The sequence below is a fragment of the Lagenorhynchus albirostris genome, chromosome 13 (assembly GCF_949774975.1).
Source record: "Lagenorhynchus albirostris chromosome 13, mLagAlb1.1, whole genome shotgun sequence".
NCBI classification, from domain to species: Eukaryota; Metazoa; Chordata; class Mammalia; order Artiodactyla; family Delphinidae; genus Lagenorhynchus; species Lagenorhynchus albirostris.
The window spans coordinates 26,931,920-27,000,060 of NC_083107.1; the positions used below are offsets into that span (position 1 = coordinate 26,931,920).

Sequence of the window (68,141 nt, forward strand, 5' to 3'; positions counted from 1 at the left end):
GAATAGATTTGCCAGAGGGCTATTTATTTTGTTGGTCTTTTCAGAGAACCATCTTTTGGATTTACCCCTCAAGGCTACTGTTTGAGGGGGTTTTTTTCCTCTCTTTTTTTTTAAATTTTTATTGGAGTATAGTTGCTTTACAATATTGTGTTTCTACCGTACAGCAAAGTAAATCGACTATATGTATACATGTATCCCCTCTTTTTTTGGATTTCCTTCCCATTTAGGTCACCACAGAGCATTGAGTAGAGTTCCCTGAGCTATACAGTAGGTTCTCATTAGTTATCTATTTTATACATAGTATCAATAGTGTATATATGTCAATTCCAATCTCCCAATTCATCCCACTCTCCCTTTCCTCCTTGGTATCCATACGTTTGTTGTGTATGTCTTGTCTCTATTTCTGCTTTGTAAATAAGATCGTCTATACCAATTTTTTCAGATTCTTGAGTGTTAATATACCTAAAAGATGGTGATGTTAGAACAGTGACTAATATTTAGTTTTTTAAAAGAAATTTAAGTCCCTATCTCATACATACTAATGTACTTTTAGATGAAATGATACAATAACTTGGATTTGCTCAAAATTATCCAGTGATGGAGGAGGTGTGAGCCGGAGAACAGTGTACAGATGAAAAAAACTGGCCACGAGTTGATAATTTCTGAAGCTAGATGATGGGTACATAGGAGTTCATCATCATTTTCTCTCTATTTTGGAATATGTGTGAAAATCTCCATAACAAAAAGTTGGGTTTTTTAAAATCCTTGTTTCACCATGCATACCAAAAATTTCTAGATGGATGAAAACTCCAGTGTATAAAGGAAACCACACAGCCTGAAATATTTGCATGCTACCAGTCATTGTCAGTTATAATATTATGGTTATTTGTTTAAAGCCCTTAATTTAAAAAATGTTCTGGACTTTTTAAAAAAGGAGATCACAAAGTACTAAAAGTTTATATAATCCTTGGATAGGGATGGACTTCCTAAGCATGACAACAAAATGAGAAATCCTAAAGATTTTACTGAAGGAAACTTTAAAGCTTTAGTATATCAATAAAGACTGTAAACAAAAGTAAAAGCTAATCAACACACTCGAGAAAAATATTTGTAGTATATAAATGACAAAATATCAATATTATAAAAAGTCTTCAAAAATCAACAAGAGGGCTTCCCTGGTGGCGCAGTGGTTGAGAGTCCGCCTGCCGATGCAGGGGACACGGGTTCTTGCCCCTGTCCGGGAAGATCCCACATGCCGCGGAGCGGCTGGGCCCGTGAGCCATGGCCGCTGAGCCTCCGCGTCCAGAGCCTGTGCTCCGCAACAGGAGAGGCCACAACAGTGAGAGGCCCGCGTACCACCAAAAAAAAAAAAAAAAAAAAATCAACAAGAAAAGATGAATGTTCAGTATAAAAATGAGCAAAGTAGTACATAGTCAAGGCACCAAAAAGATATAAATGACCGATAAATTGTGAAAAAATGTCCAGCCATTAGTAATCCAAAAAATGCAAGTGACACAGCCAGGCCATTTTTCAAATGGGCAAGAGTACATCAAGGCCAAAGCATGAAGCTGTGGAGTTTGGCTGCAGCCGACAGATGATCGGCATCATGGAAGGATCGTAAGCAGGAGCTATGTCTAGTCAGAGGCATCTGGTGCCTGATATAGGGCGGTAGAGAGCTGTGAGACCAAAGGCTGGACTAGCAGTCCAGGGGTCGGGGGAGCACAAAGCATGAGAAGAGAACAGCTGTGTTGAGAGAATTCAAAGGAGAAATCAGCTGGTCTTGATGGCTAGCAGACAGCCAAATCAAGGTGGCCAGGGCTGTGGGGTGCCTGGGAGGACGGTGGCACTGTTGAGGGAAACAGGGATGCTGGGGAGTGGGTCAGGGAAGTCCAAGGTTTGTTTTTTGGTGCTGTGGGTCTTTGTGGTAGTTTAGAGCCTCATTACTGGCTACCAATTCAAATGATTTAATCTACAAAAAAATTTGCTGCCTCACACAATTGACAAGTCCTGGGTTAAAGTGTTGGGCACATCTGGATCTGGGTGCTCAAGGGATGTCATGAGGAGTCTTTTTCTTCTTCTCACCCAGAGAGAGGACAGAAAGGGCCACCAGCAGCTCCAGCCTCACACTCTGCCGGCTGAGCACAGGTCTAGAGTGGCTGTATTGGCCTGGCCTAGGAAACTCACCCAGTACGGAGGGATAACTGTGACTGATGAACAGGCCAAGGTCACATGAGCTCCCCTGGAGCCTGGGGGTGGGGTCAGCCCTACCCAAACAACATCGACTCAGAGTGGGGGGGAAACGGTTCTCCAAGGGAAAACTGGGGTGTCTACCTACAAAGGGGGACTGGAGTTGAACAGCAAAACCAATAAATGTCCACTACCGTCCAAGATCTAGACAGATCCCCCTTCTCGTATAATTTTAAAACTTTCTCTGTTTCTCATAATGCAATTGTCCCTCACAAAACTTAAAACACACTTGTCCCACCTCCGGAAGGAGACGTTCCAAGTTCTCACCATGCCCAGCCCCAATTCAAGATCTTATCTGTCGTGGTACTGAGCTAGCCCCTCATGGTCTTTCAATTTATGGCCAAACTACAATGATGGAAGAAAAATTGGATAACTGAAAGAACAAAACCCTCCCAGTTGAAGAGGGGAGGTGAGGGAGAACACTCAGGGGTCATAAGTCCATAGCCCAGTCCACATGCTTGACCAGTCGGCGTGAATGAGGTTCCCTGGCCCACCTATCGGCTGCTCTGGTTCTGCTGTCTCGGAGAGCATCCCTTATCCTTCATGCTCTGTGGCCATGTGCAAAAGGGGCTTTGAGGGGTCACCTCCCATGCAGGTTTGGGGGTGGGAAACTTTAGGGGCTGAGTAATCCCTGGCCTTTGTTTTCCAGGTTTGTGGGTTTTTCCTGGCAATACGATCCCTTTAATGATTAGAAAGCTCTCAGTCAGTTCGTATTCAGCCATCCCCAGAGCTATTAACCAAACTAGAGACCTATTGAAAGTTATAATTCTTTATTTTTATTTATTTTTATTTTTTATTTTTTTGCGGTACGCAGGCCTCTCACTGTTGTGGCCTCTTCTGTTGCGGAGCACAGGCTCTGGACGCGCAGGCTCAGCGGCCATGGCTCACGGGCCTAGTCGCTCCGCGGCATGTGGAATCTTCCTGGACCGGGGCATGAACCCGTGTCCCCTGCATCGGCAGGCGGACTCTCAACCACTGCGCCACCAGGGAAGCCCGAAAGTTATAATTCTTGAATCAAGTCCCTGGTGATGCTGTTGGGGGAGGAGGAGGAGTTGTCTCTTAGCAACAGGGCTTGATGCTCTGCCTGTCCCAGGAGCCCATGATTCTGTGGCTCTAGCTAGGCCTCTGCCGCAGGGCAATGCAAACTCCTAGTCTGTGATGAGAGGCAGAGTTTCGTTTGCCTCTTCTCCCTCAAGCTGCATCCCACTGGAAGGCTACTTGTATTGGAAGCAACGGTTGCCTCTGTTGAGCTGGGAGGGCACAGCAGGAGGGGTTCAAGAAGGCCTGAGGAGTGAAGAACCTTTCAGGCCCCAGGTTTGTCTCCCTCTGCGTTTCCAGCCTGCCTGTCTTTGCTTGAGCTGACTTTAGCTAGAAGCAGAGAACTGGCTCTTAATTATCTGACTCTCAGCCATATTGAATTACTGGCCTCAGGCAGAAAGGGCCTCTCTGGGCAAAGGAGCATTTTCTTCCTCTTTGCTTTCAGATGGGCCCCTTTTAGCCAGAGTGTGTCTCTTTCTTGTTGGACATTTTTCTACAAGTCCCCTAAAGTTCCAGCCTTGGTAGGAACATCTGAGCTCTAGAGGCCGTGGGAGAGTTTCATCAGCTGCTTTGCTGCTGTGTAGCAGGCTTCACCGACTTCTGAGCAGGGGAAGCATTACGGTCCCTCTTCAGCTAATTCCTTCTAAAATTTTTTCCCAAAAAATTTGACTTCTGATTCTAATTTCTGAGTTTGCAATTTTTTCTGGTGCAGATAACACAGACCCAACTCCAACTGGCTAAAGCAAAAGGAATTGATTGGCTCACACAATTGAAAAGACCAGGATCTCAAACAGTGTGAGGAATCTCTCTCCATCTCACTTCTACCTGTCTGTGTTGGCTTCATTCCCAGGCTTCATTCCCAAAGGAGGCAAAGATGGCCCTCACAGCTCTGGCCCTCCCCATCAGCTTTGAAACCTGAGCCCAAAGAGGATGCTTTCCCCAGTAATGCCAGAGAAGTCCCGGAGAAATGACTCATTGACTCAAGTTGGGTGATCTGTGCCCATCTCAGGACTCTGATTGGCCAGGCCTGTATCACATTCTTACCCCTGGAGCAAGGGTGAACCATCAACCCCCACCCAGACCACATGGACTGAGAAAGTGGGGAAGGAAGGATGGTTCTCCAAGGTCAAAGCAGGGTGCTGTTGCCAGGGGGATGACTGGGTGCTGGGCTGGCAAAGGGAACAGGCATCCACCCATACATCCATGTGGAAAGCCAGAAGGCAAACGGAACTCAAGAGTAGGTCAGGATGGAGAGGTAGGGCTGAGAGTCAAGGCTTAAAGATGTGAGTAAACCAGACTGTGGGAGTGAACCAGAGAGAGGCAAAGGGGGCTTGAAGGCAGACCTCCCATCAGGAGATAGGAAGATTAGGAAGACAGCAAGAAGAAAAGGTCAGAGAACCCAAACGGGGCAGCTTCATGGCAGCCTATGAACATGGAGTGGTCAGTAGTATTATCCAAGGGACGAAGTAGGTGAAGACCCTTGACAACTACATTGTCTGATTAGCAGGTGGTCTGTGACTTGAAGAGCACAGTGATAGCGGAGGTGGTTGAAGCCTGGTAGCAGGCAGTTAGGAAGAGGAGGGCAGTGAAGAATAGGGTAGGGATCCCACAAGGCAGGGGAAGGGTGACCGGAAGCCAGAGATGAGGGGGGATGGGCAGCAGGCATTCAGGGTGACCAGGAGTGGGATGCCAGGAAGGGTGGTGACTTGTGCCAGAAGGAACCTGGAGAAGACAAGTATCATGGCCCTTGAGGCAAAGGGCAGAGCAGGGATGGGAGGGAGTGGGACAGAAGCAGGAACGGGAACAGTGACATACATAGGTATCATCAGGTGAGGTGACATCTTGGTCACTGCAACATGGTACCAGTAGTCCAGCTGGCCTAATGAGTGTGGTTTGCAAGACACGAAATAAGCATGTTTTTTGAGATGTAATAAGCTAGTACACTAATCGTAAGTGTACATATGTGTAAACTGTATAACCTTACATATACACCTGTATAACCACCACTTATATCAAGATAGAGAGCATTTTCAGCATTACATAAAGTTCCCTCCTGCCCCTGCCCAGTCTGTATAGGCCACAGGGGTAAACTCTCTTCTGACTTCTGTCATCATCAATTTAGTCTGTTCTTGAACTCCATATGTGTGGAATCCAGCAGTATGCAACCTAGTCTGGCTTCTTTCATGCAGCATAATATTAAATGGATTCACCCATGTTGTTGCATGTACCAGTAGTTCCTTTTCTTATTGCTGGGTAACATCCCATTATGAATATAACACAATTTATCCATTCTACTGGTGATGGGCACTTCGGTTATGTCCAGGTTGTAACTATTATAAATAAAACTAATGCTTTTTTTTTCTTTCTTTCTTAGAGAATTCTCATTCTTTCTCACTCTCATACATGCACAGCCCTCACACAGGTACTGGAGCAGGCCAGTCCCTTCTGGGAGGTCTGGCCATTGGTCTCCCCTCGCCTCTCTCTTCTGGGCACGTGTTTTCTGGGGAAGTCAATTTTGTCATGGGTGGAGGATACGGGTTGGAGGTGGGGAGGGATACCAACCTCCTAAGGCTTGCTCCCTCTCTTCTAGCCTCCTTGCCCCTGGCCGCCAGCGCCCTGAGTCTGCCTGACCCCTCAGGGGGGCTCGCCCGCAGCCCCCCATGAGCGCGCCCGGCTGACCCTCAGGGCGGCCGCGGTGGAGCCCGGGAGTCGCGGGTACGGCGGGACCATGGCCTCGCTGGACCTGCCCTACCGCTGCCCCCGCTGCGGGGAGCACAAGCGCTTCCGGAGCCTGTCGTCGCTGCGCGCGCACCTGGAGTACAGCCACACGTACGAGACGCTCTACATCCTCTCCAAGACCAACAGCATTTGCGACGGCGCCGCGGCGGCCGCGGCGGCCGCCGCCGCTGCCGCCGCCTCCGGCTTCCCTCTGGCGCCTGAGCCTGCCGCCCTGCTGGCCGTGCCAGGCGCCCGGCGCGAGGTCTTCGAGAGCACGTCCTTCCAGGGCAAGGAGCAGGCGGCCGGGCCGTCCCCCGCGACGCCACACCTGCTGCACCACCATCACCACCACGCACCCCTCGCCCACTTCCCTGGCGACCTGGTGCCCGCCAGCCTGCCCTGCGAGGAGCTGGCTGAGCCGGGCCTCGTGCCCGCCGCCGCCGCCGCGCGCTACGCGCTCCGCGAGATCGAGATCCCTCTAGGGGAGCTATTCGCCCGCAAGTCCGTGGCCTCCTCGGCGTGCTCGACGCCGCCGCCCGGGCCTGGCCCCGGGCCCGCCTCTGCCTCGCCCGCGTCTCCCTCGCCTGCCGATGTGGCTTACGAAGAGGGCCTGGCTCGCCTTAAGATCCGCGCGCTGGAGAAGCTGGAGGTGGACCGACGGCTGGAGCGGCTGAGCGAGGAGGTGGAGCAGAAAATCGCGGGCCAGGTGGGCCGGCTTCAGGCCGAGCTGGAGCGCAAGGCGGCGGAGCTGGAGACTGCGCGGCAGGAGAGCGCGCGGCTGGGGCGCGAGAAGGAGGAGCTGGAGGAGCGCGCTTCCGAGCTCTCGCGCCAGGTGGACGTGAGTGTGGAGCTGCTGGCCTCGCTCAAGCAGGACCTGGTGCACAAGGAACAGGAGCTGAGCCGCAAGCAGCAGTGAGTGGCCCGAAGGGCCTTGTGGGTGGGTGTGTCCGCGAATGTTCCTGAGTAGGTGACCACGCGTGTCACTGTGCCGCCGCCACCACCGTGAGTGTGGCTATGTATGTGCCCAAATTATATGGGATCTGTGGCCACTAGCATGTAATGGTGGTGCGCGTGTGGCCAAGAGTGTCATGAAGGTGTGTGTTTAGGACTCTGAGTCCATGGCAGTGTGACCGCGTGTGTAAAGACGGTTTCTCTTCCTTATCTGACCTCCTACCAAGGCCAGTTCCTGATTGTGACACCAGATCGTTTTCCCTTTTGCCTACTCAAAGACATGGCTCAATTCTCCCTTCTCCCTTTGCCCCCGTCAGGTTTTCCCTATCTACTGTATCATTACTGAAAACATACAGACATACGGTCCTTTCTCCACTCTGCCTAACCCTATCTCCCCCTTAAGCTACCACCCCTTCTCTCCTCCTTACAGAAAAACTCCTTGAAAATATTGTTTCTACTCCTCATCTTCAATTTCTTTCCCCATTTTCTCTCTTGAACCCACTCTGATCAGTTGTCCACCTCCATCACTATCCTCCATGTCGTAAATGACCTTCATGTTACGGAAGCCAAGTCATCATCTTACTTGCCCCATTGGCAGCATTTGACACAGCTGATCCTCGAAACGCCTCTTTAACTTGGCTTCTAAGACACTCTCTTTGGAATTACCGTCTGTCTTTCTATTGGCTTCTTTTCAGTCTTCTTTGCTGGCTTCTCCTCATTCCTCTGGTCTTTCAGTGTAGAATTATGAAGAACACAGATGTTATTTATTTGTCCCCATTGTGATATAAGCTCCATGGGGGGCAGGAATTTTTCTCTGCTTTGTTTACTGATGGGACACCCCAACACCTAGAATGGTGCCTGGCACCTAGAAGGTGCCTGTAAATGGTGAATGGATGCATGAACAACTGTTAATGCACTCGAGAGTAAATACTCACATGACTGTTAAGTGTACTGTGTGTCCGTGCAACTCCTGGAGGTTGGTGCAACTATAAGTGTGCTTTTCTGAATCTGAGAACGTTTCTGAAAGTGTGTGTGTTTGAATGTGTTGGTAGGACTGTGCCTCAGACTGTGTGCCTGTGAATGAATGGGATACGAGTACATGTACATGAGCGTGGGGGGCTGTCTGCTGGGCTATGTGGACTGTAAGCATGTGCCCGTGAGCGTTTCTGGAGAGGGGAGGTGACTGTGTGTGACTGAGCACGCCTGTGAGTCTTTCTGTGGGGAGCAGCGGTGTCTGGTTGTGTGTTTGGGCCTGGGTTGGTGGGGTGTGCGTGTATGACTCGGAACATGCGCTTGCATTTTTGTGTGTGCCGTGGTGTTGTGTGGGGCAGTGTTCCTGGGTGTGTTCTGTGTGTACCCACGTGACCGCGAGCGGACCCTGCGGCCAGCTGTGCCCCTGTCTCTCCCTACCGCTCAGGGTCTCCTCCGGAGGGTGGGTGGGCAGCCAGGCCAAGGCACTGGGGTAAAGAGACTGCTCCGGGCCCAGGGAGGTGGTGCAGATTGACCAGTTCCTGAAGGAGACAGCGGCGCGGGAGGCCAGCGCCAAGCTGCGGCTGCAGCAGTTCATCGAGGAGCTCCTCGAGCGGGCCGACCGCGCTGAGCGGCAGCTGCAGGTCATCAGCAGCAGCTGTGGCAGTACTCCCAGTGCCAGCCTGGGCCGCGGAGGTGGGGGAAGTGGTGCTGGGCCCAGTACCCGGGGTCCAGGCAGGACGGTGAGTGCCCACCTGCCTTCCCTCCTCCACCTGCACACCTGACCCCCTACAGCCATGCCTCACACATGGCCTGACAACCCCCCGCCCCATGATGCTCCGTGCTTCCTTCTTTGGCTCTTCCCCATAAGCAGATTCCAGGCCTGAAGTTGGGGTCCAGGAATAGGGGAGACCCTCTGACAGCAGACGTGCCAGCCCTGAGGCTGTAGTGAGATACCATCCAGCAACCCCAGTCCTCAGGCAGGGGTTTGCCTCTGCCCATCCCTGCAAATGAGAGCCCAGGAGCCACAAGCCGGGGTCTGGGGTGCTTGGTGGGTGTGGGGAGGGGGCTGGGGAGCCTGCCTCTCTGGGCTGTCTATCTGTCTACTTGTCCATCTTTCCCAACTGTTCTCCTTCTCTCTTCTCCACCCCCCCTTCTCTCCATCTTGTACCCTGTTTCTCCTGTTCCTTCTCATCCTCTGGCCTCCTCTGCCCCCTGCCCTTCCCTCCCACTCTGGGGGCCCACAGCGAGAACACCACGCGGGCCTGGCCATGCCTAGCACGTATGCAGTGTCACGGCATGGCTCCTCTCCCAGCACAGGGTAAGCCGCGGGCCTGGCCCGCCCCACACAGCCCACCCTCCCCCTGGAAAGATCCACTGGCTCGCTGGCTGGCTGGCCCATCTGGGCCGTGGCTTCCCCTTCTCCCCCCGTCCTCCTCGGGTCACCTCTGTCTGGCTTTCCACACTCAGAGGGGACTCTTGGAAAGTAAGGTGGGTGGGTTGCCCTTGGCCAGTGGTGGGGTGGCATGGGGAGTTCAGGCAGGCCTAGGACCCCTTGCTCCTCACCACCTGGTCCACCCTACCCCAGGGCCTGCAGTCGCATCCCAGCTGCATCCCAGAGCTCAGGCTGCTATGACAGTGACAGTCTGGAGCTGCCCCGGCCAGAAGAGGGGGCCCCTGAGGACAGTGGCCCCGGGGGCTTGGGCACACGGGTCCAGGCTGCCAACGGCGGCTTGGAACGGGCCCAGCCCCCTCGCAGCTCAGGCCTGCGGCGCCAGGCCATCCAGAACTGGCAGCGCAGACCTCGCCAACACAGCACGGAGGGGGAGGAAGGTGACGTCTCGGATGTGGGCTCCCGAACCACCGAGTCAGAGGCTGAGGGCCCCTCGGATGCCCCCCGCCCTGGGCCTGCTATGGCTGGGCCGTTGAGCAGCTGCCGGCTCTCTGGTGAGTCTCAGGAGGGGGACTGAGAGGCTGGTGCTGGGCGCTCTCGGGACACGGGGCTGAGGCAGTAAATCTCCTGGGCTTCTGCACCGCCTTTCGCCTTGCCCCAGACTTCCCACAATGAGAATGAGAAACTCCCTCCCGCACAGGGCCCAGCAAGTTTGGAGCAGGAGCTGCTGGGACAGGGCGGTGCTGTAGCACAGGGGCACTCAGGTTGGGTATTGCACAAGGATGCCACAGCTAAGGGGGTCCCTTCACATGACATTCACAGGAGAGGAGTTGAGTGTTCAAACTGAAGCCTGGGGACAGCAGGGCGAACCCTCTCCTGTATCCACACAAAGCCATGTGCATATGTGAGTGGGTCAGGGTCAAGAGGCTGGAGAGTTCAGGTCAGGGTGCATGGCTGTGCCTTGGTGACTGCTCTGGGCAACCTCTCGCCGGCATTCTGTTCACAGATGCAGGGTTTCTGTCCAAGCCCCTTCCTTCTCCAACCTTGACTCAGTCACCTCATCTGGGGGATGACTTTGGACTATGTGATGATATACGACCTTAAAAAGAAAGTTCCCTTGAGGAAGGGCCACCTTTTTCTAATTTGCAAAATTAGGAATGAGGGTGATGCAGAGGAGGGGGAAGCAGAGGCCCTTTGTCCCTCCTCCCAAGTTGCTGGTCCCCTGGGATGGTTCTGTCATGCCCATTCCTCCTGCAGCTCCTACCCTACCCCAGCTCCCCACCCATACCCCACACTGACCTTTGACCCCGTGATATTGTGCAGCCCGCCCTGAGGGAGGCAGTGGGCGGGGTCGGCGAGCTGAGAGGGGCAGCCCCTCACGCTCCAATGAGGTCATCAGCCCGGAGATCCTCAAGATGCGAGCCGCCCTGTTCTGCATCTTCACCTACCTGGACACACGCACACTGCTACATGCCGCCGAGGTCTGCCGGGACTGGCGCTTCGTGGCCCGCCACCCTGCCGTCTGGACACGGGTGCTGCTTGAGAATGCCCGCGTCTGTTCCAAGGTGCCTGTCCCTGCCTGCCGCCCTGCCCTCCCAATCACCCTTGCTGTGAACCCACCTTTTTCCTGGCAGAGTCTGGCCCCGCAAGGTCTGGTCCTTGCAACCTTTTCAGCACCCTGGCTCCAACCTGACTCCCCGAAATGCTCTTGTGAGGCCTCCTATCCTGGGGCTGGTCCACCTCCAGCCAACCAAACTCAGATCCCCTCATCCCCAGGTAACCCCTCTCTCCCTGCAGTTCTTGGCAATGCTGGCTCAGTGGTGCACCCAGGCGCACTCGCTGACACTGCAGAACCTGAAGCCCCGGCAGCGGGGCAAGAAGGAGAGCAAAGAGGAGTATGCCCGGAGTACCCGGTGAGGCCACGGTGGGTGGGTGGGGGCTGCTTCTGGGCTGCAGACCCAGAGTGATGTTGGGATGCTTCCCAGAGGAGGAGCTGGCCACACACAGTGCCCTGACCTCTTGGCTATCCCCAGGGGCTGTCTGGAAGCAGGGCTAGAATCTCTGCTGAAGGCAGCTGGGGGGAATCTGCTGATCCTGCGCATCTCCCACTGTCCCAACGTCCTCACCGACCGTTCGCTCTGGCTGGCCAGCTGCTACTGCCGCGCCCTGCAGGCTGTCACCTACAGGTGGGTCCGCACTGCAAGAAGCAAGGCCTCGGGCCCCAGGGATCCCTGGACTCTGCATACCCTTCCCCCAGGGCTCTTGGGCAAAGGGACCCAAGAGCTCTGTGGCCCAAGGGAAAGGAGCAGAGGCCCTCAGAGTTGGTGGCCCCAGCTTTATCTTTTCAACAGAAGCGCCACGGACCCGGTGGGCCATGAGGTCATTTGGGCCCTGGGCGCAGGCTGCAGAGAGATTGTCTCCCTCCAGGTGGCGCCACTTCACCCCTGGTGAGCCCAGGCATGGGCGGGGAAGGGCAGGGTTGGGGCTGGGTATGGGGCTGAGGGCTGAGCAGATCTGGGCCCATTCCATATGCAGTTTGGGGTGACAGATTCACATTCATCAGTCTGTGTCTTTAGGCGACAGGAGCAGGGCTTCAGAATCAGACATGGGATCATGTCCTGGCCGGCTAGCAGTGTGACTTTGGGCTACCCAGTCGTGCCTTAGTTTCTCAACTGTAAAATGAAGGTGGTATTAGATCTGTCGATCTTATTAGGACTATAGCTGGCTCAAATGAGATGTGTGCATAAAGGCTACAGAGCCCACAGTGGGCTATTTCCCACACTAGCCGGCAATAGCCAGGTTTGTTTGGCACATGAAAGGCAGTTCAGGGAGGTCATCGTATAATGTACAAAAGAGCTGGTTTTCTGAGAATCCAGGGTGTGAGATCATTCATCGCTTTACTTGGAATTCCTCAAACATGCCAGGCTTTTTCACTCCCTGTGCCTGCCCTTCAAGCCTCTCTCCACGTGACACCTCCTTCCGGGTTCCCCCAGTGTCCTGTCACTAACACCCTGGTAGAATTTGTCACTGCTCCCCTGTCTCCATTCCTCTGAGAGGAATGGCCCCTGCTGTAGTCCATTTTACAATAATTTCTCTATATTTCAGTCTACACCAGACTCATGTTTCTAAGGGCAGAGGCTGTGAATGTCCATTTCTGTATCCCTGGTACTGAGCACGTGGCAGATGGTGGGCGATTGTTAAGTGATGAAGTGTTCAGGGAAGGAGCAAGTGTGGTGTGAGTGGTGGGCAGGGCCCAGCGAGCAATGAGTGTGGAAAGGAAGGTTTGGGCCAAGGTCAGAAGGCCTTGCCTAAGGGGTTTTAGATGTTTGCATTTTGTCTAGAAAGCACTGGGAAGCCACTGGGGGATTTTAGATCTTAAAAAACGGGATGACGTCAGACTAGGAATGTTCTGTGTCATCCCCCCCACTGCCCACCTCTTGGAGGCAGGGACCATGTCTCTGTGTCACCACTGTGTCCCCAGGGCCCAGCTCAATTGTTCTTGGTCATGACAGGCACTTGCGAAGCTTCTGTTGAATGACTGAGTGAAAGGATATGGGAGTGAGTGGCTGGCTGTCAGCAGCCGCTGGGTGAACTGACAGGGAGACTAGTTGTAAACTCAGATGAATATGGATGGTGGTCTGAACTGTGGGTTGAAGAGTTATTCAGGAATCGGAATCTGCAGGTCTTACCAGGAGGTGAGGGGGAGGAGTCAGGGAAGATCCCAGGTTTCTGACTTGAACAGCTGGGTGGTTGGTGGGGCCTCGCCTTTGAGGGGCGGGTCCTGACAGAGGAGCAGGCTCAGGGTATCATGCAGCCAGGGGCTTCCCTGACAGCCCTCCCTCCACCCTGTTCTCCAGCCAGCAGCCCACGCGCTTCAGTAACCGCTGCCTACAGATGATCGGTCGCTGTTGGCCCCACCTCCGGGCCCTGGGGGTCGGGGGTGCTGGCTGTGGGGTGCAGGGCCTGGCATCACTCGGTGAGTCTTTCCTTGGGACTGGGGTAGGGGGTGATGGGAAGCAGGCGTGGATGCAACACTGAAATCCCAGAGGGACTCGGGGCTGCAGCCTGGGTGGTGGCAGGAGGTGACCTGGGGTTGTTTGTCAGCAGGACCTTGCCTCTTCTTCCCTCTTCCTAGCGAGAAACTGCATGCGACTGCAGGTCCTGGAGCTGGACCACGTGTCGGAGATCACCCAAGAGGTGGCGGCTGAGGTCTGCCGGGAAGGCCTGAAGGGACTGGAGATGTTGGTGCTCACGGCCACCCCTGTCACCCCCAAGGCCCTGCTGCATTTCAACAGTGAGTGATGGGTAGCGTGGGGTGGAGTCCCAGTGTTGCCTCTTACCATGTCTTGTCAGCAAGTAGCATAACCGACTCCCTCTCGCTCCTAGTCAGCAAACACCAGCACTGGGGTCAGATTGACCAGGGTTCTAGTCCTGGCTTTGCCACCAGTGCCTTCTGAGGCCAGTGTGGCATTTAAGGCCTGCCAGCATCTGACCCAAATGGTTCAGTGATATGTATTGCCCTGTGCTCTGTCCACGTTGGAGGCATGAGCTGTTCAGCACCATCTACCATCTACCCCCACACGAGCCTCCAGCCAAGGGCAAAGGCAGAACAGATGGGTTCTGGAACTGGCTGACCTAGGTCTCAGTTCTGGCTCTACTGATTATTAGCTGTGTGACTTTGGGCAAATTACTGTACTTCTCTTGGGTTCTGTATCCGCATCTTTTTTTTTTTTTTTTTGCGGTACGCGGGCCTCTCACTGTTGTGGCCTCTCTCGTTGCGGAGCACAGGCTCCGGACGCGCAGGCTCTGCGGCCATGGCTCACGGGCCCAGCCACTCCGCAGCATGTGGGATCCTCCTGGACCAGGGCACGAACCCGTGTCCCCTGCTTCGGCAGGCGGCCTCTCAACCACTGCCCCACCAGGGAAGCCCTGTATCCCCATCTTTTAAGCTGACTTCTAAACCGAATGAGTGGGAGGATTAATGAGATAATGTGTGAGCCCCCTAGAACAGTTCTCAGGGGACTCACACACACACCTCCGCTGGCCCCTGCTTCCCTCCAGCCCCTACTCCCCTCCCAGTCATTCCTCCACCTTCATTAAGGACATAGGTACCCAGCTGGGGCTGCACACGCCCAAGGGTAGACCATCATCCGGGACCATTTGGCCCCTGGCAGGACCTCACGTCCTGAGCACTGAAGGTTCCTCGAACTTCTTATCATCTCCAGGATCCTCTTCTTCCCCCAATTCAGCCTCAGGGCCCCGCCCTGGACTAACCACCAGAACTAACTGCTTGGCCTCCAAAATCATAACCTTTAGAATCCTCTCAGCCTCCTGGCCTTCTTGCTTCTCCTCCCCTGACTTCATGGCAACATCCAGTCCCTTAAGCCCTCTGCTCCCCGCTTATTTGTTCCCTGCCTCCCCCCTTCCAGTGCTCGCTGAGATCTGTCAGCCTAACCTCAGCCACTCCGTCCTTGTAATTCATTTCCACATGCCCAGACCAGAGCACAGCGGTCTCCTCTGCCAGGGAAGTTGCTAGAGCCCCTGCACAACTGGCTGTTGTCCACTCATCCTCCCAGAGTCCACCACATCCTCTGCTCTTTGACCTCACCCTCCACCTTCTCCCCTTGCCCAGTTGAGTCCGGGGCAGCATGGATCTGCTCCCAGTGCTTGGCACACGATTGTCTCTCAGAGGGTTCTGATTCTATTAATTAGTAAACAGATCAGGCATGGGCCCCCATCTTACCTTTTCCCAGGCATCTGCCGGAACCTCAAGTCCATTGTGGTCCAGATTGGGATTGCCGATTATTTCAAAGAGCCCAGCAGCCCTGAGGCCCAGAAGCTGTTTGAGGACATGGTGACAAAACTCCAGGTGAGCAGCTGTCTCTGAGGCTGCCCAAGACCCCCAGTGGCATCCCTAGGTTGGGGTTGGTGACCTGGGTGTTTGAAGGGAGGGCTCCACCTGTCTGCCCTGAGGGGAACTAACGCAGGTTTGGTCCGCAGGCCCTACGGCGGAGGCCCGGCTTCTCTAAGATCCTGCACATCAAGGTGGAAGGCGGCTGCTAACCCGGGTTGGGGGCGGCAGGGCCCCTGCCAGCCCCACACCAGGGCACCCTCTTTGGACCTCCAGAGGGACCCTGATTTGTACTAGACCTTTGGAGGCCTAGTGTTATCCCTGGCTTCCGGGGAGGGGTTGTCAGTCTCCTGTCCTGCTGGGACAGTGGAGCAAGAGGCCTGACCCTGAGCACTGCCTCTCCAGGGCAGGGGCTTGGACAGCTGTCCCCCGACTCCCACCCCAACCCCAGCTGAAGCAGCTTTCTGGGCCCAGTCAGCGAAGAGCTGAGTCCCACCAGCACTTGGTGTCGTCGCCCTGAAGATCTGCAATAACCACCAGTGGCGCCTCGGCCGCTCGGGCTGCTGGGGCAGGCCTCCCCTTTGTGAGGCCCAGCCTCCTGGTCGGGAGCCTCTGTTAAGCTCCAGGCCAGAGGGTTGCTCCACAAGGCAGCTCGGACTTGGCAAGGAGGGCTCTTCTCTTCCCCCTGCCGTGTCCCAGCCTTCTGTGGGGCACCCCCTCCAGGCAGCCCGCTGGGGCTCTGGGTCCGTATTTTCCAGGGATAACCCTAGGGGTCTGGGGATGCGGCCAGCCAAAAGTGAGAGGTAGGGGTGCAGCGAGGTAGTGGGGTGGGCGTGGAAGGGCAAGACGTTCGTCCAGAACTTCTCCCCGGGACATCGAGACCACCCCTACCAAGGTAGAGAAAACTTCGAGTTTTTATTGCTGTAGAAAAGACAAGATCCCTCCCAGCCACCACATACCCACGACACACCAGAACTAAATTCAGAGCTAAAAGGTGCATGTTTCTATAACTTCCACCAATCCCGAGTCTCTGGGAAACGGTGTCAGCAGTTCCTGTCCTCCAGGAATGTACTTCTAATCCGGGTGCTTGGGCAGGAATCTGATGGTCTTTGGGTCCCCAAGGCTGTGTGAGAGGGAATCACTAGGCTGCCCTCTGTGCTAGGGCCTGGAGGAGTCCAGAAGGAGGGTGGTTTAGTTTGCTTCCTCGTCTGGCTAGCTTGCTTAAAGATGTGGCTTTGGTAGGGAGCCAGACCCATGGGGCCAAGAATGAGGGAGAGCCCCCGCCTCACTGGACTTGCCTCCCTCCTCAATCTCCACTGGCCTCACAGGCTGAGGGCTGTGTTGGGGGTCTTCTGCCAGGGGCAGTGCTGGGACCTGAGCCAGAACCACTGACTTAAAATGCAAATGGGGGCTTTCACCGACCCTTGCACGGTTCCCAGAGGGCTAGGTCCTGGCACTATGGCTCTAAAGACTCAGGTCTCCCCAGTTCCGCCTCTCAGGACTCCCACAGTGGCGCAAAGGCCGTGGGTCCTGCCAACCTTCATTTGGAAAGTTCTTCAAACATTGATCTAGGTCCATCTTAGAGTTTCCTTCTCTCCTGTTACAGGGTGGGCTCTCAGCCCTAATCATTAGGCCACTGGTCCTGGCTGGGGCTGGGCTCCTCTAGTTTCTCAGTCCTTTCCAGAAACCCAACTTTATGCCGCAACCTGGCATGGACATCAGCCCTGCTCTGGGTTACCCTGCAACGAGGCGTCCAGAGCTGGGACCCCACAGGATCAGAAGTGTACCCGGCTCTCCTGGCTCCCCACTCAGCTGTGTCCTGGCTGTTTTCATTGTTGATGATTTTCCTCCCGTGGCTTGTTCGGGCCCTGCCCTTTGAAGATGCCAAATACGAAGGGTGGCATGGTGGCAGCTCCTTGTCCAGTCCTGCACGAAGCCTTGTCTGTGTGGCATCCCCACCCCAGAGCAGCTAGTTCCATTGGCTCTTACCTCCCCAGCCCTGTCCCCAGGAGTCACGAAGGAGAAGCACAACTTTCCTCTGTTCTGGGGCCTGGAACGGAGGTGGAGGTCCACTCGGCCTGGTTGCCCTGGGTGTGTCTGTTCTGCTTTGCCAACTGCATCCTCCCTCCATAGCCCCTGCCCCCTGTGACCCCAGGATGTCTCCCGGACAAAGCACAAAGGGATGCCCCGCTTGGCCTGAGCCTGTCCTACTGAGGGGCTTTTTCTGCCCTAGGTAGCCTCCATCCCTGAATACAAGGCTTTGGGCAATTTCTCCCTGGGAAGATGCCTGCTGGAATGCCTGGCATCAGTTCTGGGAGAGGTCAGGGTGCACAGGCAGCAGGCTTGAGTGGGAGAAAGGTGGTGCTGAAAAGCCTGACGGTTGTCGTAGGTTCCTTCTGTGCAGTAGCGCCGAGCACCACCGGCACTGGGGCGGCAGCGTGAACGAGACTCCCCTCTCCTGCTGGTGGGGAGTTTGCCTCTCAACAAGTGTGGCTGTTTCCAGGAAACCCACCAAGCCCCCTGCCCTGTATTTTCTAGCTGAGTGTGTGAGGGCTGTGTGGGGAGCATATTGCACAGGTCCGTGGGAACGATGGGTCACAGCCTGTACCGCTGCACACCTGGGGCTGACAGACTTGGCGTGCCCTGGCCTTCATATGTGCCCTGAGAACTGGCGGGTTTGCGGGCTCCCCACCAGCTTGATGCTATTTTTGCCTCTCCTCAGGGGGATGAGCCCTGCTGCTGAGTGGAGAGCTTTTGTTCACTTGGTCACTTCTCTGGCAAGCACACAGCTAGGGCTGAGGGTGGCGAACAGGGATGGGGAGGGCCTGGCCACCCCCTAGGAGCACCTTATCCCTCACTCACCCACAGGAGAGCCCTCTTCCACATCTCACACCTTGATGAGATGCAAAAGAGGAGTATCTGTGAGAGCAAACCAACACAGGCCCTGCTCCAGGGGTCCCAGCATGTGTAGAGGCCCCATGGGTGATGGCCACTTGGTGTCCTTACCACCTCTCCTTGCCAGCCCAGCGCCTGGGAGGCTTGGGGTATTTGGCTTGAGTATATCGTGCTTTATTCAGGCTGCCTCCCCACAGCACTGGCAGAGAACAAAGGAGATGCTGTATCTGCATCCCTGAGGGAGAGAAAGTGGGCTACCCAGAACCATGGCTTTTCACTGGCCAGGAGACCACCTAAGGACCAAGGCAGCTCATGTTTTCCTAGTCCCATGAGAGTGGAGTTTGAGCCAGTCCCTCAGCAATTGCTGGAAGAAAAAAAAAAAAAAAGCACCACCTCCTTCCCAAGGCCTGCTGCTCCAAGGTTTGACTGTCCTTTGCCTTTGGGTCCCGCCTGTCCCCCTGGTCCTGGTCTCTAGTCCTCTGGGCTGCCGGTGGGGAGCTGCCCATGCCCCAATCCCTCTTGGGCGCTAAGTTGAAGATCTTTCCAGAGGGACTATTGGTGCCAAAGACCCAGTTCCTGGTGGACTTGGGGTGAAAACAGGAGAGATGGTGACTGGGTGCAGGGCCCAAGTGCCCAGAGGAGTTAACTCATACCAATGGGATCTGTCCCAGCCCATCAGCCCCTGATGAGTGCAACTTCCCTCCCCCAGGGGCCTGGCACTTCTCTTTTTACCCCTGGTGGCTGTGCTTTCTCACCCAGCCTTGTCCCAGGCCCCATTTCTGTATATATTGCTGTGTATTGTGTGTGTATTTATTCCCGGACAAGTGTGTGCATCTACAGCCTTGCCTGAGGATAAGGTTTAGGATTGGGTGAAGATCAGAATACCAGGGCCAACTGAGGCAACCAGCTCCTAGTCTGACCCCAACCCCTTGGGACCCTGGCCAGTCCCAAGACTGCCCCGACAATCAGGCAGGCTTCCCCGCCACAAGTCCGAGCCTTGTCTGCCACTGCTGGCAGGGCCCCAGGCCTCAGCTTTGCCCTGGCAGGGGTCTTGCATGCAGGGGCAGACTCGCCTCATGGCTAGTGCCAGTAGGCCTGGCTCTAGTGAGCCCTGCTGGCGGGGACCTCCACAACTGGCCCCAGACCCTGCCTTCCCTGCACAGCCACGCTGCAGTGGGCCTGAGCTGGGAGAAGGGAGCTTCCCTCACCCCGAGCACATCAGGCAGAGGGGTGGAGAGCGTTTTTTGGTTTTGTTTCCGAAGTGGCGCCAGTACCTCCAGCCCCCAGGGGGCCTTCCCTGGCCCCACTTTTCTGCCTCACCCACCCAGGCATCACCATCCCAGCACTTTGCCCCACATCATCCGTAGATGCCCTTTGCTGAGTGTACCCGAGCGTATGTATTTAAAAGGACTCAGATGGGCATCAGAATTTGTGGCTCTGTATCCAATAAAAGATGGTGAAACTGGAATCGTATCTGCTTCAGGGAAGTAAATGGTAGGTGGCCACATTTCCCAGTCTGTCACCAAACATTCCTTCAGCTGAAATGCACTGAGGTAGGAAGGAGGTGGATGATCTGAATGGCATCAGTGAGGTGAACTGAAGCATTAGGAAGACCTGTATCAGGACAGTAGACATCATTGCTGGAGGAAGGCCATGCAGGTTACTGACCGTGCCATAGCTTTCAGTGTGTGCAGGCAGATAAAGAGCCTCAGGGTGTCCCTTCTGGCTCTCAGCCAGGAGAAGCCATTTTTAAGGGCAACCCCAGCACAAATATAGCAGGAACAGCACACACTTGCCCATCCCCTCACTGGCTTGGTAACCTTAGGATGCTCTGGCCAGCCAATCCGACTTTGGCCTGATGGAGACCAGTTCCCCATCATGGTCTGGCTCAACTTTCCCATTTTACAAAATGGGGCTGCCCCACTGATTTAATTACTCAGGTCTTGAAACATTTAAAATCAGAAAAAAGAACAGGTGTTTAGGCTTAAACTGTGTGTGGCTCTAGCATCAAACAAGTAGAGGAGAACTTATCCCCACAACTCTGAGTCAGCTATTACCGTTATACAGGTAGAAGAGCTGAAAAAAATTTACTTACAGACCATCAAGTTAGAAGGGATGCCAAACTCCGAAGTCTGGACCTGCCACCACCCCCATTCTGCTTTTGAGTTCATCTGGCTTGGCTGGAACTCAAGAGATTTTTTAAAAAATCACTTCCCAGATTTAGGGAGCAGAAGCTTCCTATTAATTACAGGTAGCTGCAGGCCAACTCTCAGAACTAGCAATAAACAAGGAGGCAGTTAGACTGCTGATTTTATCTGTGCTGGCTGTTGTAAACTTCCTCTGGTCAGAAGAAAGCAGAAAGGACCACTGGTGGCTGAACTGAGAAGACCGGGTGGCTCCTTCAGCCTCCTCCTCAATGGACTTACTTCTAAGAAGTCACAAGAGTTTAGAAAGGATCTGTCCTCTCTGAAACATTCCTCCGAAAGCCCTCAACCTCAAGATCTTGAAAAAGAGGGATGAAAAGACTGAGCCAAAAGAATACGGAAGTAGAAGGGGGTAGACAAGGTAATGTAATGCATTTAACTCAAATCCAGAGAAACCCTGGCAGCAGAGCCAGGCGAGGCCAGGGCTAAGTAAGGTGATGTCAGAAGAAGAGGAAGCAACTCCACACCTCCCAGCCACTGCTAAGACTGAGAAAACAACCAAAGCTAAACTTCCAGACAGGGGCTACTCAGGTGGAGCTCCTCCCCTGGCAGAGTGGACCTACACTCTGCCCAACAATGACTAGAGGCTGTGAAGGACTCAGCCCAAGAGGGAAGATGATTTTCTCTTTTCTACCTGTTGGGTGAGTACATATAAAGCTACAATTGTGAGCTGCAGTCCAGACATGTATGAGTATAACTCCTGCGCCCGAATAATCTGCAAAATGAATTCTAAGTCTCTTAAGTTTTATTTAAATAACCTCCAGTGAGAACAGAGTGCGCCAAATACTACCCCTTCCTTGTGATACCATTTCACCAAGACAGAGTGAGCACAGCCTGCAGGCAGCCTGCAGTGAGAGCTGGGGTGCCTCTCAATGGGGGTGGCCACGACCTCGGCCCCGGCCAGCAGCTGGGGGAACATCCACTGTGGAGCGAGGGTTCTTGATGGTTTCATCTACGGACACAATAAGGCACGCAGCCTCAGAGGCTGCAGTCAGGGCATTGATCCGCACCATAGCTGGCTCCCACACGAAGGCCTCAAAGTTGTCAGCAATGTCCTCATTGTTGATGTCCACGCCATACCACATGCCCCCCTGAAAGAGCAGAAAAAGAGGGAAAGTGATACGGAACTGCTCTCAAATTTCTTCTTGCGCACCCTCTGAACGACTCGGATTGTTAGGAATCTTCAGGTTCTCTGAACCCGCTGGCATCTCCCTGAGGAAGGTGGCATTACAACAGGAGCCTGGAAGCCTCTTCCCACCCCTCCCCCACCCCCAATCTGAGAAGTGCTGACCACAGAAGACCTCCGGGCCCTCTCCCAGGCAAGCTGCTGGCTTTTAGGGAGGCCCCATCCTCAGGTCACCTGAGGACTGTGTATGTCAAACCAGGCTTTTCAAGAGGAACACTTTCCAATCCCTTATCTCATTTCATCATCTCACTGCTTCCATTAGTCCCGATTTTACAGACAAGGAAACAGACGCAGAGAGTGACTTACTTAAAGTTCTAACACAAGTCAGAAACTAAGTCACTCACTTAATGCTGCTGTCACCGCACTGAGCATTTAACAGACAGCATTTAAGAAACATCTCTAAATGAGTATTTGCTAAACAGCAGATGAACAAATTAAATTCTCAGAGAGGTCACAACTTGGAAGTGGTAGAGCCATGGCTGGACTGCTGTCAGCAGGGCCCTGGAGTGCTTCACCACCAAGGAACCCAGTACACATGGTATGTGCTTCCAGGCAGAAGGCCACAGGGTTCCTTTGGTTCCTCTCACGGCACCGTGAGGAGTGAGCAGACTCTTGGAAGAAGCACTGAACAAACCCTGGAACCACCAGTCCCAGCACTGGTCTTTCCTTCTGACCTCAGAGGAGGCAGGCAGTTGGTACTGGGTTTGGTTCCAGCACTATCACCTGGGCTGACCACACAGAGCTTGAGTAAGCACAACACACACTCAGAATCTAGCCCCGTCCACCCAGTCCCTGGACCCGGAGGAGAGGAATAACCCACCTGGGCGTGCCGAGCCCGCAGCTTGTTGAGGATGTTTGTGGCATCAAAGCCAGCGTTGTCACACAGCTGGCGTGGGATAATTTCCAATGCCTTGGCATAGGCCCCAATCAATAGCTGCTGTTTTCCTGGAATGGTCCTTGAGTAATCTCGCAGGTACTTGGAGAGCTCCATCTCAATGGCGCCGCCACCAGCCACCACTGAATCATTCTGCAGAGACCAGACCCACCACTAAATGCAAGGGGTCCCCAGGTCTAAGCTCCAGCCCTGGCCAAATTAGGCCGTTCAGTCAATAGGCCCTCTGGCCCAGAAAGAGGGCTGGTTCCACATTCCCTCCCTCAGCCCAAGCCCCAGGAAGCCCAGACATGGACCTTGTCTAGCACATCCCAACTTCAATCTGGTGAACCTTAGGGTTTCTGACCACCTTCAAGGTCACCTGTAGCTTGAGGGCACTGGCGCAATCCCTGGGATGGCTGACTCTATCAGCTCCACAGCTGCTCACAAGAACAAGTCTTAGCTTTTAAGGCAGCATGACTTATTTTGAGAGACTGAGGCTGTTTCTTTATCATCTGTGAGACGAATCAGGGCCCACATGCCCCACATGGAAGGACACAAGTTACACAGGGAAGGAATCACCACACAAATCCAGGGTCTCATCAGCTCAAGAGGCAGAGTGAGCTGTGCAGGCTGGAAGCTCCCAGCCTAGTACCTTGATGGCCCTTCTGACAATCATGATGGCGTCGTGCAGGGACCGCTCTGTCTCCTCCATAAACTGCTCAGCGCCACCACGGAGAATGATAGTACAAGTCTTGGCCTTGGGGCAGCCTTTGAAGAAATTGTACCTACACCCAGGGTCAAATCATACTTGTGAACTCCTTTCTGCTGCCAACCTGCTGTGTTCTAACCTTACCAAGTCCTCCCAACACTCAGCAGCTGCTCTTCTGTTCCTCACTAAGGTTCTCCAAGCCCACTCTTAAAGACATGTTCTTGGGAAGGTACCACAGGGGCTTGGTTGTACCACAGGGGCATAAAAGATGTGGAATCAGACTTTAGACCCAACTTGATCTTCTTCCCTCCCCAAACACTCTATATATCTGAGCTCTTTATGCCCCATGAGATAGAAGACCTCAGAAGAGAATAGCATGTGCTACATATACACCACACCCCAAAGATGGCAGAAGGCCATCAGGCAAGTCTCGTGAGCTAAGCAAACAGGGAGCCCAGGACTACTGCTCACCTCTCGCCTCCAATCTGGGTCTCTTCAAAGACCTGGCAGCGGCCCAGAACATCTGATGACAGAGCGTTCACACTGGTCTGGATGGAGCCTCCGCAAGCCTGAGGAACACAAGACAACATCATCTAGCAGTGAAGGCTCACACGAGGCCAGAAGTGAGCTTCCTGCCACTTAGTCTTAAAGCCAATTCCCATGTTAGACTGCCATGGTGCCCCGGAGCTCTCCTCACTGGATGACCCACTCTCACCCTTGACCTCCAGGCTCCCTCTGGAAGAGGAGAAAACAAAACAGAACTAAGACACACGAGGGGCAAACAAGCCTGGTTAAAAGGAGATGGTGACCCTTTGTTTCACCCAATACCCCCTCCCCTAAACTAGGGTGCTTTGGGCCCAGCGACTGAAGTCAGGGTCAGTGCTTTAGACCTGAAGTATTTTTGGTGAGATGCTCAAGAAGAAAGGGAGGAAACCTGGCCGGAAGCATCCAGCCTGGAGTTTAGCCAGCTAATCATAGCCCTACTGCTAGGTTTCCTTACAAATCAGCTTCCCTGACTTGTTTGGTTAGATTAACTCTTGTATACCGAGCATATACACACTGGAACTGGAGTGTTTCATGGCAAAAAGAGTTAAGAAGACAGGTCTAGATTCACATACCAACCACTCCAGTACACCAGGGGTAAGTGAAAACCCCCCTGGGGCCACAAAGACCAAGAAGCAGCCTGTGAAAGTTTGGTTACCATCATTGTCCTCTTCAGGTCCTCCTCCGGCACTCGGCCAGCACAGAACATGTCCCTGTCAGCAAAGTATTGGGTGGCCACGTCCCCAATGGGGAGTTTGGACAAGACGACTTTGGCTCCGGAGTGATGGATCCTCTCTAACTTGTCATAAAGAATGTTCCATTCAGCATCAACAATTGCCTGATAATCCTGAAGAGACCCAGAAAAGGATGAGGATGCTTTGGAGTGGAGGTTAGCCTACGTGGTATGTTAAAATATAACACACCCCTGCCAACTAAAATATACTGATTTGCTTGGGAATTAACAGGGATAAACAGAAGAGCCTCCTCTCAGTCCAAATATACAAGGACCCTATAAGGTAACTTAAGAGTCACCTAAAACTTTCAAACACAAAGGCAGAAAGTAACCCCAGGACTAGGAGCTACTCCAGAGCTAGCACTTGCTACGGTGCGAGACCTACTTTAGCCCGGCTAAGTTCTAGCTCCTCTGAGGCACTGCACCCATGGAGTTACCAATGACAAGACCCTTTCCCCCAAAGGCCATTCTGTGTTGGGGATACATTTTCCAAGAATACTTGCTTACAGCTGGGTGACACTGCTACCTCCAGAGACAGCCTTGGTGATATCAATGTTGGGAGCACACCTGTCCCTGCAACACGGAACCCAGTATAGAAAGGGCAGAGTTCACATCTGCCCAAATAAGAGGAATCAAAATACTGGGCTCACTATATAGCTGAGAGGCCCCTGCAAGCCCCTTCCCTGGGGCCAGAGGATAGTATTTCAGCATGTTTGCCCTATCCAAACCTCCTCAGGTCCAGGTCACTGAGAGAGAGCATAGAGTGAGAAAAGAAGTGGACCCAGTATTTAGACATTAATATTTAGGGGGATAGGAGGAGAAAGGAGCCCATAAGGTACCTGAGAAACAAAGCTATGCCCAAGATGGCCACAAAGGCCCAAGGCTATGGCCCAGAATGTTGCCCATTTCCATGCCACTGCCAGCTGGTAGGGCCTACCTCAACTGTGTGGACTCTGATTTCCGCATTATCCTTCTCAGCTTTCAGCTCGAGCTCAACATTTAAAAGGGCAATCATTGGATTATGGTACTTTTTGGGTTGCATTTCAAACCCAGCATAAGAGAAAGTCTTCTTGAATGCAACACCAGCTACAAGCTGGGACTCCTGTTTAAAAAAACAAACAGTTCAACAGTTCAGTACTGGCATGAAATGAAATCAAGTTAGTGGTGTGCTGGACTAATAATGCGTGTCCATTTCTGTGAACCTGAAAGAGTTAACCATGTTTTTATTTCACTGTTGTAACAAAGTTTTTCCATCATCCTAAAAGCTAGGAAAAATACAGAGCATATTTTGGTTGTGTCTTCAGTATAAGGAAAACCAGTTTGCTTGCAGAGACTAAGCATGGTAAAGGCCTGTTTGGGCTGTTCTCTGAGACTGACTTCCAAAGCGGGTGCCAAGGGATGAACTTTGATCCCAACTCCCCACCTCCCAGTCTTCTACACATACGTACACATACCCCTCCCTACCTGTACTGCACGCGAGCACACACATACCTGTGTGCTGTAGCCTAGGTGCTTCCTCCTTCCAGGAGATGAAAACAAAAGGTCCTAAGGGTCAGAAATTTCCTGCAGTTCCCAAGCTATCATTGTGGCTATTCCCATCTTGATCCCTCAAAATATGAACTACTACCACTTGTTCCATAACAGAGCTTGCTGTGGGGTGGATTTAATAGCAGGGCATAATAGAAAGCATGTTGCACTTGGGAGTGGCTTCAGCAGTATCAGAAGACAGGTTCAAATCTCAGATCTCTTTCTTACTAAAAAACCTAGTCATTTCCCACTCTGTAAAGAAGGGTGTATTCAGTAAGTGAAGTAAGTCAGAAAGAGAAAGACAAATACCATATGATATCACTTACATGTGGAATCTAAAATATGACACAAATGAACTCATCTATGAAACAGAAACACTCACAAACATGGAAAACAGACTTGTGGCTGCCAAGGGGGAGGATGGATTGGGAATTTGGGATTAGCAGATGCAAACTATTATATATAGAATGGATAAACAACAAGGTCCTACTATATAGCACAGGAAACTATATCCAGTATCCTGTGGTAAACCATAACAGAAAAGAGTATGAAAAAGTATATATACATATATATGTATAACTGAATCACTTTGTTGTACAGCAGAAATTAACACAACACTGTAAATCAACTATACGTCAAAAAAATAAATTTTTTTAAATAGTGTATTCAGTTCAACGACCTATATGTTCTCTGCTAGTGCTAATCTACAATACTAGTCTATAATACTGTAGCCTATCGGTGAAACAGATTGCTACATCATTCAAATCCACAGCCTCCTGAAGGGGGTGATGCCTGAGCTGAATCAAGATGGATAAGCAGAAATTAGTCAAACAGAAAAAAGAAAGAGATGTTCCCAAAAGACAGAGGCAGTGTGGTGCAATCGGGATGAAAAGCTACCTGCAGTTGCTGGAATACAAAATAAGAGGACAGGGACCAGTTTAGGAGAATCTTAAAGGCTCTGCTAAGGCCTGACTCTTATCCTGTACACAATGTGGAACCCCAAAATGCTTTACACACAGAGTGTAAACTGGGGAACTTCACGCTGCAACAAAAAATAGAATGGACTTAGGGGATGCAAGACTGGAGGAAGAGTGACCACTACCAGGACAATGGTCTAGTAAAAGAGACAGACTTAGGAAACAACAGATTGGTAGGTAAAATGAAACAACAGTGATCAACAGGTTGGGGGGAATTGGAAATATTTTTAAGGATGACCCTAGACTTCTGGGTTGAGTGACTGAATAATGGTGGTGATAGCAGCTATGTCAAGGAATACAGAAAATATTACAGGTTTGGAGGATGAGATAATGAGTTCAGCAGCAGTGAGATCCAGGAGTGTGAAGCTCAAGAGAGAGGTAAAGGCTGAAGATATATATCAGGAAGTTTTCAGTTAATCCTGAGAACAAGTAAATAATTACTACCACCATTTACTGAATTGTGTGTCAAGTATTGTGTTAAGGGTTTTACATGCATTTAAGAGATGTGGGACAGTCTGAAGAACATACGTGTGGCTTGGAGCCCCTGGCTTTCTCACCAGATAAGATTAGTTCTGACCCCTAGTTTAGTGAATGCCAGTCTAATCTCAAGGGTTTACGGGAGTAGGAAGGCCCAGGAGAAAATGGAATATTGCTATCAAAGCACTGTGTAAAGACAAAGTCGGCAAGCCATGATGCAAAGAATGGGCGGAAACATGAGTGGTAGTAGGGGCTGAAGATGGGGAATGGCTCAGATGACCTCCAGATTCCTCACAGCTTTATTATATAAAGAGAACCTCATCCCACTGACATGTGCCATGACAGGAGGAAGAGGGAGGTGGACAGAATGAAATGCAATTTGGAGGGGTAGAAGTCCCTCCAAAGACTTCAAAGAACAAAAAGTAAAGGGCCAGGATATAATATTTCAAGCAGGTCTTGTCCTGTCCAAATCACCTCAGGCTGAGGTCACCAAGGAAGAGTAAAGTAAGAAGTAGAGCAGGCCAAAGACTAGAAAGGTCCAACATGGAGACACCAACATTAAAGAAGGTTTCCAGAAAGATACTTCTGTGTTAAAAAAGAAAAAAGTTATAGTTATGCTGTGCAATATAGTGGCCACTAGCCAACATGTCTCTATTTAAATTTAAATAAGTGAAAAAATATGTTGTTAAGTAGACAAAAGCAAGTTGCAGAACACTATGTATTACAAGTGAGCAGTTGTTTAAGAAAACAATATTTACATTTGTACTTAGAGATGCAGAGTACTTCTGGAAGAAGAGGGACATGGACAGGGACACGGGGACACACACACACACACACACAGTTAACTGGTGGCTGTATCTGGGGCAGGAGTGGTGTAGGGGACATTTGTTTTTTCCTTTAGGAATTCTAACCAGTTTGAATTATGTATTATCTATTCAAAATTAATGAATAAAAGAAGGGACAGGTTGGCCATATCACTTGGAGAAGAATGGACTGAAATGTACTTCTCATATATTTATTGAGGGTTTTAGATAATTTATCAGAGCTAGCCCTATCCCCCTCCCACATTAACAATGAGATTCTTAAAATCAGCCAGTTCAATCTTCCATTCTGCTGACAAGTAAATATAGGTCTGCAGAGGTTACAAAATGCACCTACAGGAGAAGCCTGTAGCAGCAGTATGGGGAACAGCTCCAGTCTGCCTTCCAGCCCAACATGCATTCTCTCTGTTCCTGTACCGTGTGCTCTCCTACACCAAGCTGTCTGAAGGGTCAATGTGAAAGCAAGAGCCTCCTAGGGAGGCCACAGCAGGCTCACCTCTAGGGCTCCACCCTGAACCTTCTTGATTCCAATCATTTTAAGCTGCAGCAAGTCATCGAGCATCATCACCGCATCCACCACCATCTTAGCGAAGAAGGCTTTCTGCTGGGAGATCAGCTTGGAGCTCAGAGCAGTCACGGCACATTTCTCTAGCAGCTTCCTCTGCTCCCTGGGACACAAGGGTGGGACCTGCATCAGGCCTTGAAAGCCCCTCTTACCTGACTCTACTGCAATGTGGAGATAGTTTCTGTTCTAGTCTCTAAACTCAGCCCTCAACAATTTCATCTTCTGTATCTTTAGGGCAGATTATCAGTGACAGCTGGTGACTTGCAGTCAAAGACCTTATGAGTGATAGCTTTTAAACTACAACCTACAGCCTCTTTTGTAATGCATGGGCTGGGGCACAGCCAGAGGTCTAGCAAGAGCCAAACAGCCCCAGGCCATGCAGGGATTCCACTTGCTTCTCCATTCAATTTGGCCACGGAAGTCAACGGTCTGACAAAGTTCACTGCAAACTTACACTTTATCTTCCTTCTTCACAGTGACGGCAATCTCTTTGATCTTGTTAACCGCCTGCGAAGAACACAAGCTGGGTGAGTCTCTCATGCTCAAGACAAACTGGAGAAGTGCGTCCCAATCGCTCCTGCTAGTCCCTAATCTGTCTGCTCCCAAATCTCAAGCATTTCTACTCCACAGCTGAAACAACATTTCTAAGTCTTGTAGCTGCCCAGAAAAATATAAATCTCTATAGTTTAGAAAATGCCCAAAGTTAGAAATGTAGAGTAGGTATAGTTCTGAAGAATCATCAGGGTACATCAGGATTCAGCTCTGGATCTGCAGGTAACACACTAAAACAAATGAATGGAAACACACTACAACACTAAATTAGGCCAAATTTTCTGGCTTACAAACAGCACCTGTGACAACTTTTAGCACTTTATATATTAATTAGGTATGTTATATACGATACACATATTTGTATGTTAAACATGGTATCTTTTCAAAGCCATCTTTTTCAAAAGATATCCGTTCATACTTACTTCTCATGTATGATTTCGTTTTAATGCCACCACCCCAAAACAGAGATAGTAACGAGACAAAGTAAGGCATAGAGGAACTGACTTACCCCAGGTTACAGAATGAAAGTCAAAGGTCAATAAAAGCAAGGTCTCAAGATGTGCCATGAAGTACTTGATAAAAACAAAAACAGCTCTCACCAAGAGCTTATTATCATAGTCTATCAGGAAACCTGAGGCTTAAAGAGATTAAGTAATATACCTAGTCAAAAGCTACTGAATGGTAGAACTGAGATTCCTAGGCAGCAGAATTCAGAAAATGTCCAAGGAACCTTGTTCCCAGTCCCTCCACACCCCAATAAAGATAGTATCCTAAGAGAAATACAAAGGTGCCCAAAGCGCCCAAGTTCACCAGCACTCCCATACCAACTGAGTGGCAGTGCGGAAAGCTCGGATGATGATCTGTGGGTGCAAACCTTCCTCCACATAGGGTTTCACCTGCTTCAGAAACTCTGCAGCCAGCAGGGTCACTGAGGTGGTGCCATCACCGACCTGGAAGAGGATGACAGTAAATTCACGTTTTCTCACGTTCAGGGATAAAGCTCCAAAACTCCACTTTTTAAGCAATCTACCCATTTAAACTGGGGACTGTTTAAATGGATATTAAGCCTTTTCTGGGAAGCACAGCTTTTTGCAACAAGTAGAAGAAAGGTGTTGGTGGATAGGTACTCATCCCATCAAATGGTCCTGGGCCACAAAATTAATTCCCCAGCCAGGCCATTCTCCAAAGAGAGCTGATTTGGACAAATTTCCCCAGAATATGAAATCATATATGTATATTAGCCAAGAACTTATTTATTACGGACAAGATACTATGATGAGTAAGACAGTTCCAGAGATGCTTATAATACAATGCTCACATGTCACAAATAACCATAGTAGCAAGAGGTATGAGATAAATATTCTTTAAGGAGCACAAAATACTACAGGAGTTTACAAAACAAACCTCTAAGGACCAGCTAAGGTCCTTTTTATTTTAAACACTATTTGGAATTAGCAGATCACTAGTCTGCTAATCTTTCTTACATAGCTATTTTCTATGATAGGATCTAAACCTTATTTTTAATGAAGGAGGAAAAGAATAAGAGCTTTCTCTCTCTCTCTCTCTCTCTTTTAAGAATAAGAGCTTTTGAAAAAAACTAGCTAACCTCTGATTTAGAAGATACTTATTTTTTATTCACTTATGTCCACTGTATAATATAAGGGACTTCAGGGAGAAAAAATGGTTACTGTGGCGAAGGGTTTAAGCCACCAAATTCCTGAACAGAAAGGTATTCCTTTGTTGAAAATATTAACCAATCAAATCTATACTCTTCTCACTTTAATTTTATATAACCCATACTGTTTTACAGGCTACTGGGTCCTAACAGACCTTTTGATATAACTTCAGGACATATCTGTAATACTCTGAAATGCAAACTTGCCTCTCTCAACATTTATTATCAAGACTACAGTGTCAGAAATGGTTTTGAAAAAGGCAGACGAGTTAATGTCACTGATTTGCACACGTTAAGATGGTAAGTTCTAGGCGATGTATATTTTACCACCATAAAAATATTTTCTTTTAAAAAGAAAGGTAAACTGGAAACAGTTTCCAGCCCCATCTTATAAGGCAACCAACAGATTAGAGGTTAAATTATTTACCGAGCAATTCAAATGAATGACAGCACACAGGCCTGATCTTAAGATCTCAGCCACACACAGTGGATCAGCAGGAATTTTAAAAGACTATTAATTCCACCTAAATATTTTCGCAAGCAATTACTTGTGAAATTATAATTTTAGACATAAAATCAAAATTTTTAAAGAAAGGAGAGCAAAGGAGCAAGCAGGCATGTGTTTCACTGAAACACATAGGCTTGATTTTCCTACCTCAGCATCTTGGGATTTGGCAATGTCCACTAAAGTCTTTGCTGCAGGATGGACAACATCAAGGAGTTTCAGAATTGTGGCCCCATCATTAGAAATTGTTGCTTTGCCTTAAAAGGAACAAACACAAAGTAAAAATGTAAAGACCTTTTCTTAAATTCTGTCTTCTAGTTGGACTTGGAGCCCATATACACATTATTGGGATGGGACAGAGGGGCTCATGGTGGGAATGAACTGATCTTTTTACAGAGTTAGCTCTGTGCAAAAAGGGCCACCTAAAATCACACATTCCAAAGACCATGAACTCCTGATTTTCCTTGAAGAGCAAAGAGCACACCTCTACTGGATGTAGAAAACATTTTAAAAAATAAGAATGAATAATCATTTAGATATTCTTAACAGTTGATACCCTAGTATTTCACTTGTAAATTAATACACTAAAACGTAAGGGGGAATTTGTCTTGGCAACATGATCCAATGGGAGTAACCACAGGCAACTCTGGAAGATTCCATAGTGTTTCTAGGCTAAATCTCTCTACAAGGCAACAGGCTCCTGAGCCAGGCTTCTCTCATATATTCCCAGGGGGCTCAGGATTCAGGACAATGTCTGAAAAGAAACTGCTTCACAGTGAGCAATCCTTCATAGGTCTTAAAAGCAGTGAGATTTCTGGGCTTCCCTGGTGGCGCAGTGGTTGGGAGTCCTCCTGCCGATGCAGGGGACATGGGTTCGTGCCCCGGTCCAGGAAGATCCCACATGCCGCGGAGCGGCTGGGCCCGTGAGCCATGGCCGCTGAGCCTGCGCGTCCGGAGCCTGTGCTCCGCAACGGGAGAGGCCACAGCAGTGAGAGGCCCGCGTACCGCAAAAAAAAAAAAAGGCAGTGAGATTTCTAATGCCAACCTCTGCTAGCCCCAAACACTCTGGGGGAGCCTCCTCTTCTGCAACTGGCCTGAGGAACTCTGCAGACTTACCTCGGCCATCCACAATGAGCTTGTCCATACCACGGGGGCCCAGGGTAGTTCTTACAGCCTCAGCAATCACCTGGCAGGCACTGATGTTACTTACAAGCTGGGGGATGCCTTGGGAGCTATCAGTCCCCTCTTTCAACAGGATAACTGGTGTGGGCTAGAGAAGAAAGAGCAATTGAATGTTTTTTTTAAAAAAATAATCATTCATTACATAAGACTTAAGGAGGGAGAGGAAAAATGCTCTCATCTCCCCAATAACAGAAATATATCTGGAGGCCCTTTTAAACCACATTCCTCCACTGTCCATCCACTATATCAATTCCTTAAACTGCCTCTACCTCCAGAGATAGCATACTTGCAGGTGTGCCAGAAAATGGTTTGAGAAGCACTGATTTAGTCAAAAAGAACAAATCAAATAATGTGTTCTCCAGTGCCCAACTGCATGAGCATAGCCCTTTCAACTTCTGACCTTATTCCCTGTTTTAAGGAATTAGGCCACATCACAGGAGGAAGCAGGCCATGCTCAGTGTTCACCCTCCAGCAAGCATTCATTTATCTGCATTAGAGCTTAATCGTAGAGAAGTAGATGGGGCACTGATGCAAAACATGAGGTGCTAACAGCTTCAGATGTTGTCCTGGAGATGCCCAGGCAGACAGCTTTACCAATGATGTTTAGCTGGAGTGTAGGGAAATGGCTAGGCAGAGAAACAAATGGCACCTTTGTCCGCCTCACAAAATGACAACAAATCTAATTTGTACAGCAATGTTTCCCTCTCTCATGCTGGGTCCATAAAGCCTCCTTGTGACTAATCTCCAACCAGATACCCTAAACAAGTTTTTCTCTATTTTGCATTGGTTTCCAGAACAGTCACTGTTCTCGTAGAGGCTTTATCTGTGGAACTGCTTTAGAAACTCTGGGAAGACAGGGATATCTGCTTATTTTAAAGCGCCTGCTTAGGTACCTTTGCTCCAGTGACCATTAGCAGACAGTAATTCCTTAGCTTAGCACACAAGACTGCTTTCTCTCTGCATCCAAGCCTGTGCCTTCAGAGATGAGCTCATGAACCAGGCCCAGTCTTCCCTGCATTTGTGACTGATTTTATGTGTATAAAACAAATTAAGGATAAATACTGTTGCAACATTTTTGTTATGTTAGTTATGCAAGTGCTATTACACTATGCTTTGAAATTTATTTTTTCCTGTGGGTTACAATATAAAGTTTGAAAATCACTGCCCATGTCCACCCCTAGGGGGTACTTCAGGTGTCTGAGCAGGGAAGGCATAGGAAAGCACAGGGCTGTTTCAGCCCAACAAAAAGGAGCCAGGAATTCACACACTACAAAGTCGAGCAACCCATGAGGCTGACTCCACATTAACTGAGCAGTTTCTTTAAAAATTCGACTCCTTTGGCCAGTGTAGCTGGAGGGTAGTGAGTAAGTGGAAGACTGGAATGAGGCTGAAGAAGCAGGCAGGAACCAGGTCACTACTCACTTACAGACTATCGTAAGGAGTTTAGATTTTAGTCCTACAAAGAAGGGAAGCCCTGGAAAGGCTTTTAGCAGAGGAATGGCATAGTCTAATTTACACTGGGAAAAAAACAAAAAACAACTATAGAAAATGGGTAAGAAGAGGCAAGATATAATGTGTAAATGCATAAAAACAGGCTGGAAAAATGTACAACAAACTCTAATGAGTAAGAGTGGTAAGTAAAGAAAGTTTTGACACTTGGATATTTTGTTTTGTTTCAACTTTTTCTAACAAACATATCACACATTATTTTTTTTTTTTTTAAAAGAATACTGGAAGGAAAATTCCTTCCTTTTCATGGTAGAATCCCAGGTTTGGTGGCAAGAAATGGCTTCTCTATACTCTCAGCTTTCCTTCGGGTTCCTCACAAGGAAAGCTGTGTCCCCCAAAAGGCCCCACCTTCTCCCAGTCCTGCTAAATCATTCCTCAGGGCAACCTCAAGTCACCTCTGGTCCAACCCTGCCCCGGATGAAGCCCTACGTTTTAAATCAAAAACCAACTTGAGTCTTAATCCCTTCCTATTTCCTTTGACAGATTCTTTCACCTCTCCAAGGCTAACTTATCCAATGTTTTTATAAACTTTTTCTCCCTCTACCTCCAAATTGTACCCCCACCAACAAGAGCCACACTGCCCCGTTCTACCAAAACCACCTGCTTACCACTAGGCCAGCAATTCCTCAGAGTCTCCATTCTTCCAAATTTTCTCAACAGCCGTTAACATGAGCATTGGGAACAGGGGATCCCAACACTCCCTGCTCCTTCTTGAGCACAATGTTTATATTGCCATCCATCTTAAAGTACAAGCTTCTCAAAGGTAAGGAGTACACTAATCTCAATGTGTAGAATGCCTAGATTTGGTCACATACGAAACAATATACAGAAGCTTTTGGTGCTGAAAATTCAACTGTTACATATCAACTGACCCTTGAAGAGCATGGGTTTGAACTGTGTGGATCCATTTATACCTGGATGTTTTTTCAATAGTAAATACTACAGTATTACACTGTCTGAGGTTGGTTGAATCCTCGGATACAGAGGAACCCCGGATATGGAGGGCTGACTAAATCATATGCAAATTTTCAACTGAGTGGAGTCAGACCTCCTAACCCCCGAGTTCTTCAAGGGTCAACTACACTTGAAAATGCTTTATACAAGCCATGAAATAAGGTGGCAGTCAGTTATTTTTGGAAAAGCATCGGCATCACGGTGATACTAAATTCACTGAAAATTCTTAAGTACAAAGCAAGGAGGGCTTGGAAGCAGCTCACCACGTTGTCCCCAAGTTCCCTACGCTTTAAAGGCCCTACATAAATGGCAGGCTGGGTACAGAGATCATTTAAGGAGGGAAAGGTGGCAGGGCTGGATTGAGCCAAGCCAGGTCAATCAGGATGGGTCCTCTTCTGTCAGTTTCCCGGGGGCAAGCACTGCTATGGAAAGCCCAGCTTCTGTCCCTAAGTTACTTTCCAACCGCATTTTTACTCAAGTAAAGAAACAACAGCAGAATCCAGTAATCTGCCAAGGGTACCATGGAAGCCTTGGTAATTTCAGCTAAATAGTCTTCTTCTTCATCCTCCTTAAAAACTTGTATTAAGCATTATTAAGCTTGACGCTCTATAAAACAACAGGTGTTCATATGCTAAGTCATGTAGTGCTCAACACCACAAAGGCAAGCATACATTCTGTACGGCTGTACCAAAGACTGAGCTTTCTGGGGAACCGTTTTACCTCTCAATCCCAGAAAGCTTCCAGAATATCAAGTACCAATTCAATAACAGCAAGGAGAATTCTTGGTGACTGAAGTTTCACACACCAAAAGGACAACTATAATTGGTCAATACAGCAAAGAAACAGAAAAGTTGTCAGTTCAGGAAAAACCCAAGGTGGTGGTCTGGAGCCTCTTGGTGAAGGGTTTTATCACCAGTCAGAAGAATCTTGGTTCTGATCCCCAGTCCTTTAAAGGCCAACCAAAACTCTTATGGTAGCCTTGGCAGGAAGGTGGATTACAGGGACGAAAAGGCAAGCAACCACCTAGCAGACTAGCTAACATGCTGAGTGTTACTACCTGATGGGCACTTCATATGTATTCATTCATTTAATCCCCTTTAACAGACTGAGGGCCAGAAATGTAATACCATGCTCAAAGTCACACACCTAGTAAGTGGCAGAGCTAGTTACGAACCTAGGCATTCAGTGTAGCTCCAAAGCCCTTACTCTCCACTGCTCTACTATGCTGCCTCTGCACACAAGATGAAGATGACTTCAGGAACAGTAACGTTGAAGATGGACTGAAAAAGGCAGTACTAGAGGTATGAAAGGGAGAGGGAATACAGATTAATGCCAGGTTCCTTCTATCTTGGGTACAGGCGGGATTCACAGGGCATTTGGCCACAATGAACACCTCATAAGGGTCAGTTTGACATCTACTAGGTCAGGGATAAGCTGAGGAAGCAGGAAAAGAACAGAGAACTGAGTTGGATTGAGAGGCTAAAATGAACGAGTAAACTGCCAAGTGCACAGGGAGCAGTATCTTAGGGTTTCGCTTCAAACACTTAAAAGCTGACCCTGTTCAACAGCAACTCAGGAGACACCACCGAGGTGCTTTGGGACCCACGTAAGGTATCTGCAGCTGAGATGGAAAAACGGACAACGTGGAAGCGGGGAGGGGAGGAGGGCTACAGAGACACTCCAGGATTCACCAACCTCCCTAACTGAAGAAAACGAGAACCAGAGTTAGGTGGCCAACTAGAAAGGCCGCCTAATGTCACATCTGGAGGCGCAGACAGGGTCGGACTCAGAGGCCGGGTCTTCCCACCTCTGATGCAGTGTCCCCATCTGCCCTACCTATTCTCCTGGCTGAGGAGGTGGACCTCCGACAACCAGCAGAGCCTGGTACATTCAGTAGGTAATAAATATGCGTTTGCTTAATGAACGAGTGAGTTAATTAAAGTACGAGCGGAGAGGTCTGTTTCCATTTACGCAGCAGCAGGCGGGGAGCAGTGGGAGACCACAGTTGAGACCTTGGGCTCGGCCCAACATAAGGTCCCCATGCTGCCTCTGCAGGTTCTAGGAAGCACCCGCTTCACATCCGCATTTTCCAGGGCAGCCAGAGCTTCCTAGGCTGGCCTCGACCGCGTATGCACGCTCAACCCGCAGTCATTTAACCCAGGTCATGATTGTGGGGGCTCAGAAAACTGGGTGGCCGATGCGGATTCGCGGCCCCGAAGCACCCTGGGATTTGCAGTCCCCAGCCAGGCCGACCAGAGCCTCCTCTTGAGCCCCACACAACCCTCATCGAGGGCCCCTGCTCCGTGCCCGGGCCCACCAGACGGCGGCGGGCCGGGATCACCCACAGACAGGGCTCGGGGGAAGGACCGAGGCAGTAGGCTGGCGGGGGCGGTGGGGGGGGGGGTGAGGTCCTACTGGACCGGCCCCGGCCAGGCGGCGCCAGCTACTGACCAGATGGCAGCGGATGGAGCCAGATGCGCAAGACACCACTCACCATCATTTTGGAAGCCTATTCAGTGGCCCGCTGCTCCTCTTCTCTGCGCCCGGGCCGCCCAGCAACCCCACAATCCTCCGCGCCAGAGAAACCCCCAGAAGCTTCGCCAAGCCGTTGCAAAGGGAGAGGAAGGGGATGGGCCGCTTCCGCCACTCTATGGTTCGCTATCACAGAGTCGGCGTAGCTAGAAGGGCCAGAGACTGGGCTTCCGCCAGCCGTCTTACGGGAAGCGGTAGTAAAGGAACACTCAGTCGCTGGTTTTCGATGGTGCCATTCTTTTTGAGCATGTAGGATCCTTGCTCGGCCCGCGTCGCCCACTAACTCTAATTCCATTTCCCTTCTCCCCTCAAACGCCAGCCCAAGGAATGCAATAAACGCAAATATTTATTGAGCGCTGACTGCGGAATAGGCTTTTGCTGAGTAAGCATTTGACGTAAGTGAGCTCATTTAACCCTCACAACGCTATCGCGATGGCACTGAAATCATGCCCAATTTACAGATGAGAGAACTGAGGCTGAGAGGTTAGGTGTCCAAAATCACAGTTGTACAGTAAATGGTAGATAAACAGGCGCGGGCACCTGGCCCCAATGCTCGTTTTCTGGCTCGGCACTGGCCAGCGCTTCCTCGAGGGTCGTGTACATCAGTCTATGTCCCCAGAGCCTACTGACTATGAGAGCGCAAGCGCCGGTAGAACTAGGCAGGGGTCGCCGGAGACCACCTGGGCGCTAGACGAATGCCTTCCCAAAGAGGGGATGGGAAGGAGGAAAACACAACTAGGGGAAGGTAAATCGTCGTCTTGCGAAGCGGCCACAGGGAGGATCCGGCCGAGACCTCACGAGCTGATTGGCCAAGACTTTCGGCGGCTGAGGCGAGTCCTGCGGGTCTCCCACCTGCAGTTCTCCCGCCCCCGCCCCAGCCAGCGAGGTCCTGCGGAGTCGAATCCAATCAGAGAAATGTTGGGGCGGGGACGGCAGTTGCAGTTAAGAGTTAAAACAAATTAGCCCTCGGCCCCACTTCTCTCCACCAATAGGAAGTGGGCTAGGGCACAGGGGCGACAAATGTGGCTACACGAGCAGGCGTCAGAACCAATCAGCCCTGAGCCTCGTTCCGGTGCGCCAACCGGCGGCGTAAGCGGGTCTGGGGGCGGGAGTCCAGAGCAGCTGTCAGGCTGAAGTCCGGCGAGCTACGCGCAGCAGGGTGGCTGGAGGAAGCGCGGCGCCGGGCCGGGCCCTGGAGATGGTCCCCGGCGCCGCGGGCTGGTGTTGTCTCGTGCTCTGGCTCCCCGCGTGCGTCGCGGCCCACGGTGAGCGGCAACGGGCGGGGCTGCGCTTCAGGGTGGGGCTGGCGGTCCAGCTTAAGCCCGGCTCGGGCCGGGGGCCACGGGTCACCTTGGGGACCCCGCGAATTCGGAGCAGGGCAGATTCAGAGACGGGCGCCTGGAGTGGGTGGGTAGTGGTTCCCGAGGGACATGAACTGTGTGCGGCCTGAGACTGGGCTGTGAGTCCTCAGCCCCCCACGTCGAAGTAAGACTCCCTCTACCCCCACTAGCGCTGACTTAGGTGGCGAAGGGGGCGAGGAACAAGGAGCAACTAGCGATACTACAAGCTGGAGATACGTGAGCACTCACATACGTAAACGGGGCCACACATTGCTACACGTGGGTTCACAGGCACTAGCACATACGTACACACCCAACTTGTTTGCACCTACACGAGAACATAAACATACACCCATATACGTACGTGAGCACATGTGTATACCTACACTTGATTTACACAGATCAGCAGGTGCAAAGGCCAGGCAAAGATGTATGTGGGGAGGAGGGGAAGCTTAGTGCTAATCCAGGAAAGCTTCCTTGGGAGTGTATCTGTACCCGATGGGAAGTCTTCACTCCCAGGATAAAAGGCCATATATGTAGCCCAGTGCCAAGCCAGTGGAGCTCTACCGGGTGGCTGATTTTGGACAGTAGAAAAGGACAGCAAAAGCCACAATCCATCCCAACGCTGGCACACAGTAGCGACTTGATAGTTTGTTGATTGACTAACAGACCTGTGGCAGCAGCTTCCACCTTTTCACATTCCTCAGTCTCTCTGGGCTAAGGAAACCAGGGACTCAAGTTCAGGTAAATCATTAGACTTTGGTGCTAAAGAGATCCACACCCCAGAAATATCTGGTTATTCTGGCAATTCCCTTCCTCAACACAGTAGAGCTGGAAATAGCTGTTCATTCATTCAACAACCTTTTTGAGCACCAACTGTATCCTAGCCACTATGTTAGATAATGTGGATACAGTATTGAATGAAGTTACAAACTTAGGCCCTTGTCCTAGTGCAGGAGATAGACAATAAACAAAAAATTACAAATACTGTATAATTACAAATGATGTTAGAAGTGTCACTGGAGAAAAAGTACATTTTGAATGGGCATAAGGGGAGGGCAGTCACAGGGCAGGTTTCCCTAAGTGACATTTAAGTTATGACCTAGTAGATGAATAGAAGTGAGCCATATAAAGGGGTAGAGGTGGGGGTAGGGTGAGGGAACTTGCAAGAAGCCTTGGAGATGTGAAGAAACTGAAAGGAGGGCAGTGTAGCTTGAACATAGGAAGAGATGAAGTTGGAGGGCCAGATCAAGCAGGGCCTTGCAGACCACAGTTTAGATTTTAAGTGCAAAGGGAAGTCGTTGAAGGGTATTGAAGTGGTGACATGATCATATTTGCTTTAAGATGTTTTAAGAAAATCCCTGGCAGTTATTGGGGGAATGGACCGTAGGGAGCAAACATGGAGGCTAAGATAGACCAGTTAGGGCTTCCCTGGTGGCGCAGTGGTTGAGGGTCTGCCTGCCGATGCAGGGGACACGGGTTCGTGCCCCGGTCCGTGAAGATCCCACATGCCGCGAAGCGGCTTGGCCCGTGAGCCATGGCCGCTGAGCCTGCGCATCCGGAGCCTGTGCTCCGCAACGGGAGAGGCCACAACAGTGAGAGGCCCGCGTACCGCAAAAAAAAAAAAAAAAAAAAAAAAAAAAGACCAGTTAAAAAGCTGCAACAGCCAGGACAAGAAATGATAGTGGCTGGACTAGGAGGATGGCAGTGGAACCAGAGTCAACTTTTAAGTTTTGGTGAGAGTTGCTTTATACGTAGGCTACCACATCTCCATCTTGAAATTCCCAAGTCTGCTTCAGAGCAAAGATGAATGAATTAACCCTCAGAGAGGTTAACACTGGAGCTATGTCTTCCTGGCTCACCTGTGTAAGCAGCAACAGCAGCAGCTGTAAATCTCTGGGGTTACTAACTCTGTCTGCATCAACTCTATCCTCTCCAGGGCAGAGACCTCTATCTTACCCACCTGCAGGACCCAACTGGCTGAAGCTGGGTCTCTGGGCCCAGACCTTAACCAGCCCCATTGAAGGCATGGGGTCCATGATCTGAACCTGAACCAGCTTTTTTCCCTTGAGCCTTCTCACCTGTACATTTTACCTTTCAGGCTTACGCATCCATGATTATTTGTACTTTCAAGTGCTGAGTCCTGGGGACATTCGATACATCTTTACTGCCACGCCTGCCAAGGACTTTGGTGGTATCTTTGTAAGTTCAGGGAGGCCCCCTCATCTCTGATCCTGTCTCCACATTCCCCGCACTAAGCCGAGGTGACCCTCATCGCTTCAACCCATACCTGAGTGTTGGGACAGAGAAGGGGGCAGAATCCAGCTGTCTTCCAGGGGCTACAGAGCCAGGAATGGCTTCCAGCTATTCCTCTGGGTATAATACAGACCTGGGCACCACAGAGGGAAAAGCTATCTTCTTAGGGACACGAAGTAGTGAAAAACCAAGGGCTCTGCTAGCTCCACCTCTGAACTACATGACTCAAGGCAAGTTACTTCCCCTCTCTGGGTCCATACCAACTTCCCTTCCTATGTCTGGGAAAGGCAGGGTGGGATAGGAGTAGACAGACCTTTGTGAGAATTAAGTAAAAATGCTCAAGTGTCCAGTACACAGAAATCGTTCCTCATTTCCCTCACACTTTGTGAGAAGCTGATAAGATGGGATGGTCAGCCCAGTCCTAAAGCAGGTGTGTCTCCCCACACTCTCACCTGTCTAAATGTCTTTCAGCACACAAGGTATGAGCAGATTCACCTTGTCCCTGCTGAACCTTCAGAGGCCTGCGGGGAACTCAGCAACGGTTTCTTCATCCAGGACCAGATCGCTCTGGTGGAGAGGGGGTAAGGAGCGGACAGGCATGGGCACAAGGGGAAGGCAGGCATAGGGTAGATTCTGAGATCAATGTTGGTGGTGATGCTTTGAAATAGCTGCTTTTAAATAATTCATCTTTTTAAGGGTCTTTAAGAAACATCTTAAGATTATCCAAGCCTTTGGCCATTTACTTGTGAGCCTTTATCAAAAAGCCTCCAAGGTCCTCCTTTCATCTTCCCAGGGTGGTGGTCTGGGGAACAGACAGCTAGGACCCTGCCTTTCCTTTGGTCTCATCACCACCTCTTCCAGGGGCTGCTCCTTCCTCTCCAAGACCCGGGTGGTGCAGGAGCACGGTGGGCGGGCAGTGATCATCTCTGACAACGCAGTTGACAATGACAGCTTCTACGTGGAGATGATCCAAGACAGTACCCAGCGCACAGCTGACATCCCCGCCCTCTTCCTGCTTGGCCGAGATGGGTGAGGGCTCTTTGTCTCTGGCTGTATCAGCACCAAGCTGGGTGCCATGACTCGGGGAGGTCAAGGGCAATCACCAGTCCCTACCCACAAGCCTCATCTTGGGATGCCCTGGTTGGAGGGCCAAAAAAGTCCTCAGGCTCTGGAACTCCCAGAGTGATGGGGACAGTGGGGCAGAATGGGGTGTCAGGAAAGTGACCATCACCACCTCTCTTCATGCTCTCCCAGCTACATGATCCGCCGCTCCCTGGAACAGCATGGGCTGCCATGGGCCATCATTTCCATCCCAGTCAATGTCACCAGCATCCCCACCTTTGAGCTGCTGCAACCGCCCTGGACCTTCTGGTAGAAGAGTTGGTCCCACATTCCAGCCATAAGCAACTCTGGGCTGGGAAGGGGAAAATCCAGGAATTCTGCTGTTTGGGACTTGGGGATAGCATTTGGGGACTGGGGGAGCCAGGCAGAGGAAAAGGGCTTGGGCCTTGGCTAAGTTAAAGGAAGACACACCACTGGCCTTCCCTCCCCTGGGCTCCTAAGGTGTCTCATGCTATGGGAAGAGGCAAGACCCAGGCCCCAGGTCTTATGGGCTAGGGTCTGGAACTAAAGGGGCCAACAGCAGGTGGTCTGAGAGCCATCTGAGACCTGTCACATCCCACCTGGCTTCAGCCTCCCCACCCAGGGTCTTTCACAGCAGTTGCTGGAATGGTATAAGGAGCTGGTGTTTGAGGACTACATAATAAACCCTCACTGACTTTTTAGCAATAAAGCCTCTCATCAGGGTTGTAACTGTGTCCTAGAGTGAAAGTACACAGGGGTGGGAGGGGCCTTCAAACACTTATCTGGTCCCATGCTCTTGTTTTGAAGGGAGGAAACTGAGGCCCAGAGAGGATACATGACTTGCCCAAGGTCCTGTAGGACCAGTGCTCAGATTGCTAATCTTGGATCACAACAGCCTCCTGCTCAAAAACTTGGGAAGCTGTAGTTCAGTCCCTGAGCAAAAGCCTCATCTTGTAGCCTGGTACTGAGGATCCACACTGGACCTCAGAAGAGCCCTGCTCTTGGACTTTAGAAACATTTGCACAGCAGAGTATAGGCAAGACCAGGGATGAACCCAAACTGGGGAGCTGCAGCTCCCATCTTCTGCAGTCACCTGCTCTATCCTATGCACTTTTGCACCACCCATGTGACTGCTGCCTTCCTGGAGCAGCTTGTCAAGCCATTCTCCACAAAGCATTCCTGCAAAGGCCTGTCACCACTCATATTTTATTGAGAACAGTGGGCGGGTGGGGAGGGGGTGCTGGCTACTGCGAAGGATTGAGAACCCAATAGGCCAGACAGGCAGATTCCACCTGGCTCACGATGCAGGAAAGGGCCTGTGGGGCGGCACCTGCCCTCCCTGGGATCCCTCAGCAAGGGCATGTGGCAGCCCCTCAGGAAAGGTAGGCAGAAAGGAATTGCAGGTGATAGGTTATAATTTCCACAGCTTCCAACCCAAGAGTAAGGGGTAGTGCTAATCTGGGGAGGAGAGGGAGAGAGTCAGGGCTAATCTGAGTATCTAGCCTAGCTCTCCTAGGTTTCTGGAAGACTTCAGTGTTCCTAAATGATCCTAAAGATGGAGACTGAGACTAGGAGAGCCCCTCACTGACCCATGCTCTAGAAGATTCTAGGACATCCTAAATTACGGAGCACAGGCCTTTCATCCCCCAGAACTCAGCCATGCTGCTAGAGTCCTCAGTGGGAGGAGGGTGGGAGGAAGGGGTCATGATGTCCCTCCCAAGGGAGGCAGAGACCTCTTCCACACCCTGTGAGGCCAGGCACTGTGCCAGGGCCTGAGAGGCAAGGCATAAGGACAGATTCTGGGGAGATTCTCTGGGGAGAATCTCTGGGGAGATTCTCTACTCCCCGGATGTCTAAATGGTGGGTGTGGGGAGGTGAGCAGAGGGAGGTAATGCCCCCGGTTCAGTGTCCCCCACAGAAAGCCTTAGGAAGGTGCTCTGGAGGCCCAGTTCCTCCCTCTTGCCTCTCCCAGCTGTGCTAGTGGGGAAGAGGGTAAGGGTGTCTAACCCCCTCTCTTCTTCAATGGAGTCAGGCTGTTCGCAGGTTGCCACTTTGTGACCCAACCACCACCCCCCCAACAGTGAGTTGAGAAGGGTGAAGCCTTAGGTGGATGAGTAAGTGGGGCCATGGAGCCAAGGGGAAGAAACACTGTTAGGCCCTGACCTTGGTTCCAGCCACTTACACCCATACCTCAGGGGGAGGCCAGTTCTGAGAGGCTCAGTGACAGCGCAGAGCCTGAGCCGCTCAACAGCAGTGTCCTGGGCATGAGGTCTGGCGGGAGGTGGAGGGCCTAGGGTCCAGCCTGTCTTACCCTCTGGAAGAAACAGAGCTGGCATGGGGGGAAAGCAGGCAACAGGAGTGGGAGTTCCTTCCAAGCCTCTGCTCTGGGGGAAGGCCCCCTCTTCTGGCAGGGTCTAGGGTAGGACCACTTCCAGGCAGGATGACATCACACATCAGTCATCTCATCCCCCAGCTCAGCATCTTCCGGCTCTCCTTCCTCATCCTCTTCATCGTCCTCCTCCTCAGAGGTCATGTTGGGTTCATCAGCCTCTGCCAGACATTTGGGGCAGGAACAGACAAACAGATAGTTCTCCCTGCAGAGGGTTGGGGGGGATGATGGTGAGGGTACAAAGTCAGGCAGCCACCAGCACGGAGAAGCCCAGAGCCCGGCTTCCCACCACACCCCCAGCTGGCACCTGAGGATCTTGTGGCGGCTATGGCGGCTGCGCTCCCGCTGACAGCAGTCTAAGTAGCTGATGCAGATTTCCTAACGGGCAGAAGAGAGGTGGGCTCTGACAGTCTGTGCTTCTAACAGATGGGATTAGGGCCTCCCCAACCTCTGCCCTATGTCCAACCATTGCCCCATCCCCAGGAGCCGGAGCTGCCCTTCAGCGAAGGCGCAGGTCACCCTGATCCATTCCCCTGTGCTCACAGCAGAGGCCACTATGCGGCTTTCACAATCTGTGTCTGAGACAGGGGGCTATGCTTGGCCTTGGGCCATGGCCAAGGTCTGTGGCTGGGGCAGAGGTTATCTTGGTGTGAAGCTACTTGCCCTGAAAGAAGTTTCAGCCAGGCTCCGTGCACAGCTCTAAGAGCCAGGACCCCACACCCACACTAGTACCCCACAGTCCAAGCCACAAAGGGCCATGTCCTGCTTCCTTAGATGCTGCAGATTCCTTGATCAAAAGATAGCTGGGGACAAGAACTTAGGCACACAGTTGTCTCTGAAACACTGCTCTGACGCTTTCTGGAGTTATTTTTTGAAGTGGGGTGGGGTTAGAGTACACTCATGGGGAAGACTCATGTCCTGGAGCATGTGGGGATTCAACCCAACAGCCTGAACTTGGGACTGTAGCCACTGCTGCTCCCAATTCCTGGAGAGAACCTGCAAGGCCCACTGCCCACCCACCCCGACAGCTACTGGCCCCCTCACCTCTCCTGGCTTAATATCCTCCAGGGCGGTGACATGCAAAAGGAAGTTGTTTTCTGGGAAGGAGGTCTCTGCATTGGGGACACAGCTGTGGTTGCCTGGGTCATGAGAGGCAGGTAATGAGGATTGTTGACTAATAAAAATAACAGCCTTAACTGTGCAGAGCACTGGGTCCCATCTTTCCTTGTTCTCTGATCCCTGCTAGGGCTAAGCAGGTCCTGGGACCCGTTTCCTATATCCCTGTCCAGTGCTCTTTCCTGAAGAGCACAGGCACTAATGCAATCCCGCATCACTCCCCTCCCCTCCTGCCATGACTGCCCCTTCTCTCCTCACTGGTCAACTTGATCCTCAGATGTGTTCCCAGTGTCTCACAAACGGAGGGACAGGGCTGTGAAAGGGATGCCCGTGGCAGGCCACTTAACTCAGTCCTGTCTGTTATTGGATGTCTGGTAACAGCTGAGCCAGGCCCTCTGAGAGCCCAGTTTGGGAGGAGTAGTGTCCCCAGAGCCTGGGAGGAAGGTTTTGCAGTGAGGAGAGCAGAGGGTGGGAGGCTGGGATCTGGAAAAGACAACAGTCTGAGCTGGCTCTGCCCGCTCCATCAGGTGCTGATGAGACTGCCTTCCAGCCTGAGCTCCTCCCGGGCTATCACAACACTCTCCTACCAAAGCTCACAGGGCAGTGGTGGGGCAAAACCCAGGCTTCCCTTTGCAAGAATCAGAGCTCTGTGCCCTGCCTCAGCACTGGGCCTAGCCCACTGGAAGCTTTTATATCAAGGCACAAGAGTCCAATAAATGAATGAAAAATAATAGAAGGAGAAGGCTGAGGGGAAATCCCCAGGAAGCTCAGCCCTAACCCCACTCCTAGACTCAACTCTACCAGCCCAGAAGGGGCCAAGAGAGATGAACTGCAGCTGTGGGGCTACCCCTTCTCAATGCCGGGACTCACAGCAGCTCTGCAGCACAAAGAGGCCAGATCCTTCACAGTTAAGAAACTCACCAGTTGCTGTAAGACAGTAATATGCAGATGTTATTGCATCCACTTTATAGGTGGGAAAAAGAAACTAGGCTAATAAGGACAGGCACTGGCTCCACTGTCTTGCCACCCAGTCACTACTATTTTACCTGAAATTGCTTCTCTGAGGCACAAGCCTTGCTTTCCTATAAATGGTACCACCTTACTGTCCAGCCCTCCCCCACCCCCAGCATCAAGCCTCCGCACGGATGGCGGAGCCATTTCTTGTGTATGTCCTGCAAACAGATCTGAAGCTTCCCATAGGCACACAGGAATTACCTTCCCCAACCACGAACTCAGAGCTCCCTGGGGGAAGACTGTGTCCACTGTCTAACTGACGGATGTCTCCAAAGTTGGGTGAGGCCAAGACTCCATCTCACCAACCTGTCTCGATGTCCTTGTACAGCTGGTCAATGAAGGCGTCCAGCTGCTCACGGTCCTGAGGCTTCAGCTCCAGAGCGTCACAGGCATGCACCCACTGGCTCAGGGAGCTGGGGGTCCCAGGCAGCCATGGTTGGAGAGGAGGAGGCCTAGCTCACAGGGCTCCCCCACTCCAAGCAAGTTAAGTCCATTTCTTTCTCCAGGGGGAGGGTGGGGGTGGGTGGGTGTGTCCTTCCCCAACAGACTAAGTGCTCCCAAGACTCAATCTTTCTGACCCCCACCACTGAGTTTAGTCCAGCATTCTGGCCAGAGTCACACCCTGCCCCACCCTAGTCTTGAAAAGAGATGTGGCTACCTTCCTCAGTCAATCTCCCACCCCAGCCCTGAGGGACAAGCCCAACAGCTCTGGAACATTCTCTCCTAACCTGGTCCCAATTCCTTGGCCATTGGTCCCAACAAGAGCAAAGAGAGACCGGAATCCATCCGGAGTGAACCACTGTGGGGAAAAAGGGAGAAGAGCATTCAGGTTACAGCCACTAGCTTTTCTTCCTGTTGAGGAAGTTTGCTGTGAGTCAGTCCCATCCCAACTCCAGAAGACCAGGTCTGCTCTGGCTTAGCTGTCCCAGTAGGAGAGACGCTGACCTGGTTGCTCGTGCAGTGCTGGAGTGACTGGGAGGCCATTGGTCCCACCTTCCCCACACTCACCTGGCTGAGTGCTTCCTCATAAAGGGCCTCTGTGAAGAGTCTCCGCAGAAGCTCCAGCTGGCCCTGGTTTAGGGGAAGCAGGGAGAGACTTGCATCCCTGGGGATTTCCCATTAGCACCCAGGCAGGGCCCATAAGACCACAAAAGGGAAGGAAAAGGGTGAGCTCTGCAGACCGAGCTTTCTCTGGGGGCAAAGGAAAGCCACAGAATCCTTATCTCCAAGAGACTTGGCAGTCTACTGGCCTGTTCCAACCCAGGGTAGCAAACCCCAAATTCCTCCCTATTTTCTAGCCCTTGTACCAGCAGGGCGAAGGCAGCCGGGCTTAAAATGTCTGTCCTCACCACCACCCTCCAGGCTCCCTGCCCCAGCCTCCAGACCAGCTTGACCCTCCCCCTCCTTTCCTCACATTCAGTGCAGGAAGGCCCACCCCAGCACCCTTTCACACACCTACCTCCACCTTCAGGCAGCTCCTGCATGGAAGTCTGCTATTCTCAGGGAGAATGCATAGTTCTTTGATTTGAAGCAAGTGCTCAGTACATTGGCAACTAAAATTGTTTCACACCGCTCCCTGACCCTGTGGAACCCCCAGCCCTTCACTTTCCATTACACTTGATTCGCCCACTGCTATCCTATCATGGGGTCCTGCCTTCCCACATCAGGGCACCCAGCCCTTCTGTCCTCTGTCATCACCCCACTTCGCAATTTTAAGTCCACATTAGGTCATGAAGTTAAATAGCGGCAGGAATACAAGTCTCTGAACAGATTTTTGGACCCAGGCTCTAACTTCTTCCTGTGGCTGGGAAGGCAGCAAATGTGGAGCTTCCCTTAGGTAGCCATGGACATCCCCAGGCTACTGGGGGGGTGGGAGGGTCATGTGGAGAGACCAACCTTGAATTTGTCCCCCAGGAGTTTGTGGACAATTTCCTCCTCCTCATTGGCGGTTTTATTACAGAACTGGGAGAAGAGCCTGATCCAACGATCCTTATCCTTAGCCTGCAGTGAACAAATATACTTCAGGGTCAGGTTCACACATGCTCACGCATGCATGTGCACACATGGACTCACGGACACCCTCCTCTTTACTGCCACTCCTGCCCACGTGAGAGGAGTAAGCTGTCATTCTAAAACCCCTGCCCTGAGAAACACCATCACACATGAGCTTCTAAGTAGACCCTTCCTGCCCACCCTGCCCACACCCAACCATCTTCCCAGCTGGTGCCAAGCTAGCCAGTTCACGACACTTGGGAAAATAGGAGGATGAGGCTGACAAGCAACAACACTAAAGGGGTCAGAGTGGCTTCTCTCGCTTTATCTAAGAGACACAATCCTGAAAAGGTGGTGCTTATATATGAATTGCTGCTGCACAGGAAGTCATCCATAGATCACAGACCACAGGCAAGATGAGCCCCCATGTCCCCTGCTAGATTTATGGTTAGCTACTCCTAAGGTTTACACAGCAAGCAGCTCTCCTTTGGGAAGCCCAGAAGGAACTCTGTATCCAAGCCAGAGTGTTAAGGTGAGAAGAAAACTGAGGCCAAGGGTTGAATGAGGCCGGAGTCAGCTTCCCTGAGAAGATCAGGTGGGCTCACCTGTTTCACTGTGGCCACCATCCGGGCCATCAACATGATGCTTGCAGTCTCAGGGGGGTAGTGAACACTCCTGGGGAGAAAGAAAAAGGTTTGGCCTAGAACTTCCCTCCCCAGTAGCTGAATTCAGGGAAGCCCAGTCTGATTACTACAGAGAATCTTTCCTACCAATCTCATTTATAACCAAAGAGAGAAAGTTATTGGCAAGGACTTGGGCAGGATTTTATATCCCTATGGGCTTCATGGGGCTCTTCCTGGGAGTGTGTAAAATACTGAGAATGGTAGGACTGGCGGCTCAGATTTAAGGCAGGGGGAATGGGTGATAGTTTAGCCCTAAGAATGGAGGAAAAATCTAGGGGGTGGTAACTTAACAAAGATGGCTGCATCCACTAAGCGTGGGGAAGGCAGGCAGGGAGGGAAGGATAAAGGAAAGAAGAGAGGAAATGCTACCTACCTCCATGCCTCCTGTAGCTTATTGAGAGGATGCAGGGGGTCATCCTGGGAGGGGCCTGGGCACAGGACCCGATGGTATTGCTCAGCTGCGGCTAGCAGACATTCTGTACTGCAGTACGTCACCTGTTGGGGGAGGTGGAGGTCAGCACCCTAGGATCTGGCAGTGGGGTGAGGCACAGACACCCATGTGGTCTCACCTCCTCTAACTGTACTCCTTCCACAAACAGCCCCTAAGCAGTAGTCAGTGGTATTGTGAGATGAAAAAGCATACAGTGCTCTGGAGACATGTGAGAGGGGCACCTGACCCAGGCTTGTAAAAACGTGGGAAGGAGAGACTGCTTCTCAGGTACAGGGAAGGGCCCCTGCCAGGCTCCTAGGAAGAGGGCAAGCTCCCACCAAGCCTATTTTCTAGACAATGGGACTGGAACAGAGGACGAAACTGGCACAGTAATGTCTTTTTCATGTCTTTCCCTACATTCGGGCTCTCAAGGGCCATGACCAAGTCTGTCCTCACTCCTGTCTCCCCAGAGAGGACTTCAGCTTAGCCCCCAGGGATATTCACCTGGCAGTGGGGACAATTCTGGTGCAGGTCCTTGCGCACAGTGCACAGCTCAGGGTGAGGCAAAACCTGGCCTGGTTTCCCAGTCAGTCTCTGGGCGTTCTCCTCTGCCTTCTCCAGTGCCCGAAGGCAGTGGTCACAGGCTGGGGGAGAGAGCCAGATGTTGACAATTAAGTGTCTTGAGAGCAGGGGCCACATTTGTCCTCTTCACAGCAATATGCCCAGGGTTAATATAGCACCTAGGTCAGAGAAGGTGTTCAATAAAAGTATGAGAAGTGAGTGAATGAATATGTTAAATGAATGTATTTCACACGCATTACAGATGATGCCTTCTTCCCTCTCCGGAGTCCCCACTCCTCCCGGCAGACTCTCTCTGCTTCTTGATGGGACTTAGTCTATGGGGTTCCCCACCCAGCCCCCAAACTGGGCTTTCCCCACATTCTGGAGCCGAGTGACCCTCCTTTCACAGATTTTTCTCTAGCCCAAGAAAAGTGTGAAAAAAGCATGTGACTGGCAAAGCTAAGAGCGTCCTATTTGTTTCTGACCCCTAACACAGCCTTTATTGACCAAGGGGCATGGGGTCTCCACTTGGTAGAGGGCTCCACTTTGGCACAGAGCCCTTCAGCACGACATCTAGTACCTTACAGTATAGGCCACACTGAGTTCCAGCAGTCCTCCCCCAAGGAGCACTTTGGAAGAACCTCTCTGCAGCAGGCTCACAGCCCCAAATGGCCTGAGATTAGACAGAGGCATGGTTCTCAGGTGCAGCTCTCCAAGGGAAGACGCACTTTCCTCCCAACACCTGGAGTCCTAGAGACGGCAGCCGGTAGGGATGTACGTACTCTCTTCCATGCGCAAAGGCTGCTGGGCCCAACAGCCCTCAGCAGTAGGTGAGATGTGCTCACCTCGGTAGCGATAAAGTGCATTCCAGAGAAACTGTGCAGCCACCAGGGGCCGTTCGATGAATATGGTCTCCCCCTTCTGGATCGGCTGTGTGGCAAACAACCCCTTTCCCTAAGAGGGCAGAGAAGAATAGGATGGCCATAAGAAGAGACAGAGGACATAGCTTCAAGGGCTCCTCACCCCCACGTGCTTCCCTCTCATCAGAGGCCTCTGCCTCAGGAGGGTTCACGGAGCATGGTCGGCACCCTCCATAACTGCCTCCTCTGGAAATGCAGCTCTGCCCAGTTTCAGTCGCACTTCTACCAGCCTGTCTAGAGCAGAGGGCTTGGGATGGGAAGAGAGCCACCACATCAGCCATGTCAGACTAATCAGAGAATTTTTAGGATGGCCAGAGCAGGGCCAAGGTTCACAGCAGGCTGGAGCCTCCAGTACCAGGAACTGGTACAGGGCGGCCTTCTCTGAGTCACCCACATGCCCCTCCAGGATCCTTGTCGTGATGCTGCTCCTCAGGGTTGCATAGAAATCCTACACCACGGGAGGGAGAGGCCTATGCAGGAGAATATGCCCTTCTTCCCTGGTCAGCTGGGTACTCACAGCACCTAGCATACATAGTACCTGGTACCCAACAAGTTCTCAGGTGTTACACTGAAAGGAATGACTAATCCTAGCACCAGTCCTAATGCTAACTTGCTGTGAAAATTTGAGCCAGTTGCTTCACTTTTTTGCATCTGTTTACCATGTGAAAAGTGGGTATTATAATAATACCTACCAGGTAGTTTCCAGGATGCAGTGATATAACACAGGTGAAGGAATTTCATGAACTCTAGCTCCTTACTACTCAAAGTGAAGTGATGGACTGGGCAGCATGGGTATTGCCTGGGAGATGTTAGAAATGCAGAATCTCAGGCCCCACTCCACACCTGCTGAATCAGAATCTGCATTGTTAAAATCAGCTGCAGATGCCCAGGCAATTCATATGCACATTAAATGAGAAATACTGGTCTAAAGCACTGTGGATATGTACAGGATGAAGGATGAGAAAACTGTTGAATTGCCATCTCTCAAATGTGCAAAGGGACGCAGGAGACAGCTTCAGAACCTAGGCAGTTACTGGCCCAGCTGGGCACTTTCTCCCACTCTACAGAGGAGTGGTGCCCCTGCCAACAGTGAACTGTCATGAAAAGAGATAGAAAGGAAATGATTGACACAGCAGTGAAATGTCCTGTCACGTTGCCTCCTGGGTAGCTCCCGGTTTCCTTCTAGCACTGGCACTCTGGATAGACAGGGGCACCTCCCAAAATCAGCAGCAGGATGTAAAGACCTGGACAGGCCCTGAGCACCCCGTGAGCCACACATCTCAATCCTGTGAATAACTCTGGGAGCTCTAATATGGTACAGTGGGGCAGCTGGAACAAAACCACTGGCAAAGCCGTGGATGCAGCCTGGTTGTCTTTCTAGAAGCCCACCTCCATGCCTAGTAGCCCCTGGGACCCACCCAGCAAAATGAAAACCTGGCCTTCCTCTGTGGGACAACAAGATATGGACAGCTATCCACATTACTTCTGACAATCTCAAATCTCAATATTGAATAAATATTGATCTCTTTCTCCCTCCTTCTGGAGGACCAAATGTAGGAAATATTTAGTAAAGCAAAGGGAAGAATCAGAGCTGTTCCTCTGTGAAACCACTTATCCCCCAAACATATAAAGTATTTCAAGAAAAACAACTCTAATTCATATTACCAAGAAGACCGGAGAGAACGGAACCTGAATGGAAAGGGTACAAACTATGCAAAGTTTATCTCCAATTTGAAAAGTTCAAGTTAAAAAAAAAAAAGATTGTACCAAAATATCTAAGACTATGTAGTAAATTAATTCTTTATTAAATTATTTTCTAGAAAAATATCAAGTGCCAAAAGTGAATTCAAAAGGAAGAAAGCCAAGACAGACTTGCAATGCCAGTACCTGCCTGATGTGCATTAGTACAGCATCCTGGTTGACATCTACCATATTTGGTCAGGTTTCTGTTCTGACTGGTCATGTCCCTGGCATAGCAATTGGTAAAATTTTGGAAATCATTCCTGCCAATGTCCATAGAGGCAACAGAGAAAGTGGTCAAAAACTACCCCCATGTGAGACCCCTAGTCTATATGGTTTCATGAGCGAGCTCTCTCAAACCAAATAAGTAATTCTTGTGCTATTTAAACTATCCAATAACAGAGAAAAAATGGAAAGCCTCTCTATTAAAAAACAAACAAGCATAATTTTGATGTGGTAACCTAAGGAAGATACCATAAAGGAAAAAAAAAAATCACAAACTAATCTCACTTTATGAATGTAGAGGCAAAAAGCCCAGGATAAGCCATCTTGTCACCAGGTCTGGGTATGTGATTCTTCTGCAGCAGCAGATGATGTAGGCATGAAGAGGGAAGCCAACTCATTCTTCCAGAGCTGGGGTTTTGATAGAAGGCTAGGACTGGACAATTGGGCAAGGAGAGTGGCTGAAGTGATGAAGTAAGAGGGAAGAAGTAAAACAAGGAGGGGCCTGAGAGATAGGGGTGAAGTGAAAGTAAAGGTGAGTATCTCTGCAGGCTAGGAGCGACGGAACTGAGACACCATCAAACTGTGAACCAATGAAGAGCACTGGAGGCCTTGGGGTAGAGATGGAGTTGTGGGCAGCTGAGGAGGCCAAGGATATGGGAGCTGATTTACCACGGGAAGAGAGGAACACTCCAGATGCCTCTGGAGTGAAAAGAGGACAATGGAAGGTTGGGTTCGGGAACTGGATGAGTAGGATGATGTTGAGAGCAGGAGACAGATGACTAGAAGGCTGACATCTAGGGCAAGGACCAAGGATACACACAGCCACTACACATGACAAACTGTTCAACCTCATTAGTAAACAAATATAAATGAGAACAAAGCGATATCATTTTGCACAAATCAACCAGCAAAGATATCCAAGAAAAAAAATACTCAGTGCTGGTGAGAACAAAAGGATGTGTGCACAGACACTGAGCTCCAATATCTTTGACCTCAGAGATAAAAAACAAGATACAACATAAGGGTCCATAAATGAGCAGTTGTTGAGTGAACAGTGGTCCTGCCATGAAACAGACCATTACTCAACTCTTAAAAATTAATATGTAGCATTATTGATATTGAAATATTTACTGCTGCATCAAAAAGCAGTTTCTAAAAATACAGTTTTAATATGCACATATTTGCACAAATATAGATTCTGAGTGTTTTACCTTCTCTTTCCTTACATGCGCTTTTTTTTCTACAACGAACTTCTAAAACACGATAATAAAACAACAAAATGTCACCCTCTTGATTTAAACCCTTCAATGCTACTACGGGCTTCGGTCCAAACTCCTTAACACTCCAAGCCCCTTCGTGAAGTGTCCTGGCCTTTTCCCTCAACCCCCACCCAAATCTCACTCATAAAGTTCCCTGAAGACCCAGGCCTTTTTGTACCGCAGCTCCCCCTGCCCAGCACGTCCCGCCCAAAGCTCCCAGGACCCAGCAGTAATGTCCCCCGGCCTGGCGCTCCCCGGCCCCACTGGCGGAAAGGCCCGATTCCACGGGGGCAGGTGACGCGCACGGAAACTCAGCGGGCTCGGGCCCACCGCATGACCGCCCCCGAACCCTGCGCGCGGGGACAGGTAGCCCCCGGGCCCCGAGCCGGGAACGGGCCGCAGCGCCCGAGCGGCAGAGGAGCCTCTAGATTGCAGGCATGGGGTCCGGTGGGGCTGTCTCCAAGGCCGGGCCGAGTGGGGGGACCCCGGCACGGTCCGCCGCGGCCTCACCTTGGCGCTGCTCACGAAGCGGACTTCCACGGCTACCCGGGCTCGGCCCGCCACGCCCACGCAGAAGGAGAACACGTCGCACATGGAGGCCGCCATCTTGGGCGTACCTCCGCCTCCTGACCCTTGACCCCGCCTCGACCCGGGAGGCCCCGCCCCTCACTGGCCCCGACCCCAGCGTGAGCGTCCCCGAGGCTGCGAGGGTTTGCGCGCTAGCCGGTCTTAATTTGGATCTTTTTGGTTTATGTATCTGTAGGTTAAGTAGTTCGTTTACTGGGTGTAGCTGGGCCTGCCTTTGCGCAGTTTTGCCTCTGTCTCTATCTTCGTGGCCAGTACCAGAGCTTGTGTGTGCGTATAGTTTTGATCTGTGTACCTGTATCCGAGTTCACGTTTGTGTTTGTTGTTTCTGCCACCCAGTGGTCCGTCTTGAGTAAAGCGCTCTCTGGACCCAGTCATGGGGTGGGACAGCAACGGGCTGACTTACTGCTATCCTCTCTGGCCCTCAACCTGAAGGGAAGAACTAGCTTACCCCCACCTATCCATCCTACAAAGTCCGGCGCAAGATTTCCTATTTCCGTAGGCAGTCTGGCAGCGGGACAAACTGTCCTACGAAAGATCAAGCTGGACATGTGTCTTCCTCAGACTCTTCAGGGCGTAGGGACCTTGTAGCCTGGGGGTGCTGGAGGTCTAAGGACCCGTGAAATTGTATGCAGAAGTGAGTCTGCAGATTCTCATTGTCCTGACAACAGGAGAGGGATCTATTCTCTTGTTCAGGACTGACCTGAACATTTGTCCCCACAGCCAGGCCTGACCACCATGTCTCAGTTTGTTCTCTCGTCCTCCAATTGATTCCGTGCTACTTGAAAAGGGACCTGTGTTTGCATCTGCTGCGGTCTCATGGTGACATTTAGGGATTTGATAGAGCACAGTAACTGCTGAATAGGTCACTGCTGGTGATTTAAAAAAAAAAAAGAAAAAAAAGTGAGCCCATGGTTCCCGGAAGAGGCAAATGTAGCTGTGTTCCTTTAATAGAGCTGACTGGGTCCAGCATTAGGAAGGATTTCCCGGAAGACAGGAACAGGAGGGTTCTTGAAGCTGGACCCTGGCCTCCCTCCAGCTGCAGCTTGGTCCTGGAGGCGATGGTCAACTGACTTGGCGGCAGGTGGTTTCCCAAGGCCACCCCTGCTCCCTGCCTTTTCTCCCTCCCTCAGAAAACTCTGGAGAGCAGTGTGGACCATGCCCTCTCTCACCACCAGGTGGCAGGGCAGTCCTCCTTCCACAAGTTCATCTCAACACCCAGAAGTCATTCTGTATTCTAAATGAATACCCTCAACGGAAGCCCGCCAGGGAATGTGGAGTGCTAGAGAAATTAGCTCTGGAAATATTGGTGGCAGGCTTCACAAGAGTAGGCTATCAGCTACGCTTCTTGGAAAGAAACTGAGTAGATTCCTGGGAAGGAACGGGAGCCATGAGAACTGGTTGTGAAGCAGGGGAATAATAATACAGCAGAGTTTATGACAAAATGCCAGTTTTGGCAAAGGCAGAGTTAAATCTCTCTGTATGAAGATGGATAGGGGGTCAAGTCAAGTAGCTAGACGGAAAAAGATGGTGTTCAGGGTAGCATGTCTGCTCCAAGGAGGCAGCTGGGCCTGAGCTCCTTCTGAGAGTGTTAACATTTCAGACAAAATAAGAAAACTTTGGTAAATTCTGGGAGAGGAAATGGGCTAAATGGTCTGCCCTTCCTTCTTTGCTCTCAACTCCACCATCTCCAATGGCGAAGTCTTCTAGGCCCATATACTGATTCAAGGAGGCCCTCTCTCGTCTACAGCCAGGCCAGGCAAAGATTAATCCCTGGAGAAGCCAGGGGTGAGGTATTACTCCCACAGATGAAGGGGGCCTATAAGCCTTAATAGTTACTGCACACTTAGTACTGAGCCTGGCACACTATAAGTGTTTTACAGACATCATCTCAGTCTTGAGAGGTCTACGTTATCAACATACCCATTATACAGGTGGGGAAAAAAACTTCAGAAGTTCGGTAACTTAGCCAAGGACACAGCTGAAGGCCAAAGTCTGTACCCATGACCATTTGCATTATTACAGCTCCCAGGGGTAGATATAGGAAAGGGGGACCCCTGCTTGACAGTTCAGATTCCCCTGATGCCCTTTGACCTGACAAGCTCTTCATTAAGAATTGGAACAGGGAGGTCCAGTTGGTGCCCCCAGGAAGAACTAGCCCAAACAGCTTGGGTTGAGCCTCTGTCCCAGTCCTCAGCTGTCCACTCCTGACTCTGCATCTTCTCTCTGGATGGTGGTGTTGGAGCTGCTGGAGGGCTCATCCGGGGAGGCAGCCATGGCAGATGCAGCTGGCAGTCTCAGCCTTTGCTGCTTCTGATACTTAACCCTGCGGTTTTGGAACCAGACCCTCACCTGTAATTGAGGCAGTGAGAAGAGATCAGAATGTGACCAGCAGTTCCCACTGCTTCCCCCATTCCCACAGTCCCCACTCCTCTCTGGTCAAAATTTACTCTTCATTCTAAGGGAAGCACACCCTTCCCTCTAATGCCAGTCACCACTCATTCACTCAGCAAATATTTATTGAGCTCCTGATATGAACTAGGCATCACCCTAGGTGACGGTGATAATAGTGAGCAGTAGAGGCATGATCTCTGCCCTCATGGAGCTCATAGTCCAGTGGAGGGAGACTAATAACAAACATGGAAACAAATGTATAAACACAAAAGGGGGTATGAAGAGGGGTTTGAGCCTCCCTGAAGAACCAGCACTTAAGCTGAGGCTCAGAGGATGAGAGGCCAGCCCGATGGGGACAGAGAAAAAAGCAAGCCAGGGCAGGGGAACCAAGCTTGGAGCGTCTGAGGACCAAAAAGGAGGACAGCATGGCAGGCACATCTGAGAGGGGAAAGCAAAGGAAGGGAAACTGTGAAGGCCATGGGTTAGAAGTGTCAACTTTGAGCTTTTAAGTGGGATGAAACACAGTCCTATTTACATGTCAAGTAAATTGCACATCTGGCAGTTGTGTGAAGAATGGATATAAACAGATTTGGGGAGATAGCTGGGGAGACTATTGCAGGGATCTAGTGAGAGCTGGGGCTGCACGCTCCCTTCCCTGTGTGATGAGAAAAACAGTCCCATTTGGAACTGGGGGCAATGGAGAGAAATGAAATGATTCCAGTTGTATTTTGGAGGTAGAAGTGAAAAGGCTAGCTGATGGATTGGAAGTGGGAGAGAAAGAGGAATCTAGGATGACTAAGTGTTTTGAGCAACTGGGTGGACGGTGGTGCCATGTGTGGGAAAAGGAAGAGATATGGGGAGAAAAAAAAATCAAGAATTGAGGTTCTGACTTAAGTTTAAAATGGCTACCCACAAGACATCCAAGTGGAGGCCGCAAGAAGGTAGTTAGATGTACAAGTCAGGAAAGAGAGGTGGGCTGAAGATAAAAATTAGGGAGTCACTGGCTTACAGATAGTATTTAAAACCCATGGGGATAGATTAAATCAGCTAGGGAGGAAAATTCGAGGTCACAAAGAGAAGAGTTGCCTACAAAGGGAACCAAGAAGAAAGGACCAAAAAGCCAGGAGAAAAACCAAGAGAGTGTGGTGTCTGGAAGCCAAGAGAAGAGTGTATTTCCTAAGAGAAGGAGTGGTTGCCTGTACTGAGTGGTGGGGTAAGATGAGGAAAGGAAAGCATCTGCTGACTTTGGCAACATGGAGGACATTAGAGACCTTGATGAGAAGGTTCAATGAAATGGTAGGTAAAGAATTCACAATGCAATGAGTTAAGGAGTAGATGGGAGGTGAGGACATACAGAGAACATAGCCAGTTCTTGATAGGTTTGCCTCTGAAAAGAGCAGAGAGATGATGCAGTAGCCAGAGGGGAATATGAGGTCAAGGGAATGTTTATTATTTTTAATATTTAGTCCCTTGAATACCTACTTAATTTCACTGTCAGCTCCTTATTTAGCATGGAGACATTACATTATAAAGTTCTAGATTAACACCATGTGTTGTTTCCATAATGTGATTTCAAATAGGACTATTTTTCTCAACATATAGGGAAGGGAGTGTGCCAGTGGTTAGGGCCTGTCTCCCCCATCGGCATGGCACAGAGGATGAAGGCCTATAAATTCCTCCCAGCCCCAACTCAGGGTCTTTGAGAGAGTAGTATCTGTCCCTAGGTACAGCCCGGGCCCCACAGGAGTCCCTGCTCTCACCTGGTTCTCTGTAAGGTTGAGCTGGGCTGCCAGCTGGGCTCTCTTCTTCCCCACTAGATTGTGCTGTTTTGCAAACACTTTCTCCAACTCTTCCAACTGCTCCAAGTTAAACATGGTTCGGACCCTCTTTTGGGATCTCTCAGTGTCCTGAAGGTCCTGAGCTTGGGCCCAGTTGCGGGGACCCCAGAGGCCTAGGCAGTGAGCCAGCTCCAAGCCTGAAGAGCAATTAGCAGGAGGAGAGGTTAGCCAGTAACCCCCTAGCTTCTCATCTTAGAGGAGAGAGAACAAGCTCACAGCTCCACTGCCCTGTCTTACCCTTGGCCAGGTAACACAGCAAGAAGGCAGGGTGGGAAGAGACTGCGCAGAAGTAAAACAAATGAGAAAGAAGGGACAGTGTTGTGAGACCGCTTCGGGTTCCATTATTCTTCAAGTGAGTGGCATAATCTTTGGCCCTAAGAGGAGCTGCCAAACCTCCATCTCTCCTTTCCTTTCCTTGGCTACTTCAGGAAAACCCTATGGGATGAGCAGAGAAGAGACCTGCTTCTGAACAAAGAGTGAGGGTTCATCCTTTTTGTTCATTCAACTTTTTGAATGTCTACTATGTTTCAGGCATGGTTCCAGGACAAAACAGAAAATCCCTAATAGTAAAAAAAAGGCAAATAAGTAAAATATTGAGTATGTCAGAAAAGGATTAGCACTAGTGAGAAGAATAAAGCAGGGAAGGACAGGGTTAAGTGTGTGGGAGGGGGAGGGGGGATAGTTTGTATCTTTAGAAAGGTAGGCACCTCACTAAGTTGACACTTGAACAGGGCCACTATGTATAGCTTGTGCCCTGCACACAGGTACCCAGCTGAGAGGGTAAGTGGAGTCTGAAATTCTGACCACTCTCCACAGGCCAATTCTTCCTGCCTGACAAGGTGTTGTGCCAGCTTGAAGTTAGGGGGTGACCTTTTCTAATGCACACAAGGGTGCTTTTCAGCTCATAGAGCTGTGGGCCAGCAGAGATGGAGATTGGTCTGCCAGAGGGCAGTACCTGAGTCATAACTCCAAAGGAGTGAGGAAGTAAGCCCTTGGGCTAGCTTGGAGGGAAGTGTTCCAGACAGAGGCCTGGCAAGTGCAGTGCTAAGACTGCTCAGCTCCCACTAGCCTTGGGGAGGCTCCAGGGCTGGCAAACGAAACTGCCCCAGTGAAGGGAGTGAGTCCTGGCTGCCCAAGACCCAAACCACTGGGCTCACCTGGCTTACCATAAACATAAGCATTAATAGAAAACTATGAAGAACAATCAATGGGGCCAGATTTAAAATATGGTACATCCTAACAATGAACCATTCTGTGGCAAAGAAGCTCTGCATGGACTTACAAGGAAAAATCTCTGATTCACGGTCAGGTGAAAACAGTAAGGTGCAGAGCAGTGTGTCTAGTATGGGGGTTAGAAGAATGTGTGTGTGTTTATGTATGTATATATATATTTATTCTCACACATATATACGTGTGTGCAGGTATAAAATACCACTGGAAGAATAAAGAAACTGGTGTCTGGCTGCCTGCGGGGTGGGGAGAACCAGGTGGCTGGGGGACAGGAGTGGTAAAGGAAACTCTTTTCCATACTATATCTCAGTTAGCATTTTGAAGTTTGAACTGTATGGATGTAATACCCATGCAAAAACTAACTTGAAAATGAGACAACCATATACAAAGTCGTAAACTGCAATTCAAACCTCAGGTGTGTGGGGATGTTAGAAAAAGGTGGCTTGGAGTGAGGGCTGTGGCTCTTATTCATGGCACGAATTTGGATGGGGTTGGGAGACCAGTGTTTCTCTCCCACATGGTTAGGAGAAATGCCAGCTGAAGGGAGTTGAGGAGATGCAGGATGGGGGGAACCCAGGAAGTAGGAACCAGGTAAGATTGTCTTACAAGGATCTTGGTATGGGTCAATAATGCTTGCACTAACTTTGCTTCTGTTTTCCTTCATGGGAACCACTCAGATGCATGAACCAGAGAGCCAAAGATGGCAGAAACTCGTGTAGATGGATGTTAATGCTAGAGGAGAAAGTTACCTCAATGGTTAAAGTCTCGCTGGGATTTAAGTGACTGCGCTCCAAGGACCCAGAGCCCCAAGGTACCACTCTAAGAGCTATAAGCAAGCAGGCGCAGAGCCGTAACCGCGTCGGCTAACTCCCAACAGCTCCTCGCTGGAGGGTACCAGCGGCAGCATCCGCTTCTCCCGTCTAAGACCGGACCCTGGGTTCGCGACGAGAGCCGCTTTGGGAAAGAGCCTGCGCCACCAAGCATTATCCGAAGCGGGTGTGGGAGGGAGCAAGGGCCTCTACCAATCCCTCGTCCAGCGACGCGGGGCTGGGCCCCCTGCAGCCCTGCGCTGGTCCTAGTTGTCTTCCGAGCCCCCTCTGGCCCGCCCTCACCTCCCGCTCCGCACCCGCCTCACCACACACACCTTCTCCCACCTCAGCGGCGGGCCGGGCAGCCTCCCACCCGGTCTGGGTCCCTCTCTCCGCCCGGTATCAACGGCAGGCTCAAGGGTCATAGCGTTTCCACCCACTCTAACAGTGTGTGGCTCTCAAACTCGGGGACTTCTCCTCTACCCTGTGCCCACCGTCGCGGCCGTCCGCCACCTCGTACCTGTGACGCCGAGGCCCTGGAGGCCGCAAAAGTGGGCGGTGCGCAGCCGCAGCACCGGGAGCTGGGGGCACCGCTGGTCGAGCCCCGCGTTCAGGTAGGCGGGCAGCCACGTAGCCGGGTACGCGCTGGGCAGAGCCGGAGCGGGAGGCCGGGCGGGCGCGGTCCAGAGGCCCCCGGCAGCGCCGGCGGAGACAGACAGAGAGGAGATGGCGGGCGCACGGCGGTCGGGTCTGGCCAGGATGGCCTCGACAGAGAAGGAGGACTCGAGGCGTCCGGTTGCACGGGGTGGGCCTGGGCCTGCCGAGCGGCGCGGCAGCGCGGGGGACGCGGGCGCGGGAGACGCGGGCGCGGGAGAGCAGCTGGAGCGCGGGCGCTGGACCCGGGCGCCCGAGGTAGCGGGCGGCCGGCAGCCTCGCTGCCCGGGGCTGGGCATGGCGCGGCCCTTGCCCGGACGGGCGCAGGGAGGGGAGCCGGGGGCCTCTGGGCTGTGTGGGCAGCGCGAGAAGAGAGTGAGGACACCTGCTTTAAATAAGGGAGCGAGCCTTGCTGTCCAGGAACAGCCGCCGCTGCCGGCGAGGTCTCTTAAATTGGACAGGGCGGGGCCGGACTGCCCGGGCCTTTTCTTCCCGCAGCCCAGGCACCGCCTCCCGGGCGCAGCCAACCCCGCAAAGTCCCAAAGCTCCGTGTACCCCAGCGCCCTCCCTCCTTACGCATTAAAAAAATCCCACCCCCAACCCCAGCCCGTGCTGTCGGGTAAAGGACCCTGAGCTCGCTGTGACTTGCTGGTGATCCTGGGCGAGCCACCCTGCCAGTGTAGATGGATGTTAAGCTTTGCCTTCAAGCTTTAGCTCATCCTCTCACTGTCTGTGAAGCAGAAGCCCCTGGCCACACTCACCTGTGACTGCGCAAGCCCTTAAATTAAAAAAAAAAATTAATTTAAATATCTTGTTTAACCACTGTGAAATGTAAATTTCCCACCTTTCCCTGACTGGAGACACTGCTGTAGTTACCAATTTCTTTTGAGTCTTTCCAGGAACTTTCTGCACCCACATTACTTAGGGCCCACTGGAAAAATCTTTCCTGTATTCAAAAAAGTAGAAGGGTAAAAACATTAATGGTTCCAGATTAAGAAATACTAATTTATTGCAAATGCATGAGAGTTGATGTCCTACAAAACCTGAATTATGTAGGTGTAAGGCAGGCATTTGTATCCAGTTTTACAGTTGGATAATCAGTATTTACCCATGTCCTTGGGCAAGTTACAAGTTGCTGTTTGAATTTCTTCACCTGTAAAATGGATAACGATGGTAGGTACCTCATGGAGTTGCTGTGTGATTACATGAGTAATGCATGTAAATCATTTAGAATTGGCCGGTGAGCACTATGCTGTGATTGCAGAGTTCTGAGGGATTCCTGCCTTCCAGGCTCCCATAGCATTCTGCCTCCCCAAATCAATGCCTAACATTGAAACCACTCTACCAGGTCGAGGTGCAGTTCAGTGGCATTGTCCATAGGTGTCAGCTGTTTGGAACACCAACATGCCCTGTCTGTTCTGCAAAGTAAGGGCTGGAGGAACCTTGCTGGGTTCCTGCCCTCCCCCACTTCCTAATTCAGCAACTACCGGCCCTGCCTTCTGAGCAACCCCCCAGGCAGCCTGGAACGTGAGATTGTGGGCAAAATGATGTGCAAGCGTCCGATCTGATCCCAGGTCTAGGCTTACTGTGTTCTGACCAGAGTACGCAGGGTCAGAGATGAGGATACAGGAATGAGCGCCCTAGGGATGGGGCATGGATGGGAAGGACTCTGTCTTACGTGAGGTCAGACCCACTGGGATTTGGAAAGTTCTAGATGCTCCCCCCTCCCATAACTCCCAAATCTTACACACACCATTCCATTTCTCAACGTGTTTCTTTTGGAGGAGCTTTTTCTCCAAGAAGGAGGGGCTGTGTTACCCCCCACCCCACCCAGGACCCACCCAGACTGCAGTGCCAAGGCACCAGAAGCAGGCCTTGTGAGCCTGGATACACACACCCACTTTTTTGGGCCCACAAAGACAGCAGCTTATGCAGTCAGGGAACAGTGGAGCAAGATGATGGAAAATGTGGATTTTGGAGTTGGACAAACCTGGCTTCAAATCCCAACTTTGTCACTGAACTTTTCTGTGACTTCAGATAAGTGGCCTATTCACTCTAAGCCTCAGTTTCTTATAAAATGGGAATGGTCTCTTAAGTGAGAAAATCATACCTAATGGGATTCTTACAAGAGTTGAATGAGATTGAGTTTTTAGCTACATGCTAGCTATTATGGGGAGGAGAGAGGCTATTTACAATAACAGCATGCACCCTGGAATCAGGGGAAGTTGACAAAGAACAAGAAAAAGCTTGTAAGATGGAAGGTGTATGACCATTTTGTTAAGTATGTTTGTGCTGAGTTTTAGGTAAAAAATATGGTCACTGTCTCTAGGTCTGGATTTTCCATACATAATTCACTGTATTTCAGTACATAGTTATCTATATTCTGTTGTTTCACTTATTTCTCCTCAAACTGTAAGCTCCTGAGGGTATAGACATTAATATCCTCAATTTACATATAAGTAAATAGAGCAAGAGAGGTTAACAGACTGCCTAGGTTCAAATCCCCTAGCTATTTCACCCTTAGCAAAATTTGTTTTAATTTACATTTATTTCCCTGAAGACTGTTCAAGTTGAGCATCTCTTCTTAAGCTTATCAGCGATTTGGATATCCCCTTTTGTGTGAAGCGCCTGTTCCAGTGGTTTCCTTATTTTTCCATTGGGTTACTATCTTTTTCTTATTAATTTGTAAGAATATTTATGTATAGATAGAGATAGATATTTTGGAATCAAGTCTTTTGTTAAATATATATATATAAGCAAATATCTTCTTCCACTCTGCGGCCTGCCTTTTCATTCTTTTAAAGTTTTCTTTTGGTGAACAAAATTACTAATTTTAATCAAGCTTAATCATCTGCTTTTGTGTCCTTTAAAAGAAACCTTTGCCTATCCAAAGTCATGAAGATATTCTTCTGTTATTTTTAAAATTCTTTGTTATTTTACCTTTTATATTTAGGTCTGGAATTGATTTTTGTGGAGGTGTTAGAAAAAAGACTTTTCAAGGATGAGTCAAAATCTGAATCAATAGAGGAAAATATTGATTGATTTAAATACACAAAAATTTAAAAATTAATTATAATAATGGTTTGTAACTGTACTTTGTTTTCTAAATGATTTGAGACTAACACATTTGAAGAAAATATTATTAGTGTGAAAGCTAGTATTACTGTAATTTTTATTTGTAATTCCAAATCTTGTTTTCTACATAATTTGAGATTAATGCATTTAAAATAAGTATTAGCTTATGTTTTGGGGCACACACCATATAAAAATGTAATTTTGTTACATCAACAACTGAAAGAGAGTAGGGATGGAGCTGTGAAGAAGCAGAGTTTTTGTATATTATCAAAATTAAGCTGGTATAAATTCAGATTAGAGTGTTATAACTTAGGATGTAAGTTAAATGTAATGCCCATGGTAACCACAAAGAAGATAGCTATAGAATATACATAAAAGAAGATGAGAAAGAAATTTAAACATTTCACTACAAAAAATTGACTAAACACAAAAGAAGACAATACTGTAAGAAATGAGGGACAAAAGCTATGAGGCATACAGAAAACAGCACGATGACAGAAGTAAGCCACTCCTTATCAATAAAGTAATAATCAATTACTTTAAATTACTTTAAATAGATTGAACTCTCCAGTCAAAAGACATATTGGCAAAATGGATAAAAATACATGAACCAACTATATGCTCTATACAAGAGACTCACTTGACAAGCAAAGACATAAACTGGTTGAAAGTGAAAGGATGGAAAAAGATATTCCATGCAAATAGTAACCAAAAGAGAATAGGAGTAGCTATACTAATATTGGACAAAATAGACTTTAAACCAAAAAAAAAAAAAAAAAAAAGGGTTACAAGAGACAAAGAAGGACATTATATATTAATAAAATATTCAATACAGGAAGAAGTATAATAAACATTTATGTACCTAATGACAGACCATCAAAATATACAAAGCAAAAATTGACAGAATTGAAGGGAGAAATAGTTCAACAATAATAGTTGGAAACTTTTATATCCTACTTACAATAATGGATAGAACAAATGGAGACAAGATAAGTAAGGAAATAGAAGACTTAAACACACAATTAACCAACTAGATGTAACAGACAAATACAGAACACTCTACCCAACAACAACAAAAAATGTAAAAATTTTGTACATCAAAATATGCTATAAACAGAGTAGAAAGGCCACACAGGATGGGAGAAAATATTTGCAATTTTATATCTGATAAGGGATTAATATCCAGAATATATAGAGAATTCCTAAACTCAACAACAAAATAGCAAACAACCTGATTCAAAAATGGGCAAAAGACTTGAATAGACATTTCTCCAAAGAATATATATGAAAGAACAATAAGCACATGAAAAAATGCTCAAATCACTAATCATTAGGGAAATGCAAATCAAAACTACAGTGAAGGGCTTCCCTGGTGGCGCAGTGGTTGAGAGTCCACCTGCCGATGCAGGGGACACGGGTTCGTGCCCCGGTCCAGGAAGATCCCACATGCCGCGGAGCGGCGGTGCCCGTGAGCCATGGCCGCTGAGCCTGCGCGTCCAGAGCCTGTGCTCTGCAACGGGAGAGGCCACAACAGTGAGAGGCCTGCGTACTGAAAAAAAAAAAAAAAAAAAATTAAAAATAGAATTACCGTATGATCCAGGCATTCCACTTCTGAGTCTATACCCAAAAGGATTGGAAGCAGGGTCTCGAAGAAATATTTACACACCCATGTTCATAGCAGCATTATTCACAATAGCTAAAACATAGAAGAAACCCAAGTGTGCATTGATGGAAGAATGGGTAAGCAAACCGTGGTTTATACATACAATGGAATCTTTTTTCTTTTTTTCTTTTTTTACTGAAGTATAATTGAAAATGATCACCACAATAAATCTAGTTACCATCTGTCACCATACAGAGTAATTACAATATTATTGACTATATTCCTTATGCTGTACATTATACCCCCATGACTTATCTATTTTATAACTGGAAGTTTGTACTTCTATTTATTTATTTATTTATTTTTGTTTTTGGCTGCATTAGGTCTTTGTTGTGGCATGCGGGATCTTTTTGTTGTGGTGTGTGGGCTCTTCGTTGCAGCATGTGGGCTTCTCTCTAGTTGTGGCTGTGGGTTTTCTCCCTCTAGTTGTGGCGTGCGGGCTCCAGGGCATGTGGGCTCTGTAGTTTGCTGCACGCAGCCTCTCTAGTTGAGGTGTGGGAGCTCAGTAGCTGTGGCGCGTGGTCTTAGTTGCCCCACGGCATGTGAGATCTTAGTTCTCCAACCAGGGATCGAACCCATGTCCCCTGCATTGGAAGGCGGATTCTATACCACTGGACCACCAGGGAAGTCCCTGGAAGTTTGTACTTCTTAATCTCTTTCTCCCATTTCACTCGTCTCCCTCCCTCCACTCTGGAAGCCACCAGTTAATTCTCTGTATCTCTGAGTCTGTTCCTGTTTTAAGTGTATTCATTTGTTTTGTTTTTTAGATTTTATATATAAGTGAAATCATATGGTACTTGTCTTTATCTGACTGACTTACTTCACATAGCGTAATACCCTCTAAATCCATCCATGTTGTTGCAATGGCAAGACTTCATCCTTTTTTATGGCTGAGTAATATTCCATTGTATATGTATATATACCACATCTTCTTTATCCATTCAGCTATGGATAGACACTTAGGTTGCTTCCATATCTTGCTATTGTAAATAATGATGCAATGAACATAGATGTGCATATATGCTTTCAAAGTAGTGTTTTTTTTACTTCAGAAGAATACCCAGAACTGGAATTGCTGGATTGTATGGTAGTTCTATTTAAATTTTGTGAGGAATCACCATACTGTTTTCCATAGTAGCTGTACCAATTTCATTCCTACCAAAGCACATGAGGGTTCCCTATTCTCCACATCCTCACCAACATTTTTTTTTGTTGTCTTTTTGATAATAGACGTTCTGCTAAGTGTGAGGTGATATTTCATTATGGTTTTGATTTGAATTTTCCTGATGATTAGTGAT

General features: G+C 50.1%; 5 protein-coding genes across 15 annotated transcripts; 2 read left to right on the forward strand and 3 right to left on the reverse strand.

Moving 5' to 3' along the window:
- Positions 1-6,013: 6,013 nt before the first annotated feature.
- On the forward strand, positions 6,014-15,443 carry FBXO41 (F-box protein 41). The gene is made up of 12 exons (XM_060169381.1): positions 6,014-6,915; positions 8,441-8,666; positions 9,171-9,244; positions 9,512-9,870; positions 10,640-10,881; positions 11,114-11,229; positions 11,350-11,502; positions 11,668-11,763; positions 13,174-13,292; positions 13,452-13,610; positions 15,070-15,185; positions 15,317-15,443. Exons 1-12 carry the CDS (start codon positions 6,014-6,016, stop codon positions 15,377-15,379), a joined length of 2,625 nt encoding a protein of 874 aa, XP_060025364.1. The 3' UTR covers positions 15,380-15,443.
- Positions 15,444-20,993: 5,550 nt separating this feature from the next.
- CCT7 (chaperonin containing TCP1 subunit 7) lies at positions 20,994-37,701 on the reverse strand. 2 transcript variants are annotated; one of them, XM_060169133.1, is made up of 12 exons: positions 37,550-37,701; positions 32,527-32,680; positions 31,561-31,667; positions 30,055-30,180; positions 29,133-29,185; positions 28,610-28,781; positions 25,249-25,413; positions 24,237-24,425; positions 23,507-23,604; positions 22,979-23,111; positions 22,273-22,479; positions 20,994-21,357 (listed from the first exon to the last, which is right to left on the reverse strand). In XM_060169133.1, exons 1-12 carry the CDS (start codon positions 37,553-37,555, stop codon positions 21,136-21,138), a joined length of 1,632 nt encoding a protein of 543 aa, XP_060025116.1. In that variant the 5' UTR covers positions 37,556-37,701; the 3' UTR covers positions 20,994-21,135. The 2 variants fall into 2 exon arrangements, with proteins under 2 accessions (XP_060025116.1, XP_060025117.1); XM_060169134.1 differs by lacking the exons at positions 29,133-29,185; positions 31,561-31,667; positions 32,527-32,680; positions 37,550-37,701 and having other exon boundaries at positions 30,055-30,116.
- Positions 37,702-38,692: 991 nt separating this feature from the next.
- On the forward strand, positions 38,693-42,995 carry PRADC1 (protease associated domain containing 1). The gene is made up of 5 exons (XM_060168583.1): positions 38,693-38,852; positions 41,029-41,129; positions 41,655-41,764; positions 42,045-42,212; positions 42,438-42,995. The coding sequence occupies exons 1-5, from the start codon at positions 38,786-38,788 to the stop codon at positions 42,556-42,558; spliced, it is 567 nt and encodes a 188-aa protein (XP_060024566.1). The 5' UTR covers positions 38,693-38,785; the 3' UTR covers positions 42,559-42,995.
- Positions 42,996-43,458: 463 nt separating this feature from the next.
- Positions 43,459-55,233, reverse strand: SMYD5 (SMYD family member 5). 10 transcript variants are annotated; one of them, XM_060168576.1, is made up of 13 exons: positions 55,106-55,227; positions 51,297-51,405; positions 50,395-50,534; positions 49,834-49,955; positions 49,383-49,452; positions 48,682-48,786; positions 47,794-47,856; positions 47,514-47,584; positions 47,092-47,198; positions 46,642-46,698; positions 45,700-45,794; positions 44,963-45,033; positions 43,459-44,860 (listed from the first exon to the last, which is right to left on the reverse strand). In XM_060168576.1, the coding sequence occupies exons 1-13, from the start codon at positions 55,199-55,201 to the stop codon at positions 44,713-44,715; spliced, it is 1,254 nt and encodes a 417-aa protein (XP_060024559.1). In that variant the 5' UTR covers positions 55,202-55,227; the 3' UTR covers positions 43,459-44,712. The 10 variants fall into 10 exon arrangements, 8 of the variants coding, with proteins under 8 accessions (XP_060024559.1, XP_060024557.1, XP_060024565.1 ...); XM_060168578.1 differs by having other exon boundaries at positions 44,712-44,816; XR_009544000.1 differs by lacking the exon at positions 46,642-46,698 and adding an exon at positions 46,119-46,254 and having other exon boundaries at positions 44,753-44,816.
- A 2,140-nt stretch (positions 55,234-57,373) lies between these two features.
- Positions 57,374-62,404, reverse strand: NOTO (notochord homeobox). Its single transcript, XM_060170027.1, has 3 exons — positions 61,972-62,404; positions 59,335-59,549; positions 57,374-57,532 (listed from the first exon to the last, which is right to left on the reverse strand). The coding sequence occupies exons 1-3, from the start codon at positions 62,402-62,404 to the stop codon at positions 57,374-57,376; spliced, it is 807 nt and encodes a 268-aa protein (XP_060026010.1).
- Positions 62,405-68,141: the final 5,737 nt, after the last annotated feature.

What these genes read in the sequence shown, in the direction of transcription:
- FBXO41 (XM_060169381.1), top strand. Translation starts at nt 6,014, where the DNA reads ATGGCCTCGCTGGACCTGCCCTACCGCTGCCCCCGCTGCGGGGAGCAC. An exon ending in ATGCCCGCGTCTGTTCCAAG is followed by an intron (nt 10,882 to 11,113) that starts GTGCCTGTCCCT and finishes CTCTCCCTGCAG; the next exon opens with TTCTTGGCAATGCTGGCTCA. An exon ending in GCAGGGCCTGGCATCACTCG is followed by an intron (nt 13,293 to 13,451) that starts GTGAGTCTTTCC and finishes CCCTCTTCCTAG; the next exon opens with CGAGAAACTGCATGCGACTG.
- CCT7 (XM_060169133.1), bottom strand. An exon ending in GCTCATTGTGGATGGCCGAG is followed by an intron (nt 31,668 to 32,526) that starts GTAAGTCTGCAG and finishes GTTCCTTTTAAG; the next exon opens with GCAAAGCAACAATTTCTAAT. An exon ending in GTGAAGAAGGAAGATAAAGT is followed by an intron (nt 28,782 to 29,132) that starts GTAAGTTTGCAG and finishes CTTGTGTCCCAG; the next exon opens with GGAGCAGAGGAAGCTGCTAG.
- PRADC1 (XM_060168583.1), top strand. Translation starts at nt 38,786, where the DNA reads ATGGTCCCCGGCGCCGCGGGCTGGTGTTGTCTCGTGCTCTGGCTCCCC. An exon ending in CGCGTGCGTCGCGGCCCACG is followed by an intron (nt 38,853 to 41,028) that starts GTGAGCGGCAAC and finishes TTTACCTTTCAG; the next exon opens with GCTTACGCATCCATGATTAT. An exon ending in ATCGCTCTGGTGGAGAGGGG is followed by an intron (nt 41,765 to 42,044) that starts GTAAGGAGCGGA and finishes CACCTCTTCCAG; the next exon opens with GGGCTGCTCCTTCCTCTCCA.
- SMYD5 (XM_060168574.1), bottom strand. Translation starts at nt 55,201, where the DNA reads ATGGCGGCCTCCATGTGCGACGTGTTCTCCTTCTGCGTGGGCGTGGCG. An exon ending in GCTTCGTGAGCAGCGCCAAG is followed by an intron (nt 51,406 to 55,105) that starts GTGAGGCCGCGG and finishes CTGCCCTCTTAG; the next exon opens with GGAAAGGGGTTGTTTGCCAC. An exon ending in AAGCTACAGGAGGCATGGAG is followed by an intron (nt 49,453 to 49,833) that starts GTAGGTAGCATT and finishes CTTTCTCCCCAG; the next exon opens with GAGTGTTCACTACCCCCCTG.
- NOTO (XM_060170027.1), bottom strand. Translation starts at nt 62,404, where the DNA reads ATGCCCAGCCCCGGGCAGCGAGGCTGCCGGCCGCCCGCTACCTCGGGC. An exon ending in CCAGGGCCTCGGCGTCACAG is followed by an intron (nt 59,550 to 61,971) that starts GTACGAGGTGGC and finishes ATTGCTCTTCAG; the next exon opens with GCTTGGAGCTGGCTCACTGC. An exon ending in TCAACCTTACAGAGAACCAG is followed by an intron (nt 57,533 to 59,334) that starts GTGAGAGCAGGG and finishes CCTCAATTACAG; the next exon opens with GTGAGGGTCTGGTTCCAAAA.